The 67,402-nt window shown below is 51.8% G+C and overlaps 5 protein-coding genes across 10 annotated transcripts; 4 read left to right on the top strand and 1 right to left on the bottom strand.

Annotated features, from left to right (window-relative positions):
* Positions 1-10,251: 10,251 nt before the first annotated feature.
* On the top strand, positions 10,252-20,233 carry HDGF (heparin binding growth factor). Its single transcript, XM_081305531.1, has 6 exons — positions 10,252-10,677; positions 17,107-17,183; positions 17,340-17,478; positions 18,114-18,299; positions 18,529-18,770; positions 18,962-20,233. The coding sequence occupies exons 1-6, from the start codon at positions 10,591-10,593 to the stop codon at positions 18,966-18,968; spliced, it is 738 nt and encodes a 245-aa protein (XP_081161657.1). The 5' UTR covers positions 10,252-10,590; the 3' UTR covers positions 18,969-20,233.
* A 1,670-nt stretch (positions 20,234-21,903) lies between these two features.
* Positions 21,904-26,551, top strand: MRPL24 (mitochondrial ribosomal protein L24). 2 transcript variants are annotated; one of them, XM_081305268.1, is made up of 6 exons: positions 21,904-22,063; positions 25,095-25,337; positions 25,425-25,520; positions 25,712-25,815; positions 26,093-26,223; positions 26,320-26,551. In XM_081305268.1, the coding sequence occupies exons 2-6, from the start codon at positions 25,155-25,157 to the stop codon at positions 26,454-26,456; spliced, it is 651 nt and encodes a 216-aa protein (XP_081161394.1). In that variant the 5' UTR covers positions 21,904-22,063; positions 25,095-25,154; the 3' UTR covers positions 26,457-26,551. The 2 variants fall into 2 exon arrangements, with proteins under 2 accessions (XP_081161394.1, XP_081161395.1); XM_081305269.1 differs by lacking the exon at positions 21,904-22,063 and adding an exon at positions 22,418-22,478.
* A 481-nt stretch (positions 26,552-27,032) lies between these two features.
* METTL25B (methyltransferase like 25B) lies at positions 27,033-36,295 on the bottom strand. Of its 3 annotated transcripts, none has more exons than XM_081305263.1 (8): positions 36,164-36,295; positions 32,803-32,927; positions 32,447-32,639; positions 31,911-31,973; positions 31,545-31,688; positions 29,539-30,023; positions 27,777-27,961; positions 27,033-27,420 (listed from the first exon to the last, which is right to left on the bottom strand). In XM_081305263.1, the coding sequence occupies exons 2-8, from the start codon at positions 32,826-32,828 to the stop codon at positions 27,299-27,301; spliced, it is 1,218 nt and encodes a 405-aa protein (XP_081161389.1). In that variant the 5' UTR covers positions 32,829-32,927; positions 36,164-36,295; the 3' UTR covers positions 27,033-27,298. The 3 variants fall into 3 exon arrangements, with proteins under 3 accessions (XP_081161389.1, XP_081161387.1, XP_081161388.1); XM_081305261.1 differs by lacking the exon at positions 36,164-36,295 and adding an exon at positions 35,630-36,054; XM_081305262.1 differs by lacking the exons at positions 31,911-31,973; positions 36,164-36,295 and adding an exon at positions 35,630-36,054.
* A 948-nt stretch (positions 36,296-37,243) lies between these two features.
* ISG20L2 (interferon stimulated exonuclease gene 20 like 2) lies at positions 37,244-42,707 on the top strand (the record flags this gene model as incomplete). Of its 3 annotated transcripts, XM_081305264.1 has the most annotated exons (3): positions 37,244-37,978; positions 41,032-41,232; positions 42,230-42,707. In XM_081305264.1, 3 exons carry the CDS (start codon positions 37,244-37,246, stop codon positions 42,338-42,340), a joined length of 1,047 nt encoding a protein of 348 aa, XP_081161390.1. In that variant the 3' UTR covers positions 42,341-42,707. The 3 variants fall into 3 exon arrangements, with proteins under 3 accessions (XP_081161390.1, XP_081161392.1, XP_081161391.1); XM_081305266.1 differs by lacking the exon at positions 41,032-41,232; XM_081305265.1 differs by lacking the exon at positions 42,230-42,707 and having other exon boundaries at positions 38,582-41,170.
* Positions 42,708-53,033: 10,326 nt separating this feature from the next.
* CRABP2 (cellular retinoic acid binding protein 2) lies at positions 53,034-58,793 on the top strand. Its single transcript, XM_081307385.1, has 4 exons — positions 53,034-53,262; positions 57,240-57,418; positions 57,531-57,647; positions 58,317-58,793. Exons 1-4 carry the CDS (start codon positions 53,193-53,195, stop codon positions 58,365-58,367), a joined length of 417 nt encoding a protein of 138 aa, XP_081163511.1. The 5' UTR covers positions 53,034-53,192; the 3' UTR covers positions 58,368-58,793.
* Positions 58,794-67,402: the final 8,609 nt, after the last annotated feature.

The raw sequence follows: 67,402 nt of genomic DNA, 5'->3' as shown, positions 1-67,402 counted from the left end.
AGGGCAGTATGTAAAAATGTGGATGTGTAACCGACGTGATTCTGCAATCTTTGTAGTGTTTTGAACAACCAATAAAATACAATAAAAAGCCTTGAAATAAACTATACAGCAAGAAAATCAATCATGGTCACTGATTCAGATGCTTATAAAGAGATATGCTGACACCAGATTCAAATCTTCAGAGATATGACAAATTGTGGTACATATGTGTATTAAGAATTGTAATGCAAAAAATGGCATAATTCGGCGTGAACATACTTTATATACAGTTACGAAAAATTGTGCTATAAATGGGTAATACTGAGTGTAATGCACTCCACTATTGTCATGTATGTAAAAAAAAATAAATAAGTAAAAATAAAGAGAAAAAAATATTTTCCTTGTACAGAAGATTAAACCCAGGGGCACTCTACCATGAAGCTACATCTCCAGACATTTTTACTTTTAATTTTGAGGCAGAGTCTCACTGAATTGCTGAGGCTGTCCTTGAACTTGGATCCTCCTGCCTCAGCCTCTGGAGTCACTGGAATTACAGGACTGAGCCACCCCACTCAGAAAGTTAAGATGGTTTGAATGTGGAATGTTGTCTTCTCAGGAGAGAGGAAATAGAGGCTGAGATTACTGTTTATCATTAAAATGTTGTAGAACTCTGCTTCTTTAAATAAGTTCATATGTGGGGCTAGGGATGTGGCTCAGCAGTAGAATGCTTGCCCAGCCTGTGTGAGGCCCTGAGTTTGATCCCAGCACTGAGACCAGCAACTTGGGAGGCTGAGGCATTACCACTGCAAAGTTCAAGACCAGACGGGGCAATAGAATGAGATCCTGTCTCAAAACAAAAACTATAAGGGTTGGGTGTTTATTTAGTGGTAAGATGCTCTTGGGTTCAATTCCCGGTACCACTAAATAAGTAAATAGGCAACTTGATACAGTGGTGCACTCCTGTAGTCCCAGTGGCTTGGGAGGCTGAGGCAGGAGGATCATGAGTACAAAGCCAGCCTCAGCAACTTAAGGAGGCCCTGAGCAACTTAGTGAGACTCTGTATATAAATAAAATATAAAAAAGGTCTGGGATAGGGCTGGGGATGTGGCTCAAGCAGTAGTGCGCTCGCCTGGCATGCGTGCGGCCCGGGTTCGATCCTCAGCACCACATACCAACAAAGATGTTGTGTCCCCCGGGAGCTAAAAAATAAATATTAAAAATTCTCTCTCTCTCTCTCACTCTCTCTCCTCTCTAACTCTCTCTTTAAAAAAAAAAAAAAAAAAAAGGTCTGGGATATAGCTCAGTGGTTGAGCATCCCTGGGTTCAATCCCTGGTATCAAAATAAACCACAAGCAAAGCAAGTACTGGGCCCCACGGGCTGGGGCTGTAGCTCAGTGGCAGAGTGTTTGCCTGGCCTGCGTGAGGCACTGGGTTCGATCCTCAGCACCACATAAAAATAAATAAAGGCATGCTGTCCATCTACAACTATAAAAAAAAATTAAGAAAAGAACTGGGCCCTAGTGGTATATGCCCATAATCTCAGGATTTGGAAGGCTGAGGCAGGAGAATCACTTGTGCCCAGGATTTCTTTATTTTTTTCCACATTTTTAAAATGGGTGCATTATTATTTTTTTTAAAGAGAGAGTGAGAGAGGAGAGAGAGGGGAGAGAGAGAGAACTTTTAATATTTATTTTTTAGTTCTCGGCGGACACAACATCTTTGTTGGTATGTGGTGCTGAGGATGGAACCCGGGCCGCACGCATGCCAGGCGAGCGTGCTACCGCTTGAGCCACATCCCCAGCCCAAATGGGTGCATTATAATCGCACATAATGGTGGGATCTGTTGTCACACAGTCACACATGCACACCATATAACAATATTATTTGGCCAATATCACTCCCAGTCCTCCCCTCCACCGTTCCTTTCCTCTACTCCTGAGCAAAATATCTCGACCCTTTCTCAAAATAACATAAAAATTCAAAATAAAATAAAATTGCTAGTGTCAGAGCACAAGGTCCTGGGTTCAATCCCTAGCAGCATGATAAATAAATAAATAAATAAATAAACATGGAAAAATGGAAGCATCCAAACTGGAGCGCTGAGGTCAGAGAAAGGGCAGGGTCTGCCCAGGTTGCCCAACAGAACCCAAAGCTGGAGACCAGCCATCTCATGGGTAAGCCTTTTTTTTTTTTTGGCACTGGAGATTGAACTCACCAAGACACATCCATCCTCAGCCCTTTTGTGTATTCTATTTAGAGACAGGGTCTTACTGAGTTGCTTAGGGCCTCACTGAGTTGCTGAGGCTGCTATTCAACTTGCAATCCTCCTGCCTCAGCCTCCGGAGCCTCTGGGATCTCAGGTGTGGGCCACCGCAGCACCAGGCATGGATGAGCCTCTTAACAGTCCTGGCCAGCCACCTGCCCTTTTCTGGATTTTTTAGGGAGTGGTGGGAATTGAACGAGCTAAGCATGTGCTTGACCACTGGGCCACATCCCCAGGCCTCAACAGTTATTTTCATATTTAGAAACCTCATACCCCAACATTCACTGGGAGCCTGGCACCCAGCAATGCCCAAGGGGGGGGGGACAAATGAGTGACGAGGGGAATGGATGAAGTCCTGAGCCCACAGGTAAAAATGGCCCTTCAGGGGCTGGGGTTGTGGCTTAGCGGTAGAGCACTTGCCTAGCACGTGCAAGGCCCTGGGTTTGATCCTCAGCACCACATAAAAGTAAATAAATAAATAAAGGTATTGTGTCCAACTATAATTAAAAAATAAATATATGGGGCTGGGATTGTGGCTCAGCAGTCGAGTACTTGCCTAGCACAGGCGGGACCTGGGTTCGATCCTCAGCACCACATAAAAATAAAGGCATTGTGTTGTGTCCATCTATACCTACAAAATAAATGTGGGTTTAAAAAATAAAATAAAATAAAAATAAATATATAAAAAAGTGGGCCTTCAGTACTCCCACTGCCATCTGTCCTCAACAGAAACCACGATTATCAGCCTCCTCCAGCAAGCACAGACCTGCCCCCCAACATGGGTGGAGGCTCGCTCTCCCCTGAGCTGGAGGGCAGAGAGCCCACTCTGGCCCAATCTTATCAGTACAGAAAGGGGGACCCAACCCCTCCTCACCCAGCAGCCCCCAGAGCCCTCTCCTCCCCCAGGGCTGAAGGGTGCAGCCAGATATGTTCAAGTCTGTCCACCTGGTTCTGGACCCACACCTTTTTAGTTTAATTCCCAGGAACCAAAAAAAAAAAAAAAAAGAGCAGATGAATCTTGGTTTGTGGCCGTGCAGAATGTGGGCTTTCTTATGCACCCTGGGGTGGACTGAAGCTACTCCAGCTCCTGGGAAGGGCCTTGTATCTTTTTCTGTTTTGCAAAGTGGTGGGAGATCCTTACTCCCGAATGAGGAAATGTATACAGCATCATTCCTACAGCAATATTTGCTTGATCAAAAGAAAGGAAGCAACCTAATTACCCATTAGGTGGAGCCAGTGAAAGAATTTGGGACACAGAAATACTGGGAACTATTACCAGTGGAACCAGTGGGCGGGCCCACACCTGTAATTCCAGCGACTCTGGAGAAGGGCTGAAGCAGTAGGATCCCTGAGTTTCAAGGCCAGCCTGAGCACCCTAGCAAGACCCTGTTTGAAAAGTTAAAAAAAAAAAAAAAAAAAAAAAAAACAGGAAAGGACTGGGCTGGCTCAGTTGTAGAGTACCCGGGAATTCAATCTTCAGTACTACAAGGATTAATTAATTTATTAAATGTTTATATACTAATATGAAGGAGTCTTGAGATATACCACTAAGTTAAAAAAAAAGTAAAGTACAATGAATGTGGTATTCTATCATTTATGTAAAAGACATAAGTATCTCTGCCTTTGCTTAAAAATTGTAAAGAGGACATCATTGGAAGAAGGTGTACAAAATCAGTACTATTTCTGTTTTTTTTTTTTTTTTTTTTTTTTTTTTGTTTTGTTTTTTTTTTTTGTGTGTGTCTGGTGCTGGGGATTGAACCCAGGGCCTTGTGCATGTGGGGCAAGCACTTTGCCAGCTGAGCTATATCCCCAGCCCCTATTTCTGCTTCTAAGACAAAAATTTGGTTGTAAATAGTAGGGGTAACTTGGAGATGAGTTTTCAGAAAATTATCTCCTTCACCTTCTAAAGTCCTTTCTTTTATTTATTTGTGTGTGTGTTGTGATTGAATATATATTTATACATGTATATTATGTATATATACATATACATATATACATATGTGTGTGTTTGTGTGTGTGTGTGTATATGTATATATGTGTGTGTATATATATATATCCTAGCAACTCAGGAGGCTAAGGCAGGAGGATCAGAAATTCAAGAGGCTAAGGCAAGAGGATTACAAATTCAAGGCCATATTCAGCAACTTAGCAAGACCCTGTCTAAAAAAAAAAAAAAAAAAGCCAAGTGCAGTGGCAGCACATACCTGTAATCCCAGCAGCTCTGGAGACTAAGACAGGAGGATCATGAGTTCAAAGCTCAGCCTCAGCAAAAAGGGAGGCTCTAACAACTCAGTGAGACCCTGTCTCTAGATAAAATACAAATTAGGGCTGGGGATGTGGCTCAGTGGTCGAGTGCCCCTGAGTTTAATCCCTGGTACCCAAATAAAATAAAATGAAAAAATAAAAAAGGATTGAAGATGTAGCTTAGTGGTGAAGCACCCCTGGGATCAGTCCCCAGTACCAGGAATAATAATAATAAATACAGTGACAATCCATTTTATCTAGCACTTTTTAATGTTCCAAACTGTCTTTGAAGCATTTTTAAGTGCTTCATTCATTCAATCTTCACCACAACCCCATTTTACAGACTGAAAACAGACTGGGGCAATTAAGTAGCTTTCCTAAAGTGGAAAAAAGTGTCACAAAGTGTCCACTGCTGAGCCAGTACAGACCCTGTTATCTCTGAACCCACAGCCCATAGACTGAACCACTCTGACTCCACACAAAGTGCATAAAAGTAGCACTGTTCTTTTTTTCTGGGAGGCAAGGGTGGGAGGAAGACATGGATACACAGTTTTGAAAACCAGAGGTCTAATCTGACTATCTTCTTTTCCTTCAGCTCACAGAAGAGTACCTGGGGCCAAGAAGTTGTGCAGGTCACAAGGGACTGAGGGCCAAACCTCTGGATTCCTTCATGAGTTAAAGGGAGGGAAGCTGACATTTTCTTTAAACCTATTGAGCAGGTGAGGTTTTGTATTCTATTGTTAGAACAGAGGAACATTTTGTTTAGAAATGCAGCGGTGCATGCCTGTAATCCTAGCAGCTCTGGAGTCTGAGGCAGGAGGATTTTGAGTTCAAGGTTAGCCTCAGCAGCTTAGTGAGGCCCTAAGCAACTTAGTGAGTCAGTCTCTCCCCCCCCCCCCCTCTTTTTCTCTGGTACCCTGGATTGAATTTGGGGGCACCCGACCACTGAGCCACATCCCCATCGGTATTTTGTACTTTATTTAGAGACAGGGTCTCACTGAGTTGTTTAGTGCCTTGTTTTTGCTGAGGCTTGGATTTGAACTTTCGATCCTCCTGCCTCAGCCTCCCAAGCTGCTGGGATTACAGGCGTGTGCCACCATGCCCAGCTCTCTTTTTATTTTTTTAATTTTTTATTTTTTTAAAATATTTTTTTAGTTATACATGGACACAATATCTTTATTTTGTTGATTTATTTTTATGTGGTGCTGAGGATTGAACCCAGGGTCTCTCACATGCGAGGTGAGTGCACTACCACTGAGCCACAACCCCAGCCCCTCTCTTTTTATTTTTAATATTTATTTTTTAGTTGTAGTTGGACACAATACCTTTATTTTATTTATTTTTATGTGGTGCTGAGGATCAAGCCCAGGGCCTCCCACATGTTAGCAAGTGCTCTACGCTGAGCCACAACCCCAACCCCAACCCCAACCCCGTGCAACCCTATCTCTAAATAACATATAAAAAAGGGCTGGAGATGTGGCTCAGTGGTTAAGCACCCCTGGGTTCAGTTCCCCATACTAAAAAGAAGAAGAAGAAGGGGAGGACGGGAAGGAGAAGGTAGAGGAGGGGGAAGTGGGGGAGGAGGAGGAGGAAAATAAATTCTAGTTAAGTCATTTGCTCCTAGCTTTAAAACTGGTAAATGACCAGCAGATTCAAACCCGGGTTGAATGCAAAAACCAGGCTGTTTCCATGACCAGACCCTGCCTCTTCCTCCAGTGCTCTGTCTTGTAGCTGTCAACTGCTTCCTGATACATCCAATAGCTTCACTACCATCTGCCCTGACCTTGCTCCTCCAGAACCCTAGAACCAGATCTGCACCTACAAGCATTGTCTGTCCCAAGGCTCCAAGTCCCCTCATTTCTGTCTTGACCTTTTTCCCCGCCACCACAAATTCAGAATCATGCATCAGCAAGCCAGGCACAGTGGCACACACCTGTAATCCCAGAGACTCTGGAGGCTGAGGCAGGATGATCTCAAGTTCAAAGCCAGCCTGGGCAACTTGATGAGGCCCTAAGCAACCCAGCAAGATCCTGTCTCTAAATTGAAAAAGGAGGGGGACTGGAGATGTGGCTCAGTGGTTAAGCACCCCTGGGATCAATCCCACCTAAAAAAAAAAATTCATGTACCAGCATCCACAGAATTTTACTGAGATACTTGGGAACTAGTTCCGATTTGGGCTGGCAGGTTGGGGGGCCTGTGACTCATGTTGTTTTAGATCCTTACTACTCCAATATCCGTTATCCAAAGTAGCAGCAGCTACAGTTTGGAACTTGTGAGACACGCACACACCCTAAACCTACTGAATTAAAATCTGCTTTTTAAGAAAATTCCCAGGTGATTTGTTTGTGCGTTAAAGTGTGCAAAGCACAAAGGGAGACCTAAATCCCAGGGGAATCAGGCTCATTCCCGCCCATGTAACTGACCCTCTGAGGCTCCTGGCTTGGTTGTGAGGGGCAGCTGTGAGTTGGTGGATGATGTAAGAACTTAGATATTAAATTGCAACCAAGGCCTGGGAGATTATTGCAACAAAGGGAAACTCCATTTGTATTATTGCAGCCAGCATCTGCAGTGTGCATTGAATGAGAGGCCCAAGAAATTTGTTGCAGTAAGAATTTAGAAGCCTTATTACCACCTCCAAAGTAGAGAAATGAGCAGGACCCTTGGATTTAACTAAATTGACATGTGCTCATTTGGAAAATAGTTTAAAATCAGGTTTGTTGCCGTGAAACCGCCTATTTATAATACCAACCTGAACACTGAAAGGAAACCTATTGTGGGCTGGGGCTGTAGCTCAGTGATAGAGCACCTGCCTTGCATATGTGAGGTACTGGGTTCTGGGTTCTATCCTCAGCACCACATAAAAATGGTAAGTAAAGATATTGTGTCCATCTAAAACTAAAAAAAAAAAAAAAAAAAAAAAAAAGGAAACCTATTGTGACACTGATTTTACCCTTGAAACATCTTTAAGAATTTGTAAACTGGGTGTGGTGGCTCACACCTGTAATCCCAGCAGCTCAGGGGGCTGAAACAGGAGGATTGCAAATTTGAGGCCAGCCTCAGTAATTGAGGGAGACCCTGGCTCAAAATAAAAAGGCCTGGGGATGTAGCTAGCTGAATAGTAAAGCACTCTTGGGTTCAATGTCTAGTACCAAAAAAAAAAAAAAAAAAAAAAAAAGTGATTCTCTCCTAACAATAACATCAAATAGGATTAGCCTGGCAATCTGTTCTATCACACTACTGCATTTCAAACTGGAATGCATTGGAAAGTAAACACCAACTGGAATCTAGTTACTCTGTTGCAACAAGTTTAGATTTGCTATGGAAACAAATTTACAAGTCTGTGTCTGAGGGACTGCACGGTGCTTTATTGCAACAGGAGCTTGCAGAATGCCACACTGTGCCAATAGGGTCTTATGTGCTGGGCCAGAAGGATTCCTATCACAGGGGGAACCATGCTGAGAGGCCACAGTGTTATAAAGGCAACACTTGAGAAATGCACTGCCGTGGGCATGAAGACAGCCAAGTGTTGCACAGGACTCTTGAGAACAAGGGCAGGCCTCCACTAGTGATAAAGTCACTCTGGGCCTCTGATGTTGGCAGGGCAGGCAAGAATCCCATCTGACAGTGAAAACAGAGGCTTAGAAAAGTTCAGGGAGTTGCCCAAGTTCTCATGATTGGTGAACCTCAGTGTAGAATGTGGACCTGGGCCTTTGGGCTATATCTTGCTATATCTTGCACTTTTTTTTTTTTTTTTTTTTTTTTTTTTTTTTTACAGGGAAACTTTTCATATGCTTTGAAATAAGATCTGGAAATTTGTTGGGGGCCAAATGCATATTTTACCTATTCAAAACTTGCATATTTTGTTGCAAAATTTTAAGGATCTGCATGTGCTGTAAGACCCAAATACCTCATTTCCTTTTCTTATTTTTTGAATGGTGCTGGAGATTGAACTCAAGGGCACTCTACTACTGACCTACATCTCCAGCCCTTTTTATTATTTTGTTTTGTGACTGGGTCTTGCTAGATTACCCAGGCTTTTCTCAAATTTGCTCTCTTCCTGCATCAGCCTTCTAAGTCGCTGGGATTATAGGGGTGCACTACTGGACCCAATTCAAATGCCTTTTTCCTCTCCAGTGTGCTCTACCTGGAATGAAACCCAAGGCTTCAAGCACTCAAATACTGATCCACAGCCCCAGCCCTTAAATGCCTTACTCTCCCATCCCTTCAGTATCGGGATTGAACCGCAGGGACACTTTACCACTGTGCTACAACCCCATTTTTCCCCTCCCCACTTTTGAGACAGGGTCTGGCTAAATTGCCCAGGTTGGCCTGATCTTCTGATCCTCCTGCCTTGGACTCCCAAATTGCTGGGATTACAGGCCTGGGCCACCACACCCAGCCAAATACCTTATTTCTAAGAGGCTATAGGTATCTAGAATTTGAGCACTGCAAAGATGTAATTACAATAGTCTTATTTGGCTTAATGGGAGGAGACCTGAGTTCAAGGTCTTTTTTTTTTTTTTTTTTTAGTTGTAAATGGACAGAATGCCTTAATTTTTGTTTATTTTTTTTTTGTGGTGCTATGATCAAACCCAGAGCCTCACACGTGCTAGGCAAGTGCTCTGCCACTGAGCTACAGCCCCAGCCCTGAGTTCAAGGTCTTTAACCTTCAAGGACTCTATCACTTTTTAGTATATAACCTAGGCCAAAATGTAGTCTTCCAGAATTTGGCAAAACCCTACTCATTCTTTTTATTTTTTGGTACTGGGATTTAACCCAGAGGGGCTTTAACCACTGAGCTCCATCCTCCAGCTCTTTTTATTTTTTTGAGACAGGTCTCACTAAATTGCTGAGATGGGCCTCCAACTTGCGATAGAACTTTCAATCCTATCTCAGCCTCCAGAGTCACTGGGATTACAGGAGTGCGCCATCAACCCTGGCTACTCTACTTTCTTTAAGGCCAAACTCAAACTCATCACATTTAAGAAATGTGCTCCAACCCCCCCCCCCCCCAAGGTGAGATTGCGCCTGGTTCCTCGGGACTTCAAGTAGATAAAGTTCTGGATTTACAGTCGTCTGTCTTTTCTCTCTAGAACGGAGCTCTTTGAAATGTTAGCGATTCGTGCCGCCCTTGCTCTTTTTCTAGGAAACAGCACAGAGAACCGAGATCAAATGAACCCATGAAGTAGCCACTTGATGTCACAACCCTTTGGACATCTGACTACCAAACTCGACCCTTTCCTCTACAGGGAAGGCTGATGTAGGGCTCAAACCCAGACGTCCGCAGTGCCACCCCACAGACTGTAAGCGCATTGAGGTCCAGGATGGACCTCGGCGTGCAGCGGTGCGGTGCCCACGCCTCTCGCCCAGCGCGCCTAGCACGCTGCCAAGAACCGCGGGTGCCAAGCAAATATTAGTGGATTGGGATGGAGCAGAGGGCAGGGTGACGCTGCGACTAGACGTCCAACTCGGCCGCGCCGGGGCTGGGGTAGTGAGCACCCCGCGGAGCCGGGGGAGGGGCGAGGGCCGCTCCGTCCAGCCGGGCGCCAGCTCCTCCGGGGCGGGCAGGCACCCACCGACAGCAGGCACACAAAGCCCGCTCGGCGCGCTCGGCGATCAGCTCCTCAGGCCTGTGTCGCCACGCGCTGCCAGGCGGCTCCAGGTTGGGCGCCGGGCTGTGGCAGGCACTGGGCGTCAAGCAGCTGCGCGCATCAAACCACCGCGGGAGGGAGCGCGAAGCGGGGAGGAGGAGTGGGCCCGGAGGAGGGAGGAGGGAGGAGGGAGGAGGAGGAGGAGGAGTGGGACCGGGCGGGGGGTGGAGGAAGAGGCCTCGCGCAGAGGAGGGAGCAATTGAATTTCAAACACAAACAACTGCACGAGCGCGCACCCACCGCGCCGAAGCGTTGCCCCGATCCGCGCCCGCCCCGTCCGTGCGGCGCGCGGGCGGAGACGCCGTGGCCGCGCCGGAGCTCGGGCCGGGGGCCACCATCGAGGCGGGGGCCGCGCGAGGGCCGGAGCGGAGCGGCGCCGCCACCGCCGCACGCGCAAACTTGGGCTCGCGCTTCCCGGCCCGGCGCGGAGCCCGGGGTGCCCGGAGCCCCGCCATGTCGCGATCCAACCGGCAGAAGGAGTACAAATGCGGGGACCTGGTGTTCGCCAAGATGAAGGGCTACCCACACTGGCCAGCCCGGGTGAGCAGCGCGGCCCGTCGCCCCCGATCCCCTGCGGGCTGGGGTTGCATAACACGGAGAGGGCACGAGCGCTCCGCGTGGAGCGGGCGGAGGGGGCAGGGGCATCTGGGTCCCAGACTCTTGCAGCCGCCTTGGAGCCCACCCGCGGGTTATATAATGGTGGGGCGGGCGGGGGTCCGACACCCGGAGGGTACGGCGTGGGCGCGTGGAGGCGTGTGCGCGGCGTGGGGCTCCGAGGGCGCCGGTCACTTCCCGGCCCCGTCTCCGCGTGCTCAGTTCCGCCCCCAGCCCCCATAGTCGCCGAGGCTCCGGGAGCGCTGTCCGCGTTGGGGCTGGTGGTGGTGGAGCTCCTCCCACCGCGTCCCCCAGTGCCGCCGCTACCCCCTTTTGGAACTCCCCTTGTGATCCCCACTTTCTCCATCGACTGTCGCCCCCAGTTCAAACTCCTCTTCTTGGGGAAACTGTTACGGAGGGTCCCAGCCCAGAGAGGGCTAGATGGAGGCGGAGTTCACTTCTAGAAAACTTTGGCTTGGGACATCTGTCTATAAAAGGTTTGAAGTTAGGAGGGTCCAAGAATGGTGGGGGGTGGCGGAAGAAGGGATCTAGCCTTCTGGCTCGGAATCTTTCCGCCCGAACCCGTCAGCTCTTAGCTGTACAAAAGTATTCCTCCATGTTCCACCAACTCAAATTTGGGTCTGAAGGCGTCACGGCCCAATGTGGGTTGGGAAGTCCGTTTCAGACTGCCTGGGTGGTAGGGGGTGCCTGAGTTGCACCCCCTCCTCGTAGGAGCATCTCCCGCCAGAATCGTCTGGTCTCCGCCATGTGGTTGATTGAGCCCGCCAACAGAAGGGCCTCCCCCCTTCCAGCACCTGGCCAGGTGGGAGGGTGGGGCCCCAAAGCCAAGCATTTGGTGTTTATCACCTTTCCCCTAGGGACTGAGATAGGTTAAGTATGGAGGTTAAGTATGGAGGGTGGAAAGTTGCCAGATGCTGAAGGAGAGTGGCGGTGGCATGGGAGTAGTGGCCCAGCAACTTATTTTAGAGTTAGTGTGGAGGGGCCTTTGGCATCCGGCGAGGGCATGACTCAGCCCCCTATAGGGGAGGACTCTCCTAGAGTGAAATCCAAGGGCAGAAATTGGTGGAGGGATAGGGCCCAGTACAGGACTGTTTTGTGGCTTGGGATTCCTTGTCTCAGAGTTGCAGCTCTCTGTTCATCTGGCCCAAACTGCTCTGAGCCTGGGGTGTTGCCCCAGGCTTATCTGAGTCCTGTTCCTTCAGGGTGTCAGGCCAACTTGGTCACTGAAAGAATTCCAGACCCCCCTTTATTCTGTACCCTCTCCTGGGGAGTCTGTCTAAGCCTACGTTCCTTAAGCTCCTTGTTCCCTGAGACTTGAAGTTCGATCAACTAAGGCCTGACCTGCAATGGGAAAGAAGTGCGGAGAAAAGTGGGGCCCTCCCATTTTCCAAGGCTTCCTAATGGGCTGAGGCAGGGGGGCATTGTGAGGAAGAAGCCGTAGGCAGGACTATGTGGCCTGTGAACACTCATGTACTTTACCCAGCACCCTTTGATCCAACTGCCTTCTTGGCCCTGGTGCCAAGGCCCTGGTGGGCAGGGCAAGAATTGAACCCAGATCCCCGCAGCTTCTCCCTCCTGGGGGTGAGACAAAGTCCAGAGGCTGGGGAGGAGGTAGTAGCTAGAATGTGGGTTACAGGGAAACCTACTAGGTCAGATAAGAAAGAAAAAGGGTAGGAGCACTTTAGGGGACTCACAGTGACCCCTGTGAGGAAGACTTGGGTTTCTGGTGTTCTTTGGAGTGAGGGCACTGTCTGGGACTGGGGATGCCCATCCATTTCATCTCACCCTGCTGCTGCCAGGTTAGGATAGGGGAGGCAGAGTCTTCCTCCACTGAGGCCTGGACTTTTTTTTTTTTTTTTTTAAGAATTTAACATTTATTTTATATATTTGTTTTTATGTGGTTCTGAGAATTGAACCCAGGGCCTTACTCATGCTAGGCAAGCACCTTACCTCTGAGCTATAACCCCAGCTCTAGGCCTGGACTTTTTGATTATATCCCCTCCCCCTCCCACCTGTTTTTTGAATCCAGGGCTTCAAGCATGCTAGGCGAGCTCTCTGCTGCTCACTGGTCAGAGACCTGGACCTTTTTTTAGATAAAGTTGGGATCTCGAGGTAGGGCTGGATCTCAAAGAGATAAGGCCTAACCCTGCATGGCTTTGGCTATTGAGTGTTACAATGGGGGAGGGGTACACCTCAGGCTGTTACCTCCCAGATATATCTCCCTTGATCCCTAAAAGAACAAAGTTTTTAAGATTTTTGTATATTTATTTTTTTAAGTTGTAGATGAACACGATATCTTCAGTTATTTGTTTCATGTGGTGCCTGAGGATCATACCCAGCACCTCCCACGTGCCAGGCAAGTTGCTGTACCACTGAGCCAAACCCCAGCCCCAAGAACAAAGCTTTAAAAAGAGAGACAAGGCTGGGTCTCCTCACCATTCCTTGTATCCTGTCTCAGTTGCTCATGGTGGCAGAGCCTGAGGGACCCTGTTCTGAAGGACTCTGTTCTGAGAGAGATGAGGGGAACCTCCATGCACCCCAGCTGCTGGGGTGGGCAGCCAGAATCCTCAGTGCGGACCTTGCCTTCCTCAGTCCCTGCTGTGAGGAGCATGGGTGATTCTGGGAGAGGCTAGAAGGGCCACGTGGTAGCAGGACCTGCCTTGAAGGATGGGGTGACTCCATCTTAACCTTTTCCTTTCCCTCTTCTTCCTGCCCAGCCTCCTGGGGGATCTCCAGGCACTTAACAGTTAACCTCTAACACTCAGGGATTTCCCCCCAAGGCTCCTTCCTCCTCTCTTTGCTTCCTGTTTCAAAATCCCAGAAAACAGTCCTGAGCAGCCCCTAGGACCTCTCCCCCCCCCATCTTCCCTCTGTCTGCCTCCCCCCCCCCCCCATTCTCTGCCCTTGGGCTTGCCACACTTCCTGGCCACAACTGTCTGAACTGCCTTTCCACTCCCCACCCCTGATTTTCTGGTTCCTGGGTCAGGTCGGCCCTGGTCCTGGGTGTGGTGGTCAGAACCTGGCTGGTAGCCAGAGTGTGGTTGGCCTTCCCTCTGCACTCCTAAGTGTTGGGTAGGTGACCCTGACCCTGAGCCTGCCTTTGGTCTGAGGCTGGGGATGGGGGGCATGTGCATCCCTCCCCCATTCCTCACAGAGGGATTGCAGATCCCTCTGTGGGCCTCGAGGGCTTGGCAGGATGGTGTTGCAGGCTCTCAGGCCTGGATGATGAGGTGGGGCAGTGCCAAGGAGGTGGGGCTGGGAGTGGAAGGGCTAGGGCCTGAGAACTAACTCCCCAGGATCCCTAGAGGAGGCGAGAGGTTGCAGAGCCCCCTTCTCTGTTGTCTGGTGGAGGGGGTACAGTGGGGTCTCCACATCTGGCCCCACCCTGATCCACTTATCCTTGACTCACAGGTTCTGAGTCACAGCCTGGATGTGAAGGCTCCACCTGGAAAACAGACTTATTGGGGTACAGGGCTCCCCCGAGACCTCATATCCTCTCTATGTCTAGGAAGAACTGCCCTTGGCTTCCAAGTATAAGAAAACACTTTCTTTGTAGCTTGAGAGATGGAGGTACCCTTACAGAAGGAATTATTGCATTCCATCCTCTAGTGGCCCTTACCCCCAGTGCCTACATTCAAGGGGGGAGATGCCCATCTTGCCCAGGTCCTTTGCCCTCTTTCTCAGATCCATCCTTTATGTAGCTGCAAGTCAGCAGGGAGGGTGTATCTGGTGTGTCTCATTCTATTTTTAATTCCATCCGTTCTTTTCTTTCTCCCCACCCTTGGGGCTGGGCAGCTGGTGGCCTCCTGGGTCCCCTGCCACACTGCTCATGTTCAGTTATCTGAGTTTGCTTTCCATAGGAAGCTTTGGTGGCCAGGTGCTTTGCAGTGGGTTCTCCTGGATTCTCACGTCTGACCCTCCCCCACCTGTCCCTTCTTCCTGAGGCTGTTTTCTTTCTCTCTCTCTCTCTCTCTCTCTCTCTCATCTTTTTTGTTGTTTAGATGGACACAATATCTTTATTTTTATGTGGTGCTGAGGATGGAACCCAGGACCTCTCACGTGCTGGGCGAGGCTCTACCACCGAGCTACAGCCCAGCCCCTCAGTTTCTCTTTCGAGCACGTTTACCGTGAGCGTCGGTGCCCTGGCACAGGTGTGGACACGACGCAGCAGCGATCAAAGTTCCCCGCTGCACTCTCAGCCTTAGACCCCCACCCCGCCGGCGTCGCACTGATCCTCCCGAGAGGCCCGGGGACCAACCGGCCTTTGCTATTGTTGGCCTATCCCTGTCTCCTGGGATCTTGAAGCCCTGGAGGCCCTCATTTTGTTTTTTGCTCCCCCCTCTGCTGGTAACCGGAGCCAGGTGTCCTATCCCGCTCCCGCCCCCACTACAGGTCTGGCTTCTTGAGGGCAAGTCCCCCCACCCGGACCTCCAGCCCTAACTGTGGTTTCAGGCACCGCCAGGACTCAGGTGCCAGACTCCAGGCTTGGGGGTGGGGTGTGTGTTAGTGTCCCCTCCTCCCCAATCCGGATAGAGGGCCTGGGGGGAGGGGCGGTCACATTCCTGGTTGTTGAGTGGCCCCGGGGGCGGGGTTGGGTTGTCATGGCGATGGGGATCGTGTTTGTGGGGGGAACTGCGTGCCTTTCCACCCCCTGCTCCCACACCCCAGCGTCTCCTGGTCGTAGGGAGGGCCCAGTTTGTGCTGGGCCTTCCTGGGGGGAGGGGCTGGACCTCTGTCCCCAGAGGCCACGGGGCAAGGGGGGAGGTGCCAGGAGCCTGAAGACTGCCCAAGTCTGGGGCAAGACGCCCCTCAGATTCAAGCGAGGGCCCCATCCCCACTCCTGGGTGTGTCTCGCTCACTCCCAGCCGCCTCGTCTCCCCAGATCCCCCGCCAGGCCTTGTGTCCCCGTCTCCGTGTGCTAATCACTGCCTTCGCCAGTCTGTCTCCCTCCTGTCTGCGCCTGGGGCCCCAGTCAACATGGCCACCTGGCCTCTGTCCGGCGGGAAGCCAGGCTGCTGGGGCTGTTGCAAGTGTTGCTGGGAGTTGTAGTCCCCACACAGCCCCCACAGCTCAGCTTGGCTGGAGCTTCCAGGCCCTGCTCTGGGAGAGGCTGGTTAGGACACTGCCTCTCCCATTTCCCTGACCTCAGACCTCTGCACCTCCTGGAGTGTCCCTCTGGGGCCAGGACAGGTAGAGCAGCAGGGGATCAAGTCAGTAGGTACAGGTGTGATATTCAGGCCTCATTAACTTGCCCTCTTATTTGGGGTAGATCATTTCTTTTCTGGGCTCAGTTTCCTCATCTGTAAAATAAAGGGTTTGACTACTTTGGTGGTTCAAAGTGTTCCCCAGAAGACTTTGGGACTGCTGCTAGAGCTGGGAATGGAAGCTCTCACCTTACCCCTGCACTCCGGCCAGAGCAGTCTGTTTTTATCTGTACAGATTCATTCAGGAATTTTGGTGCACCTAACTATGTGCTGGGGGTAAAAGCAGGCTTGGCCTCTGACCTTGGGGGTGGGTGGGTATAGTCCACGTAGATAATCGGGTAATGTGAGTCAGTGTAAATCTGGATCTGTGAAGGGCTGGGAGCTGACTGGGTCGGGATGGGGAAGCATCTTGGAGGAAGTGATGGTGGGACTGAGGTTGGAAGGCTGATCAGGAGCTAGTGCTGAAAGGACTGTGTCCACAGAATAGGCGGGGCAGCATCTTGAGGGGCTGGTCACACTCATCTGGCCTGTCATGCCAGGCTGTGGTTATTGAACCCCCACAACCCTGTGGCTGAAATACTTGTGGCTGTCTCAATTTGATGGTTGAGGCAGAAAGGTTCAGTAAGTTGCCCAAGGTCAACAACTATGGGTGGCACAGCTGAGATCAGACCTGCAGTTGTAAAGAAGAGGTGGAACAGGTGGCCCTAGTCATACGAGACCCTACTGAAAGGGGATGAGATGTGTGGGTCAGCATTTTGAAGATTGTAGCAGGGCGAAAAAGGAATCTGAGAGAGAGGAGGTCGAGGCTGTGGTTTTAGTCCAGGCATAAGAGATGTCAGTGACTGGACCAGGATGGGTGGCAGAGCTGTGGAGCTTTGAGGTAGGGACCTGGACATGTTGGGCAACAGGTGCTGTCTGGTTTTGGAGGCGAAGGAGGAACCCTGGGTTTCCGTTAGACGTTCATGTCTGGCTTGATTTAAACCAAGTTCCATTTCTAAAAGCGGTTCACAAAGCTCCTTGGTGATCGTCGGGGTTCCCACTCTGTCTGGCCTTCCACCAGTGACCAGGCCTGAGAGGTCAGTTCCCCTGCCAGCTCAGACTTAAGACCTGGGGGCTCCAGGTCTCACTCACCTCCCTCATCTCACCCCAGATTGATGAGATGCCTGAGGCCGCAGTGAAATCAACCGCCAACAAATACCAAGTCTTTTTTTTCGGGACCCACGAGACGTGAGTGAGGGGTCAGCTGGGTGTGGGGGGAGATACCACGGGGGGGGGGCCACTTTGGGGAGAGAGAGAGGTGGCAACAGTGTCCCCTCTGCACCGGGCTGTTGCAGCTCAGGGGCAGCGAGGGGCTCGAGAGCACAGTCTCCCATCTCTTACCAGGGCATTCCTGGGCCCCAAAGACCTCTTCCCTTACGAGGAGTCCAAGGAGAAGTTTGGCAAGCCCAACAAGAGGAAAGGGTTCAGCGAGGGGCTGTGGGAGATCGAGAACAACCCTACTGTCAAGGCTTCTGGCTACCAGGTGAGCTGCTATCTGCCCCAAAGACCCTGGAAAGAGGTGTGGCTGCGGGCTCCGGGAGCCAGCCACAGTGGTGCTTAGAACACCAGGACTCGGTGTAGGAGCTCATGGGGTGGTGGGTGGGGCTTCCTCAGGGGACAGGGTCTTGGGGTGATCAGGATCACTATCTGACAGCAGTCTAGTGGGGGGTGGGTGTGTCAAGAACAGGATGAAGCGGTAAGTGGGGACAGGCCTTTGGTTGGGCCCAGCATGAGGACAGGACATGGCCTTACTCTTTCCACGAAGGCTTCCAGGAGGAGGTGCTCGTGAGCCGGGCAGGACAAGGCGGGAGGGTGGGGGGCGGGGGTTGGCGGGGAAAGGGTCCCAGCTCCCTATGGGAGAAGTTGACCCGAGGTTTTGCCTCCTGCTCCAGCCCTCCCCCCTCCTGCACAGAGCCCTGCCTGCCCGGCCAGTGGGTTTACCCCGGGGCTAATCCGACAGAGGTGGGTCTCAAATCACTTGTGAGACTGGGCACCTGGGTGGGGGTGGGGGTGAGGTGGGAGAAGGAAGGAGTGAGTGGCTGAGGGGGTGGCCTGGGGAAGGGGCCCGGCTTGGCCACTGCTGGTGCCACTCAGCAGCCTCTGCTGTCTCTGCCGCAGTCCTCCCAGAAAAAGAGCTGCTCGGAGGAGCCGGAGCCCGAACCCGAGGCTGCAGAGGGCGATGGCGACAAGAAGGGGAATGCGGAAGGCAGCAGTGATGAGGAGGGCAAGCTGGTCATCGATGAGCCGACCAAGGAGAAGAACGAGAAGGGGGCGCTGAAGAGGAGAGCAGGGGACCTGCTGGAGGTAACTGGGCCCCAGGATCCCTGGAGCATGCTCAGGGGGCACCCCCACAGCATCAGGACCCTGCCTCAGGAGTCCCCAGGCTGAGAGGGACATCCAGCCCCTAGCTGAGAAGACGGGACTGTGGGTGGCAGCCCAGGAAGGAGCCCCTGAGGGAGAGAGGAGGGGACACAGGTGCGTAGCTGGTGGCTTCTCTCCAGCGTCAGCCCTCCTCTCTGCCCATCCTGCCTAGGACTCCCCTAAACGTCCCAAGGAGGCCGAAGAACCCGAAGGGGAGGAAAAGGAGGCAGCTGCCTTGGAGACGGAGAGGCCCCTCCCTGGGGAGGTGGAGAAGAATAGCACCCCCTCTGAGCCTGGCTCTGGCCGGGGGCCTCCAGAGGAAGAGGAGGAGGAGGAGGAGGAGGAAGAGGAGGAAGAGGAGGAGGAAACTGCCAAGGTAGATGCAGAGGCCCCGGGCGCCAGAGATCATGAGAGGTGAGTGAGCCCTTTGGCCCCTGGACTGGGAGGGCCCGGCCACCTGCAGAGAAGGAGAAGGGCCTGCAGTGGTCAGCCTCCCACCCGGGAGGCAGGCGGGCTGGGTTCTCCCAGGAGACCCGCACTGGCTGGGGCGAGGCCAGGCAGAGGCCACACCATTAACCCTTCTCCCCTCCAACCCTCCCCCGCAGCCTGTAGCCACCAATGTTTCAAGAGGAGCCCCTGCCCCGTTCCTGCTGCTGTCTGGGTGCTACTGGGGAAACTGGCCATGGCCTGCAAACTGGGAACCCTTTTCCCACCCAACCCATTCTCCTTCTCCATTCACTGTCCCCACTTTAAGTCCAGCCCCCAGAGATTGACCTGGCCCTCACCTCCAGGTACCCCCATGATCTTGAAGCAGGGCCATGTCTTCTGCTCCCTAGGATGAAATGAGGCCGTTGTGTCCCTGCTTGGAGCTGTTTCCCAGAGCTTCTACTGGGGCCTGGGCCCCTGTTTCCACCTGACACTCCTGTCCCCTAGGCATTTTGGACCTCTGGGTTAAGATCAGAGGTGGGAGTGGAAGAGGAGGAGTGTGAACAGCGAGGTGGGCCCCCCCCACCCCGGGCCTGGAAGGGGCAATCCCATGAAGGTGGACATCTCTTGAGCTCCTGTCCCCTGCTCCCACACCCATTTTCCCAGCTGCCTGGATTGAGGGAAAGTGGGACATCTTGTAGGGGAGAGGTCCCAGAAATTCTTGATAATTGACAACACCCATTCTTTTGCTGACCCCAGGAGTTCTGGGGGTTGTAGCTGATTGTCGGAAGACTCTGGGGCTTCCAGGTTGTTTGGGCCAAGAACATGGGCTCTGAAGGGCTGACTTCGCCCATTTAGGTGGGAGTATTGAGTGTCTGTTCCCCTTTAGATCTCAGGGGTCAGAGATAGGATGCCCTGGGAAGACCCCTTGCTGCCCCGTTCCCTCTCCCCACAATGCTCAAGGCCAGCCTTCGGTCACATATGTCACCCAGACATAAAGGAAAAGACACATTTTTTAGGAGATGTTTTTAATAAAAGAAAATTACAAAAAAAAAATTAATCCCCCCAACCCTCTGTGTGCTCCCCCTTCTGGCCCTTTCTTCCCCACCACTGCCCCCATTTCTGAGGTGCACGGGTGGATCCCCTTCTGTTGGGGGCTTGACGACTTTCTTTTTGTTGCTGGGGCTTCGGTGTTTCTTCTGGTGTCCTCTCCCATCCACACACCCCGACTTGGTCCCCTCAGTGTTGCCACCAGATCTGATTTGTAACCCACTGAGAGGACAGGGGAGTGCCCTTCCCAGCCTCTTACCAGTGGTCTCTGCCTCTCTGTCTCTTCTCTCTGCCCCCTCCCTTGGGCTCTCATGAAAGATTGCTGACGGTAGCTTTGGAAGTTTAGCTCTGAGAACCATAGATGATTTCAGTTTTAGGAAAATAAAACCCGTTGATTACTACATTGGAATACGGACTGATTTCTTTGGGGGTGTATTGGTTAACTGAAGAAGGGGAGTGGGGAAGGGAATGCACTGATTTTCACAGCACGTTTAGGGGGTGTCAGCCTCCTCCATTACCCAGCCATTAGGAACCCAGAATTCTAAAAGATGGGTGTGGAGCACACTGTAATCCCAGCGACTTGGGAAGCCAGAGTCAGGAGGATGCCAAATTCAAGTCCATCCTCAAAATTTAGTGAGACCATGTCTCAAAAAAATAAAAGAAGGGGCTGGGGCTGGGGCTCAGTGGTAGCGCACTTGCCTGGCATGTGTGAGGCCCTGGATTTGATTCTCAGCACCACATGTAAATAAAGATCTATCAACAAGTAAAAAAAATCTAAAAAGTTCATTTTAAAAAGGGTGGGGGGGGCTAGGGGTGTAGTTCAGTGGTACAGCACCCCACAGTTCAATCTCCAGTACCAAAAAAAAAAATATTTTTTTCAGTGTTGCACCTGAAGACAGTCCTATAATAAAACATAGTATATTATATTAAAAACACAAAAAGGCAGCAGTATCAGCCATAGCCAATATGGTCATGGAAGTGGACGCTTTGAGCTGGTTGTAGAAATAACTTTGACCCCAAGGGCAGGCCAAAGATAGGCGAAGATAACCTCTCCCTCTGCTAATGCTAGGGTTACTGGTCTTGGGCTACTTGCCACAGGACAGACCAGTTGAAAAACAAGGGGTTAAGGCAAGGAATGCAAGTATTTGAGAAGCCATCTGGCCAAGAAAATGGAAGACTCTTGTGCAAAGTCCATCTGGCTGGGAGGCTGGTTTGGGGCAGTTTATAGAGGAGATGGGTGATGGGACTGGTGGGTGCCTTCCCTTAGGGGGAGGTTTGTGGCCAAATGACTCACATTTGATCCTAATCAGCTAGTCAGGAGATGCTTTCTCAGTTCTGCACATCCAAGAACAAAGATCACTCTCCTTGGGCTATTGTCACTGACTAGTTTGTCCACTGCAAGTTCCTAACACGAGGGACAAGTTAGAGTGGACATCTGCCTGGGCCCTGTTGCTGATCACCAATTCCAAAGAAAGAAAACATTTCACCTGACAAGGGTCAAGTCCAGTTAAACATCTGGTCTGGATTCTTAATTTCGTTAGGGATGCCTGCTACCCTTAACTGGTCATATGAGGCTAGGAGAGAAGACTGACAGCTGGAAACCGCCCAGTACTTCCCAAATTATGTGGACCCTTTTGAGTTTCCTACCCTATCTGACATTTTGTGTCCAGGTCACATACTAGCAGTGGAAGGGCTCCTGTCTCATTCCTTCCTCCAAAAAAATGACACTTTTTGGATCTGTCCTAACCCGCTTCAGCAGAGAAGGGTGTGGACAGAAATGACTGGTCTCGCTTGCGGGGGGAAATGTAGTTATCCTTTGAACAGGAAGCCACAACCAGCTAGAAAATGGAGCCATCCTCTGGAGAAACTACAATTCCCAGCGGCTCCACACAGAGCATGCGCAGGCGCGTCCCCTCCCTCGCCGCCTTCAACTCCCGGCATGCTCCCTGGTGCTCTGACGCTCTCTGAGCTGCCCAGCCCGGGCGAGCTTCCGGTTCCGCCTTACTTGGCCGCGACGGACTACAGCTCCCAGCCTGTGTGGAGCCGAGATGCCTTCTTGGGCTTCCGTTCTGCCCTGGGACTCCATTTCCCAAAAGCCCGAGAGGCGGGGACGAGCGGGGCTGAGCACCCATGTGCTGAGGTGACCCACGGAGGCTCAGCAGTGCAATGCAAAGGGAAGTGACCGCCGTTTAGCCCAGAGGGTTGCAATTCCTGGGCTCATCCGGAGGCAGGTGCGGGAAGGGCTTTCCTTTTTCCTGGCTGTGGCATAGTCCCGCTCCCGCGAGGTTTCTTACCACTGAAAGCTCGGAGCGGGCGGGTGCTAAAGAGGGCTGGGGCCTGATGATTTCTAGGGTCCGGGTCCGCACCGTGGATGAGGCTGGGGGGCAGGGGAGCCGTGACCTGAGAGGCGACCAAACGGTCAGCCCCACGACCGTGCACTGGACATCCAGAGCACGCAGTGGACGCTCCGCTGCGGAAGGTGCACCAGCCTCTCCAGACTGTGGAAGGAACCGAAGGAAAAGTTCTAAGGGGCGTGCTAGCCGCTCTGGGCTGGCTCCTGGCATCTCCCGGAGTCGCAGAACTAGAGTTGCACGTTTCCAGTTCTGCGAATATTTCAACAAAGTTGACACAGGTGTATTAAACTAGGTAGGAAATTACAGTCTAGAGCTTATATGATATTATGCTAATATAATCATTGCATAGTTATATTATTCCTGATGTTATTACATATTATATGATTATATAGTATGGCACATTTAAGGTTTTTTTTTTCTTTTTTCTTTTTTTTTGGGGGGGGGCGGGCGGGTACTGGGGATTGAACTCAGGGGCACTCCACCACTGAGCCGCATCCCCAGCCCTATTTTGTATTTTATTTAGAGACAGGGTCTCACTGAGTTGCTCAGTGCCTCTCCCTTGCTGAGGCTGGCTTTGAATCTCAGTGTGCCACCAAGCCCGACCACATTTTTATTGTTTATTCTCTTTCCACGTCTGGAATATGGAACAGAATGAGTTAAGGAACTCGGTGCAGCCCTCCATGCAAGTGACTTGGGTCTTATGATTGGCCCTGCTCCCGTTAACCTGCATGAACTAGGGCAAGCCGTTCAGGCTCTCAGGTCCTCGGTTTCCTAGTCTATAGAAGGGACCTATCAAACTTGAACCTGACAGTCTTTCTCTGGGCAATGTGAAGACCAAGTATGAGGAATATTGAAATTCCCAGCATTAGGCTTGTCACACAGTAGTGGTGTATCACCATTTATTGAGTCTGAATAGGAATACTTGGGCCCTTACATTCAACCACTATTAATTTATAATAGTATTGGGACCTTTTCAAAGATTTTCTTACTGAGATATACCTTTTTATTTTTCTGTAGTCCTGGGGATTGAACCCAGGGCCCCACATATGCTAGGCAAGCACTCTACCACTGAGCTACGTCCCCAGCCCTCATACTGAGATATATAAAGAAAAAAAATTTTTTTCCACTATTAATTTAAGCCAGTTGAATTTTTAGAAAATGCAAATGTTATGGAAAGGAACAAAATGGAAATTGACAGCCCTCTTATATAGTTCTTCCCCACAACCAGGACTTTAGTTTATTTCCTTTCCACAAATATTAATGCCCACACCAGAATATATATTACATAACATGTATACATATATGCATGATATATATGATTAATTTACCCCAAAGGGATAATACTAGTCACATGATCCTACACCTTGCTTTGTTAAAATATTAAAAATAACATAAATGACACCAAGAGCCCTGAAAAGTTTTATGGATGGTGAAACTGACACTCAGAAAGTAAGTTGTCTAGGGTCACACAGTAAAAGAACAGGGCACAGTGTAGAACCTAGATGACAGTAAGGAGTCAAGTGGTCTGACTCCATCGTCCAGGGTTCTTCATGCCATTAGAATGCATTTTATGGGGCTGGGGATGTGGCTCAAGTGGTAGCGCGTTCGCCTGGCATGCGTGCGGCCCAGGTTCGATCCTCAGCACCACATACAAACAAAGATGTTGTGTCCGCCGAGAACTAAAAAAAATAATAAATATTAAAAAATTCTCTCTCTCTTTAAAAAAAAAAAAAAGAATGCATTTTATTAGTATTTGGAAAGTAGGTTCATCCTTCTCCACAAAAGAAGATTAACAGACCTTCTTTATCACTTGTCCTTGAATTTAAATGATAGGATTCAGCGAAGCACCTAGCATGGTACCTAGCGTTCAGTAAACTAAAGATAGCTTTAAATTATTTGTTTATGCAGTATGGGGATTGAACCTAGGGTCTTGTGTAAGCTAAGCAAGCACTCTACCACTGAGCTCCATCCCCAGTCCTTTTTTATTTTTTTATTTTTTTGTTTAGGTGTTGGGATTGAACTCAAGGGATGCTTTACCACTGAGCCACAAGCTCAGCTCTTTTTACTTTTTTTTAATTTTGAGACAGGTTTTGCTAAGTTGCTTAGAGCTTACTAAATTGCTGAGTCTGTCCTTGAACTTGGGATCCTCTACCCTCCGTTCCTGGAGTTACTGGGATTATAGCACATACAGCCATGCCTGGCTAGCTGCTATTATTTTTGCCATTTCTTTTATTAGCCTATTAATTTAGTTCACTGCACAAACTTGGGAGGCTTGTAACACATACTTAATTGAGAAATTTGGGACCTAACAACCTAAGGGTTAGACCCCACTAGCTTGCATGGTACATCAGAGCATACAGTAGGAACCCCGCTGTGGGTCCTTTCTCTTAGAAAAGAAGCCAGTCTTGGAGAGGAGTAGTTATTTCCTGAGAATAGACCTGGGAAGTGAGATAGGGACATTTTAGCTCCTGTTTTTTTCTGCTACCTCTTTGTTCATTGCCTTGTAACTGCCGGCCTTTGGACCCTATGCCAGTAATTTGTTCCGTTACTTATTTTCTTCCTATCCTGTGTTTTATATATTTGACTAATAATTCCCTTGTGTACCTACTATGTGCCAAGCTCTACTTGGATCTGCTGGATTTTGAACTGAGCTAGATACAAGGGTCTTTGGCCTCAGTTAATTTTTTTTTTTTTTTAATTCAAAGTCAGATGTGGGTTTGAATAATGATTTCCCACACTTTAGCTTTGTGGCCACTGGCAAGTTATTTAATCTCTCTGTCCTTATTTGAAAAGTGAAGATCATAGTATCAGCTTGTGAGAATTCAATGAGATGGGATCCACCGAGCAGTTGAGTTAGTGCTTTAAAAATGTCCCTTTGCTTCTTTGTCCTCTTTTATCTCTATCCCAGAGCTAACGAGCAAAGTTTCTGAGTCTTCACTGGCGAAGAGAATTCTCAAAGCTCCTAGCTATGCGTCTCTCTGTATTGCTGGCCTTGGCATCCAAGGTCACTCTGCCCCCTCACTACCGCTATGGGATGAGCCGCCCAGGTTCCCTGGCAGACAAGAGGAAGAACCCCCCGGGGACCAGGCGGCGCCCCGTGGTTGTGGAACCCATCTCTGATGAAGACTGGCATCTGTTCTGTGGGGACATGGTGAGAGCCTCAGGCGGACAGAGTGATGGGGAGTCCTGGGGAGTCCTGGGCAAGGGTCCCCCTTCCTGAGCCTCTGTCTTCCCACAGGTGCAGATCCTGGAAGGCAAGGATGCGGGGAAGCAGGGCAAGGTGGTTCAAGTCATCCGGCAGCGGAATTGGGTAGTCCTGGAGGGGCTGAACACGGTGAGTAAAGAGGAGGGGGACGCTCAGGAGGTCTATCCCTCTGCATTAAGAGCAGCCCCGGGTGAGAGTGGCGGAGGGAATGGTTGTGAAACTGGACCTTTTACTTTTTAGTTGGGGCCAAATGTGCTGAGCAGCTGTGGGCAAGTCCCTGCCCCCTTGCTTCCTGACACAGCCTCCTCTCTCTTGGACAGCATTTCCGCTACATTGGCAGGACAAAGGATTCTCCAGGAACCATGATCCCTAGTGAAGCCCCTTTGCTCCACTCCCAGGTCAAACTTGTGGATCCTGTGGACAGGCAAGCACGTGGGCTCCGTTAGAGGACTCCTCACCCTCAAGTCCATGAAGGTGTTGACCACAGCTAGGGATGGGCAGCCCATTTATCCAGTGGGAATGGTCGGTTAGGTGCTCTTGATGTTGAGGGGTCCATCACCTAGCCATAATTCCCTGTGGGTAGTCCCAGGAGAAGTAGAGACACAGGGTGGCAGTCTGTTTTTAGCATTGACTTCACGTTTGGGTTGGGGTGTGGCTGGGAGCCTGGCTCCTAGGTCTTGCTCATTTTTTTTTTCCACCAGGAAACCCACTGAGATTGAGTGGAGATTTACAGAGGCAGGAGAGCGAGTACGAGTCTCCACAAGATCAGGAAGAATCATCCCCAAACCTGAATTTCCCAGAGCTGATGGCATTGTCCCTGAAACATGGACTGGTGAGGCTGCATGGGGGTCAGGGAGAGGATGGGGACAGTGGGAATGAGACAGTGGCAACCCTCCCACGTCCCGTCTCCTTTCCTCTGACTCAACAGATGGCCCCAAAGACACATCAGTGGAAGATGCTATGGAAAGAACTTACGTGCCTCGTCTGAAGACACTGGAGGAAGAGGTGATGGAGGCAATGGGGATCCAGGAGACCCGGAAACACAAGAAAGTCTATTGGTATTGAGTCTGGGGAAGACAGCTTCTCCGGCTTTTTATCTTAGCCTTGAAGGCCAAAGCACTATTTTCAGACACCAATAAAGTGCCGTTAGTCTTCCTGTGTGCAGCTGCTGTCTGTGCTGGAGTGGCACCCAGCCCATAAGCCATATCCAGGGCCTGCAGGAGGGAGCCTTTGTCTTCCTGTTGGCATGGAACCCGGGTGAAAGGTAGCCAGCCTGAAGGAAGCCCTCCCAGGACAGGGCTGCATACTCAGGAGTGGTAACCAAGGGAAGAGAAAGGTTTCCTCAAAGGAGATCTCCGAGCAGCAGAAGCTGCTACCCAGGCCTCTTGCTAAGGAGGGCACGTGTCTGTTCTGTTCTTTATAAAAATAGAAGAGCTGAGCACCATGGCGCACACCTGTAATTCTAGTGACTTTGGAGGTTGCAGCAGGATGGTGGCAATTTTTAGGTCAGCTTGAGCAATTCAGTGAGATCCTGTCTCAAAAGAAGGGCTGGGAATGTAGCTCAGTGGCAAAGTGCCCCTGGTTCAATCCCCAGTATCCCCCCCGCCCCCACCCCCAAAAAAAGGAACAAAAGTCAAGTCATTGTGTTTAAATGTTTTTCTTTATTGATTTGTTTCAATGCCAGGGATCATTCCCAGGGCCTCCCACATGCTAGGCAAGTGCTCTGCCACTGAGCCACACCCCCAGCCCAGTTTTTAATAAATTAACAATAAAACTTCACACAATATTACATAACGTCGACGGGGAGAGAGAGAGTATGAAACGGAGTTGGTAGACAGCTGGGATCCCAGGGAGGACGCAGGCTGCTGTGCACCCATGGGGTTTCAGAAGGGTCTGCCTCGGGGTATTCAGCTGTCTTCAGTCTCTAGGGAAGAGAAGGCCTGGCCCAGGGGCATCTTGGTGGCCACCAGAACCAGGTTTCTAGGAGACAGCTCTGGGCTGAAAATGGGCAGGAGCTCAGCATGGAAGCCTAGAAGAAAGGGCTAATCAGAAGTGTCTTGAGACATCCACCCCCTTTTCCCAAGGGGACAAAAGAGACCCTGTTCTCAATAATGGAGTGCTTGCTTAAAATCTGTTCCAGGAAGGCACCACCAGAGGCTCACTTGGTAGGATTTTTTTTTAAATCGTTTGTATGTGTGTGTGTGTGAGAGAGAGAACCCAGGCTTTGTGCATGCATGGTAAGCACTCTATCAACTGAGGGGTATCCCAGGCCGGAATGTGCATTCTTTAACAAACCCCATACCCCAGCCCACCAGCGATGACCCAAGCCCAGCAGATGTGGGGCCTGGGACTTGAAGGACCAACCCCAGAACTCCAGCTCCTCACCCTGCTCCTGAAGGTAGAGCAGCCGGTCCAGCAGAATCAGTGTCTCTACCAGCGGGGCCAGAAGAAGTGCCAGGCTGAAGAAGGCCACCACACGGTTCTCCTGGGCCTGGTGGGCCCGGAGGGTCGCCAGGTTCAGCGGCAGATGGGGATCCAATCCCACTCGCTGTAGCCCACGCCGCACGTATCTGTGGAATTGGCCCCAAACAGCACTCAGTTTGGTTTTAGAAACCTCTACCTCCCACTTGAACTTTGCTATCCTAACATGCATTTTAAAATTTTATTATTATTATTTTGGCAGTACTGGGGAAGACTGAATCCAGGGGTACTTTACCACTGAACTACATCCCTAGTGCTTTTTATTTTTTGAGACATGGTCATGCTAACTTGCCCAAGCCGGCCTTGAACATGCAATCCTCCCGTCTCAGCCTCTTAAGTGTGAGTACCGTATCCAGCCTCATTTATTTTACTTTTAAGAGGCGAAGTCTTGGGCTAGGGACATAGCTCAGTTGGTAGAGTCCCTCGAAAGTTCAAGGCCTGAGTTCAATCCCCAGCACCACAATAAACAAACAAATAGAGGTGAGGTCTTGCTATATTGCTCAGGCTGGCTCCAAACTCAGGGACTGAAGAGATCCTCCTGTCTTGCCTCTTGAGTGGCTAGAACTAGAGGCATTCACCACAGTGCCTGACCCAATACGCTGGGTGTTTTGTTTTTTTTTTTTTCTTTCTTTCTCTTTTTATGGTACTAGGGATTGAACCCAGGGCCTCATGCATACTAGGCAGGTGCTCTACCACTGAGCTACATCCCAGCCTTAACATACATTTTAAATGTTTCTCTCGCTGTGAATTCTGCCAATATCAACTGATACAAAAACTTATTTTCAGCCAGTTTTGTCCAAATTAGCCATATTTTAAGCATTTAAAAAACTATAAAAGCTGGGCCCAGCTGTGCACACCTGTAATTCAGGCATTCAGAAGGCTGAGGTAGAAGGATGACAAATTCAAAACCAGCCTTGACAACTTAGTGAGATGCTGTCCTGAAATTAAAAAAAATAAAAGTGCTGCTCAGTGGTAAAGCACTCCTGGGTTCTATTTCCAGTACCACAAAAAAAAAAAAAAAAAAAGGAAAATACAACTTTTCATTTGGCTGGCGTCTAGCTTGGTGGTAGAGTTTGCCTAGTAAAGCCCTAGGCTCAATTCCCAGTGCTGCAAAAAACAAATTTTATGAACCACACATGGTGGCACACACCAATAATCCCAGCACCTTGGAGGCTGAGGCAGGAGGATCTCAAGTTCAAAACAAGCCTCAGCAACTTTGTGAGGCCCTGTCTCTAAATAAAAAATAAGAAGGGCTGGCTCAGTGGTTGAACACTCCTGGGTTCAATCCCTAGTAACAAACAAATAAATAAACAAACATAATTTTTTTCCCTTTCTTTTGGGTGGTAATGGGGATTGAACCCAGGGGTGCTCTACCACTAAACCATATAGCCCTCCCTTTTGACTTTTCATTTTAAGACAGTTTGCTAAAATTACCCAGGTTATTCTTGAATTTGTGATCCTCCTGCCTGACCCTCCTGAGTAGCTGGGATTATTACAGGAGTGTGCCACTGCTCCCAGCAAATGAACATCTTCTTTCAAAGAAATTTGAAGAAGTCGCCCCAGTCAGAAAACTGAACATCACCTCTCTGGGCAAGAGCTTTTCTTTGGATGTGCTAACAAGTGGGGTCTCGAGGTAGTGATCCCCCACCCCCCACCACAACCTCACTCTTCAATCTTGAGCTCGTGGACCCTGGGGATCCCCTGCACCCCAGGCCGACGGAGCTCAGGCCGGGCACGTCGGATGACCATCTCCAGTGCTGCTCGGTAGCAGTGGGTTCGGAGGCCAGGGCCAGCTTTCTGTAGCCGCTCGGCATACTCCTCCAGGGCATGGCAGGCCCCCTCCCGGAGCCTGTAGGGCAGTTCATAGCCAGGCAGCCCAGCCACCCACTGACTCAGCGGGTAGCCTCCAGGGTCACTAAGCTTCATGTAGCAGCACCCCACGGAGGCCAGGGCCACCACCTCTGGGCAGCAGCAGAAGTGCCTCAGCAAGGCCACACTCAGATCCCCGCAGGCGTGGAGGCCGGTCAGCAGCAGGCGTGCACTGCCACACTGTGAGCTGTCCAGCGGAAGCAGAAGTTCCCCACACAGGGCTGTGGGGTCCACCCACTGGACCACGTGGTAAGGGGAGTGGCGAGGGCCTGTTTGGGCCACCTGTGGAGGCAAGGCAAGACAAAGACAGGTGGAAAGTTCTTGTTCCCATACCACCTCAGGCCACTGGAAGACCTGTCCACTGTCACTTCCTCAGAGGGAACGTGGGAGGGCTGGGGATGTGGCTCAAGTGGTAGCGCTCTCCTAGCATGCGTGCGGCCTGGGTTCGATCCTCAGCACCACATACCAACAAAGATGTTGTGTCCCCCGAGAACTAAAAAATAAAGATTAAAAATTCTCTCTCTCCTCTCTCACTCTCTCTTTAAAAAAAAAAAAAAAAAAAGAAGAAGGAACGTGGGAAAGAAGCTGGGCCACAGGGGAGGGCTGGACCACGAATCCAGAGACAAGATAAACTCTTGTGTTTATCACCATTAATTTTGTAAATATTTTCATCTGTCAAACTCAGTTTTTCTTTTTTCCTATTATTATTATTTGGCTGTGAGAGATCAAACCCGAGTCTTGTGCACGGCGGGCCACACTCAACTACTGAGCTACACCTTCAGCCTCCCCAGGGTTTTGTTCTGCAGTACTGGAGACTGAACCAAGGGCCCCCCATGCACACTCTGAACTACATCCCCGGCCCTTTTTAAAAATTATTTATTTATTTATTTTATTTATTTTTTTTTTTAAAGAGAGACAGTGAGAGAGAGGGAGAGAGAATTTTTTTAATATTTATTTTTTAGTATTTGGCGGACACAACATCTTTGTATGTGGTGCTGAGGATTGAACCCGGGCCGCACGCATGCCAGGCGAGCGTGCTACTGCTTGAGCCACATCCCCAGCCCTTTTTTTTTTTTTTTTTTTGAGACAGGGTTTAAGTTGCTCAGGCTGGCCTTGAACCTGTGATCTTCCTGCCTTGAGTTCCTGAATTGCCACCATACCTGGCTCTTAACTAACAACGAGTCTAGTATCTGACAGGACTGGGGATGTAGCTCAATGGTAAAGTGCTTGCCTGGCATGAACAAGGCCCTGGGTTTGACCCCCAGCACCACAACCAGTAATAATGCCCGACTGGCCACGTCTGGCTGTTATGAGAAGAACGTATTGGTGTGAAAAGCATTTTGTCATTTTGGGTACTAGGGAATGATTCCAGGGACTCTTCACCACTGAGTTATATCCCCAGCACATTTTATTTTGTTGGTACTGGGGATTAAAACTAAGGGTGCTTTATTCCTGAGCTATATCCTTAGCCCTTTTATTTTTTACTTTTTGAGACGATGTCTTGAAGTTGCTTAGAGCCTTGCTAAGTTGCTGAAGCTGGCCCCAAACTTCCAATCCTCCTGCCTCAGCCTCCCAAGTTCTGAGGTTATAGGCATGTGCTACTGCACTCAGTAGGGAAAGCACTTTGTAACTAAAAAGTGCCTTTGAGATGTGGGGAGGCTTTAGGGAAAGGAAAAAGAGCAGAAACAGGAACATAACCATCTCAAGCCAAGAAACTTAAAAGTGGGGATTCAATCTCCATGCCCAGTTCTAGCCAAGCAGACCCTGCTCCTGCAGCCCAGGCTTCAGTAAGGGCTAACCTACCTGTGGGTTCTTCTTCTCCTCTTTTTCTAGAGCCTGAAGAAGTTCCTGGTCCAGGCGCTGGGCTCTCTCCACCAGTCTCTGATTCCCTTCAATGCTCTTCACCTTTAGTCCCAGCCCCAGAGACATGAAGCGGGAGAGGTGGCCCTGAAGGCATGAGGAGGACAAAGGCAGCCCCATTCAGTGCCCTGTCCACTGTTATCCTCAGTGGTCTGGACACTGGGATTTCAGGCCCCACAGAAGGCTTAAATTCTGCCCCGCCTGGTGCACCATTTCTCAGCGCCTGCCTCTCTGGGCCTGAGGTCTGATTACCTGCCTTCTAGATATCCTCATGATTCAAAAAGACAGTGAACCAGGGGTTTGTCTCACCTGGCCTGAGCCCACGTCCACAACCTGGGTGCATCCTGTGAGATCACTCAGCTTCTTTACCAACTGAAAGAGGAGGGAATAAAGGTCTCCTGGCCATCGGCTCTTGACTCCCTGAGCAAACACCAGGGAAGAGTGTTTGGGTATGAGGGTACAGGAGTCAAAGATGGAAATGTAAGGTGGATAGAGGGCACCATGGAAGATAAAAGAGATGGAAACCAGTCAAAGATGAGGGTGGTGCCCCTTCCAGGTTGAGGCCATTTTGCTTGCCCTTTAGGTCAGTGACTCAGTCTCCTCCACAGAATAAGAGCCTTGGTGAAGCTAAAACCAGACTGAAGATGCAAAAATGGGAATAAGAGTGATTGAGATATAGCTTGTCAATCAATCCAGCAAAACGATGGAGATACGATTACAGTATAACTGCTCAGAGAGGAACTTCTAGGGCTTCCATGGGAGGAAAGGGGCACACACTTGTAACCCATGGACTTAAGGAGTGCCTGGATTCCCAGATACCATCTACATCCCAGCCATCTCCTCACCTCTCCCAGTCTCCGAATCTCATGCTGCTTCTTGGGCCTGACGTGTTTCCGAAAGGGGGCTGTCAGTCGGGAGCTCTGGCTGGGGTTCTCCAGGAACTCTGAGGGGGTTTGAAAGCCAGGCGTCCGGGTAAAGGCCAGGGCATAGGCTGTGGACTTCAGGGCCAGCAGGGTGAGTGGCCACACCGACCTGTACCTGAGATATTCCAGCCCAGGCCACCAGTGAATCACCCTATCACATTCCCAGGGCACCAGTTTATAACCCAAGGACCCAGGAAAAGCTCAAGAGACTCTGAGCAATAGCTTGTTGCAGGACCGAGTGCCTTGGGCTCCCCAGCACAGGACCCCTTTGGCCATACCTGACCACCTCCCCTTCCCCAGGCATCCCCAGTAGCAGTGTGGCCAGCTGTGGTGGGTTCAGTCCATCCAGCGCTTCCTGCCATGAGCAAGGGAGTGTGCCCCACAAGTTATCTGTGAAAAATTCCTGTAGGAAAAGGAAAAAAGCAATCAGCAGGATACTATCTTCTATCATTCCCACTCTCCTCTCCCTGGCGATAACCTGTTGTTGTATGTGCTGAACATCTGTATTTTTGCTCATTGATTTATTCACCACAAATTCTAGGGCTAAGTGGGGGTGGTGGCCCACACCTACAATACCAGTAACTTGGGTGGCTGAGGCAGGAGAATCACAAGTTTGGGGCCAGTCTCAGAGGCTTAGTGAGACCCTGCCTCAAAATTAAATAAAGGGCTGGGGATGTAGCTCAATGGTAGAATATTTTAACCACAAACCTTACTATTATGTACAAATATAATGCACTATTTAAAAATAGAAAAAATAAATAACTTGTTTCATTTTTTAAAAAATGGTAGGGCTGGGGATATAGCTCAGCTGGTAGAGTGCTTGCCTCGAATGCACAGGCCCTGGGTTCAATCCCCAGCACCACCAAAAAAAAAAAAAAAAAAAAAAAAAAAAGAAAGAAAGGTAGAGTACACTTAGGTTCAATCCTTAGTACCACAATAATTAACTAATTAATTAATTCTGGGCTTTGTTTGGGTCATGTAGCAAGTTTCTAATCTAAGCTCAGAAAATACAAAAATAAAGCAGAGATAAAATTTTTGCAGAATGTACTGCCTTCTTCCAGCACTGCTGGCCCATATGGCCACTGGCTGCAACCAGCAAATACCTCCTACTCTTTAGAATCAGCTCTTTTGTCAAGCCTGCTCCAGTGCCCTCAACTCCCAGGTGGTTTACCTGGGCACAGTAGCATACACCTTTAATCCTAGCAATAGGAGGCTGAGGCAGGAGGATCCCAAGTTCAAGGCCAGCCAGCCTCAGCAACTTTGTGAGAACCTCAACAACTTCGAGGGACCCTGTCTCAAAAGTAAAAAGGACTGAGGATGTAGCTTACTGTCAAAGCACTCCTGGCCCACCCCCTCCCCCCGCAAAGAAAAAAAAAATTTAAAGGAAAAAAACAAATGACTCAGTTTTTTTTTTCTTTTGGTACTGAGGATTGAACCCAATGGTGTTTTATCAAGGAGCTACATCCAAAGCCCTCCCCACTTTTATCTTGAGACAGGGTCTCACTAAGGTGCTTTAAGGCCTCATTGAGTTGCTGAGGTAGGCCTTGAATTTGCAACCCTCTTGTCTCAGCCTCTCATGAGTATTACAGGTGTGGGCCACCTCTGGGGCTTAAGGTAGATGCTATTTTAACCCCCATTTTACAGATATGGAAACTGATACAGCAATTAAATAATTTGCCCAAGTCAAAAAACTAGTAAGTAGCAGAACTGGGACTTGAAACAGGTTTTACTCAAGTCCTTGATCTTAACCAGTCTGCTCTATTGCCTTTCTGTGGAGGAAAGCATTCCAGACAGATCAATAATTGCAACTGTAAAGGCCCAGATGCCTGCCACATTTGTGGAAAAGAAATCAGGCCAATTTGAAGTACAGCAGAGTGAATGTAAGAGAATGAAATCTGATGAGGATTGAAGAGGCAACAGCCAGATCATATACAGTGGGTCTTTTGGTACCAGCTATTGAAACCCAGGGGTGCTTAACCAGTGAGCCACTTCCCCAGCCCTTTTTATATTTTATTTGGAGACCGGGTCTCGCCAAGTTGCTCAGGACCTTGATAAATTGCTGAGGCTGGCTTTGAGCCTCCAAATCTGCTGGGATTACAGGTGTGCACCACCACACCCAGCTATATATGTGTTTGTAGATAATAAAATTATTTCATCAAAGGACCTAGATAGCAAGAAATGTCATGATACAACTTACATTTGAAAGGCTCCTTCAGTGAAGAGCTGGTTATGGAGGAGCAGAAGTAAATACAGAGAGACATTAGGAAGTAGTTTAGGAGAGAGATGGTGGTTTTCAGGATGATAGCAATGGATACGGAACAAAACAATTAATTTAGAATCTATTCTGAAGGTAGAGAACTTGAAGTATTAGATTGTGGATCAATTAAGAGCTGATCAAGGATGGTTTCTGGTTTGGGGTCTACACAACTCAATGGATGTGCTGTTTACACATCATCTCATTTGTTCTTCACAATGATCCTTCAGATAGAGATCCACTTTGCAGATTAAACTGGGGGTAGGAGTAAAAAGAGGAGAAAGAGGAGGAGGGGTGGGGGGGAGAAGAGCCTAAGATTAACACAGTAGAGGAGGTAAGATTCTAGTCCTAGTCTGTCTGATGCCGAAGTTGAACTATCCACAAAACAAGGAATTTATTCAAGGTTTGAATGAATGAATGAATGAACACATGACTTCTTGGAACACTTCTTGTATTTCTAGGAGAGTTCAACGCACCTCCAGCCCAGCTCAAATAGATGTCCATGTATTTTATTACCTTGGATTTTGAGAAACTTAGACAAACAACCTAAGTATTAAAAAAGGGGGGTGTAGCCCCAGGTTTTTTGAAACTATTATTATTTGTAAATGGACACAATGCCTTTATTTTTATTTTTTAAAATTTTTATGTGGTGCTGAGGTCGAACCCAGTGCCTCACACGTGCTAGGAAAGCGCTCTATCACTAGGCTACAACCCCTGCCCCAAATCACCCCAATTTTAAGCTTTTCTTGTACAAAAACAAACTCAAAGAACTCTCCAAATTCTCTCCATGTCGTGGGCACCTAGCCAACCACACGACCAGCAGCACCCCGCCCACAGCCCTGTGGCCTCACGATGATGTAGGCATCCAGGATGGAACGGTAGAGTGCCAGGACACGGGTGAGGTTCACAGCTAGCTGCCTCCTCTCCTCCGGAGAGAGGCCCCGGGCGGAGACACCCGGCATCCCGGGATGCAGCCGGTGGCACAGCGGGCGAGAATGCGCGGGAAAGTGGACCCAGGGTCAGAACCGCGCTAGCCCAGGACCCGGGCCGGGCTCATCCGCAAGCAGAACGGGAAGAGTTTCGAGCCCGGTGTCGGACGCAGCTTCTCCGGGATACCATACTGAAGTTACAAATATGAGGCTCAGCCCCCGACCGCCCGACGTCACAACTCAAGACGTCTGACTGCGCGGTGTCTGGCTGCGAGGCACGTGAGGCTGGGTGTCGGCGCCATGACGCCACAGAGCCGCGCAGCCGCCCTACGTTCATCAAGTGGGCGGGCGAAACTTAAGTCCCGCCCTTTCCCGTGCAAGGCCCTCCCCTCCCGGAAGTGGGGCCTTGAGTTCTCGGCGCGCTGCAGTTCGGACTAGTAGCGGCTTCTCCTTTACCTTCGAGTTGTACCTCCACGGAGCTAGAGGGGCCGGGGAGCGAATCCCGCCCCCACCCACACCACCGCCCCCGCCGCCGCTGCTGCCGCTCCTCACACACTCGGAATCATTGGCTTCGCTACCGGAAGCGGGGGCGCTGCGGGCGCGCGCGCGCCGGCCCCCGACACGTTCCAACCCGCGCGCCTGCCGTCCCGGGGCTCGTCGGCACGTGCCGACTTCCGCCTCAGGCTCGGGACGCTTCCGTTCTTAGAGGTGCCCATCTTGGAGGTAGGTATATGGGCTTGTGGGGACGGTCCCCACCGGGAGAACCGTCGGAATGTGCTTGCTGAGGTGGGCGACCTCGATTGTTAATTCCCTGCCACCCGGCACCGCTGTCGTGTGGTGTCAAAGGTCTCTGCCTGGGAGGACTTGGGTAAGATGCGCGTGGAGGTTACTTCCTCCCAGCAGATCCGAGAGAGGGGTGCCTGGATTTGTGTCTCTATTCGTGGGCTCACGACTCAGATGCCACCTGTGCCGTACTCCGGTGTCACACTCCTCACCTGAGCATCTTAGACATTGTCTTTCTGGTCGGATTACAGCGCTTGCCTGTTCTGGCTTCCCGGACCTCAGGCTTCGAACTCGACGGGCCCTTTGGGTCCTTCTTTTTCTTTGGTCCTGGAGATGGAACCCGGGGCCTCCGTCCTGCTAAGCACTGCACTCCACAGCTGAGCCCAGCCCTTTCATTTTACAATGAGACTGAGACCTTAAAAGGTGAATGACAGTCCTAAAGACCGCGCAGTTGTGAATCGTGGGACTTCCTGGCTCACACCAGTACTCCTTCCATCATTTCATGATACGGTTTCATTTCCCCTCTGATAAGTTGTTTTGATGCCTTCCCTCTCTTAAATCCCACAGAGATTGGTCTTATCTCATTTCTTCCTCTAGGCCTATGGGTGCAGGTACCAGGATCGCTTTCTTCCCCAGGGTTTTCTGCAGACCTTCTCATGTTGGACAATGTGATTCATTAGAAAAAGAGCCCCTCATCCTCTTCCTATCCATGAGCCACTCTTCCTAACTGCTCTCCCATCATCCACTGCCCTCATGTCTGCTATACTCCTGAATCTGGATTTTGGGAGATCTCCACCCAAAAAGGCATTGGAAGGAAATGCCAAGCATCGAAAGTTTGTTAAGAGGCGGCGGCTCTTGGAACAGAGGGGCGTTCTCAATAAAAAGAAGCAGACTCCTAGCAGGGTGCCTAAATTACACTCAGAACCTCCAAAGAAAGGGGAAAAAGTGAAAGTAGATGGTACTTGCAAGATCCCTCCCCTTTCAAAAAAGAACACAGCTGCATCCAGCAGTGGGTCAGGATTGTCCCTGGACAAGAAAGCTGGAGTGTCTTGGCTGACCCCTGCTCCTTCAAAGAAGGCTAATTCTGTTGCAGCTAAAGTAGATTTGCTGGGGGAATTCCAGAGTGCTCTTCCAAAGATTCAGAGCCACCCAACTTGCTCCCAAAAGAAGACCCCCCAGAAGAAGAACCCTTCTCAGAACAATGCCACACAGAATTCCACCAGAGCTCACTCAGAGAGTAAGTGCTCTGGAATATCCCAGAAGTTTCCAGGAAAGATGGTGGCAATTGACTGTGAGATGGTGGGCACAGGACCCAAAGGGCATGTTAGTTCTTTGGCTCGATGTAGCATTGTCAACTATGATGGAGATGTGCTTTATGATGAGTACATCCTTCCACCCTGCCCCATTGTGGACTACCGGACCAAATGGAGCGGTATCTGCAAGAAGCACATGGTGAATGCTACACCCTTCAAGACTGCTCGGAGCCAGGTGAGAGGCATGGGTCTTGATGATGACAGTGAGGTGGGTAGGAGTAGTCTGAGACATTTTTTCCCCTGGTACTGGGCTGTGAACCCAGTAGGTACTGTACCACTGAACTATATCCCCACCCCTTTTTGTGTTTTGAGACAAGTCCTCGCTGAATTGCCCAGGCTGGCCTTGAATTTGTGGTCCTCCTGGCTCATTCTCCCCAAGTCTAGGATTACAGGTGTGTGCCACTGCACCCAGCTGTCCGAAATCTTCAGCAAACACTAAAGGACTGTGGAGGGAGAGAGAAAAGTATCAGATGGTTTAGAAAGCTCATTTTTTCCTGGGCACAGCAAACTAAGTAACTCAGTGAGACCAATAAAATACAAAATAGGACTGGGCATGTGGCTCAGTGGTCAAGTACCCCTGAGTTCAATCTCTAGTACCCACCGCCCCCCCTCACAAAAAGTGCTTGTTTGGGGAATAAGAAGGGTTGAAAGGAATATACAACGGATTTTACTAACAAAGACCTATTTTAAGTATCAAGTGGGATGGACTGAAGTATGCATAGAGAAGTAACAGCCAGTAATGAAGTGCTTTTTTTTTTTTAAATTTTTGGTGACCCAGGTCCTTGTGCTCGAGAGACAGGAACTCTACCAACTGAGCTATGCCCCCATCCCAATAGCTAGTAATGAAACTGAGCAGAGTAGCAGGCATGAGGGTCCAGAGAAGGTGCTATTGGGGAATGCCTTATGGAATTGGAATCTAGGATTGAGAGAAGCCGGGTGGAAAGGGCTTCCCAAGGCAAAAAAGCGGCCTGGGAGCTGGGTGCAGTGGCACATGCCTGTAATTTCAGTTATTCTGGAGGCTGAGGATCCCTAGTTTGAGGCCAGCCTGGGTAACAGTGGTAGATTGCTTGTCTAGCATAAGGAAGCCTTGGGTTCCATCCCCAGTAACCCAAAAAGAAAAAAAATAGCCTGTGGGCTGGGGTTGTGGCTCAATGGTAAAGCACTTGCCTTGCATGTGTGAGGCACTGGGTTTGATCCTCAGCACCACGTAAAATAAAGACACTGTATGTTCACCTACAACTAGAAACATATTTAAAAAACATAACTTGTGTTCAGCACTTCTAATAAAAATGAGTCAAGTTTATTCCTTTAAAAAAAAATATCCTGGGACACTGTATAAAGTGCTGATAGGGGAGAGCAGACAGCTGTTAGAGCTAGGGCATCGGGTGCACAACTGAGGCAGGCGGCCTATGGTGAAAGGCATAAGAAACACAGGCTGGTGCACAGGAGTTCTCATGCATTCAGCCAACCTACTCATCTGGCTCTGGGATAAATCTTTTTTTGATGGGCCTATATTTGCGGTGCTGAGAATTGAACCCAATGCTTCACACATGTCAGGTAAGCGCTCTACTACTGAGCCACAACCCCAGCTCCCTGTGGTAAATTTTGAGAGCCAATAGGAAACAAAAAAGGAGATTGAGCTGGGGCCAGTGAAGGAAGAGGAGGGTGAAAGATGAATCTGCTTAGGAGTCCACCAGAGGGCACCCTGAGTCCATTTTGCAGTTTTAGGTTCCTGCTCTGCTACAATAATTCCTTAAATGCCAGAGGAGTCCTTGGAGGAGGTTCATCAGAGGTCAGACGACTGGTTATTAGACAAGACATGGGAGAAAGAATTAAAGGACATCCTCTTCACAGGGGCACAGTTGAGTAAAGGCTTGGGAGAAACAGAAGATGGGTCTTAGATTTGTCTCACCTTTAATGACAGCTTATGTTGAAGGACATGAAAAAAGGTGGTCATAGACAGGAAGCTGCCATGAGCAACTAAATGCTCAGTTAATTGGGCTGCCTGTGGTTTTCATCATAAAGCACTATCCCGTGACCAGGCTGGGATTAACTAAGGTATGCTCACTGAGTGTGGCCTTTTTGATTGGGGTCTTCTTAGAAGGCCCTGCAGGACTATTGCTTTTGTTCTCAGTCTGTTTGGAATGCCATTTGGGGAATGGCCTTCAGAGCCCGCAGGCATTCATTGATTGTCCTCCTTGGTAGTATGTCTTCATGCTTTAAGACCATGAAATGGTGAGAAGTTACTTGATTCCAAGACTAGTGTAAATAAGGTTTTCTTTGCAGTTTTAGTTTATAGTGGTTTTGTCTGTTTGGGTGTTAGGAATTGAAGCCAGGGACACTTTACCACTTAGATACATCCCCATTCTTTGTTATTTTCTTATATTTTGAGACAGAGTCTTGTCTAGGCTGATCTTGAGTTTGTGATCCTCCTGCTTCAGCCTCCCAAGTTGTTGGGGTTATAGGGGTGCCTCACTGTGCTTAACAGTTCTTAAGCCTGGGCAGTTTCATCACTCCTGCGAGAGTGATGAAAACCAGACCCTTCTCCCCAAAGCAACCATACTCACTTATTTGCCTGTAATCTAATCTGAGGGCTTCTCTAGTCTCCCTGGAGCCCATCTTTGACTTCGTGGGTCTCATCCATGTGTATTTCAGAAGAAGGAAAATGTGGAGAGAGCATTTCAAGGATGGGGAGGTGGGCTGTTGGTGAAAAGAAACCAGAGGGAGCTGGGCACAGTGGCACGTGCCTGTTTTCTTAGCAGTTTGGGAAAGCTGAGGCAGGAGGATCCCAAGTTTGAGCCAACCTGGGCAATTTAGCAAGACCCTATCTCAAAATAAAGAAAAGGGGCTGGGGATGTAACTCAGTGGTAAAGTGCCCTGGTTCAATCCCAGTGTCACATTGGGGGGGGGACCAGGGACTGCTGGGCATGGTGGCACTCTCCTGTAATCCCAGCACCTCCAAGGCTGAGACTGGAGGATCACGAGTTCAAAGTCAGCCTCAGCAACAGCGAGGTGCTAAGCAACTCAGTGAGACCCTGTCTCTGATAAAATACAAAATTGGGCTGGGGTGTGGCTCAGTGGTCGAGTGCCCCTGAGTTCAATCACTGGTATTCCCCTGCAAAAATAAAAAATAAAAAAAGAGGAGCCAGTGGCCATGCTGGACTTGCTGGCTGCAGGATTCCAGCTGTGTCTTGTTTCTTGCCACCCCTTCCTTCACTCCTCTTCCAGATCTTGAAGATACTCTTGGGGAAGATAGTGGTAGGGCATGCCATCCACAATGACTTCAAAGCCCTGCAGTACTTTCACCCCAAGTCCCTCACCCGAGACACCTCCCAAATCCCCCTCCTCAACCGGAAGGCCAACTGCCCGGAGAATGCCACCATGTCTCTGAAGCGCCTCACCAAGCAGCTGCTACACCGGGACATACAGGTAACCTCTCCTTCAGTGCCACCCCTTCACACACACCTTGGGTGCACTGCAGGCGCTCATCGCTGCCTCTCTGCAGGCTCTGACCCCACAAATGCTCAGGCTGTAGGGCTCCAAATGGCTTCTCTGGTGGGGAGAGCTTTGGGGTCAGGGGCCTAGTAGTTTCTCTATCTGTGCATCAGATATAGTAATTCCTGTGGATAATAATTCCTCCTTCACAGAATGTTCCAGGTAGTACTTTGGAAAAGGAAAAGAAAGTCCAAAGGGGCTACAGAACCCTAAACAGAAGGAAGAAGCAGGCGGTGGTCTAAAAGAATAAGGAGCATACATGTGTGGCCCCATCTGCTTGGGAGGCTAAGGCAGGAGGAAGTTCGAGGCCAGCCTTGGCAGTTTAGTGAGATCCCGTCTCAAAAAAAATAAAAAGTTCTGGAGGTGTGGCTGAGTGGTAGCACACCCCTGGCCTCAGTCCCCAGGACCAAGAAAATCAAAGATAAAAAAACATGAAGCCCATGTAAGGACTGTCACATGCTGCATGTGCTTAGCATTCGAGGAGGGGTCTCCCAGGAGGCAGCTGTGGGCAGGTCACACGGAGAGCAGTTGGGGGACTGGGAACAGGGAGAGTCTCAGAAGGCCTGTCTTTCATCTGGTCGTGTCCTTCTCTGTAGAACTTAGAATGGTACAGGTGCACACGCTGCCACGGAAGTGACTGAGGTGACGGTAGCAAGAACCTCCTGGGAGGACAGGGACATGGCTCAGTTGGTAGAGCGCTTGCCTCGTGTGTACAAGGCGCTGGGTTCAATCCCTAGCACCACAAAAGGGGGGAAAAAAGAATTTCCTGGGAGTTCAAGCCCTGAGATTAGATAAAGAGTAAGGACCCAGAGTTGTGTCTTTGCAGCCCGCCTGCTGGAGGAAAAACAGCATGGAGCGGCCGCCAGGGGGCAGGATCACCAGGAAGAACACGGTTTTTGTGTCCTCACGCTCTTCTCTTCCTCCTATTTAGGTCGGGAAGGGCCATTCCTCTGTGGAAGACGCCCAGGCCACCATGGAGCTGTACAAGCTGGTTGAAGTTGAGTGGGAACAACACCTGGCCCAGGATGTCCCAAAAAACTAGCAGCTGGGGAGACAGGCCGCACCCAGGAGAACCAGGGCAGCAGGTCCATGCCTGCCTCCGCTCGCTTCACACCTGTGGAAGCTGGACTTGCTGGGGAGACACTCTCCTCCCCAGACCTAATATCCACTGAAATCTCACCTCAGCTCAGTGTCCTGTATCTGGTTAAGTGTCCCATGGAAGCAGGAGACCTTCACGTCAGATTCCAGCCCTGGATTGCTTATATGGTGCTAACCACGGGTCCCAGGGTGCTTTGTGCTAGTCAGGCTTTTTGGTTTCCAGGGCAGGGCATACTGGGAAATGTAGTTTCCCACATTGCCTTATCACTAGGGTGGCCATAAGTCTCTTGTTTTTTAGAGACAGGTTGGGGTTGGGGGGGTCATCCAGGTTAACCTCAAATTCCTGGGCCCCAGTAATCCTCCTTACCTCGGCTTCCTGAGTCACTGGGACTGGAGGCCTATGCTCCCATGCCCAGCATTTTTTATTTTCAAGTAATGAACAGCATCCTTTCACTTTCAAAAGTGTCCTGATTGGATACAGAATGGTTGGTCACATTGTGGATCCCAGACCCTGCTTTTGCTGCAGAGTCTGCATCCAGCCTGCTAGGGTGCCACCTACCAACTTTGAGAAGAGCCACTATTAGTGAGGTTTTGTTCTTAAGGCTAGAAGACAGTGAGGTAAGAGTGTAGCTTAGAAATCAACTTTCCTGATTTAGAAAAGCAGTTTCTTACCTAGAATAGTAGAGGATTTATTTAATTTAGGTTGTTCTTAGAAGGTTGAAAATGAGTTAACCTGGTTTTAATGTTTTTGTTTTCTGGTTTTAGTCTTTTACCTTTGCTAAACCAAGTGTCTAAAACTCAGATGATCTCTTTTATAATGGAAAACAGTTGTGTGGTCATTTCTCCCCTGACCCCTTTTGTGGTGCTGGCGATTGACCCAGCCTCACGTGCGCTGGGCAAACACTCTACCACTGGGCTATGTCCCCAGCTGGCGGGGTGTGTAGTTTGTTTTTGACTTCACATTAAATAGCATTGTCATAGGGACTGTGGCATTGTATAGTTCTGTGAGGGCCCCGGGGTCCTTGTGGGTGACACTAACTGAGGCCTCTGTCTGCTGGAAGTCATGGAGAAGCATTGACCAAGCCTTGGTATGTAACCCAAGTCACACACATGATGCCTTGTCCTGGTCCCAACCACACATCAACCAGCACACCCAAAATGACCCCCGAGCCATGAAAATATCCTGACATGGGCGATGCATGACCAGGACGGGAAGGCAGAGAATGATTCAGTGGGCATGAGGGAGGGGCAGAGTGGGGGAGGAAGGATGCTTGGTGATGCCAGCCTGGTCCTGCTGCCAGCTCTTCCTGGTGGTACACACCCTCATCTTGGGAAGATGAGTCACAGGCCTGACCTTGTGTCCGGGATTACTGTCTGCATTCTGTCTTGAGAGAATGCAAGACTCTCAATGGACAACCAGGACTTGTGCTCTCTTGAGAAGCTGGTCTGATGCCAGGGGCCAGAGGCAGCCAGGACTGCCAGCGGAAGGGAAATTGCTGCAGCCAAACCAGCCCCAAGACAGCCTGGTCCTTGTGTGCTGCACTATAGGGTTCACTCGCACAGGAGCAAGGTGGTTCCTGTGAGGCCTGACCTGTAATGTCCTAGCTTCATGGAGAGGTGCCAGGCCCCCCCACCCCTTACACAGCTCTAAGTGGGAATGATCCAGGAAGGTCACAGCAAAACCTAGAAGCGCATGTGATCAGCAAACTGGGAAAGTCTTTAACATCAGTCTTCAGAATTCTTATCAGCTAAAACAAAACTGGCTTTGTGTCATGGTAAAGTAGTTACACTGACTTTTCTGCCCCACCCGCCACCCACCCAGTGTGTAGAAAGGCACCTGGTTTCTCTTGAGTACCCTTTGGAAAGAGTTCAGTCTGCTTGTGCTCACCAAGAACCTGGAAAATGGAGGGCCTTGCAGAATTTAATTGGTCACCCTCAGAGGGTGCCTGGGACCAACTATATTTTAGTTCCTTTCCTTTTCTGTCACTCTGCCCAGGGTCCTGACTTCATCTAAGCCCCATTGTGGATTGCTGTCTGAATCTCAACAAGTCCTGTCTGCCTTACGCTGTCACTTCTGACAATATGCAGGACAAGCTCTCAGGATGCTTACTTTGCATGACATAAGGAGGTTTTCTTTTTGTTTTTTTGCAATACTGGGATTGGACCCAGTAGTGTTTTACCACCGACCTACATCCCCAGCACTTTTTGTTTTTTATTTTGGCACAGGGTCTTGCAAAGTTGCCAAGGCTGCCTTCAACTTGCAAACCTCCAGCTCAGCTTTCTAAGTAGCTAGGATGACAGGCTGGGATGACTGGTGTGTGCCACCACTCCTGGCCCATATAAGGTTCAAAGAACCTTTGTTGCAAATGAGATAGGAAAAGAGAGGGTGAGAGTCACATCCTACCAAACATATTTGCTAAACTCTGTTTGGCAAAATGGTTCTTGAAAGGGTAAAGGGGACAAGTATTTTGGGATGGCCCTACTGAATCCTCTACTTGAAGAACCTCTGATCTATCGGCAGAGGCTCCAAGGAGGATTCATTTGATTCCAAGTTTAACAGATGATTAGAGCTGACAATGGGAAAGATCAACAGTACTGTAATTATGATCTTGCCTCAAGGCACATTAGTCCAAGTTCAAATTCAGAGACAATTGTGTGAATGCGATGTGCCAGGTTATATATGAATGCCTCCATCTATAGCGCGTAGTACAACATCCTCTTGTAGTCCACAAAGCATTTTTAATTTACCTTATACTGTAGTTCAAGTCCACCAGCTGGACACGGTGGCACACTCCTATAATCCCAGTGGCTCAGGAGGCTGAGGCAGGAGGATCATGAGTTCATAGCCAGACTTAGCAACTTAGTGAGGCCCTGTCTAAAGGGGAAAAAAAGGGCTGAGGATGTGGCTCAGCTTAGTAGTTTGTCCCTGGGTTCAATCCCTCGTATGCAGTACTAAAAAAAAAAAAAAAAAAGTCCAGCACACAGCTTAACAGCAGAGTGTGTTGCATTGATACTGGGCTCCAGGTGTGATTTTGCAATTTAATAAGTTTGTTTTGGGGAGGGGGGGTGTGGTATTGTGGGTTGAACCCAGGGGCACTCTACCATTGGGCTACATCCCCAGTCCTTTCTTTTTCTTTCTGAGGATTTTTAGAATTTTATTTTATGGACAAAGAGCTAGCATGTTCTCTTTCATTGAGTAGCTATCCTGATCCTTTCGGAGACAGGGCCTTGCTAAGTTACCTGGGCTGGCCTTGAACTTGTGATCCTCCTGCCTCAGACTCATGAGTTGCGGGATTACAGGCGTGGGCCACTGTACATGGCAGCTGCACTGGTATTTATGGTATTGTCCTTTTGCTCTCTCATCACTTAGCTGCAGGAACTTCCTGGTGTTGTCTTTCTCTTTTTTTTTTTTTTTTTTTTTTTTTTTTTGATACCAGGGATTGAACTCAGGGGCACTTAACACTGAGCCACACCCCCAGACCTATTTTATATTTTATTGGGAGACAGGGTCTCGCTTAGTTGCTTAGTGCCTCACCATTGTTGAGGCTGGCTTTGAACTTGTGATCCTCCTGCCTCAGCCTCCCAAGTTGCTGGGATTACAGGCATGTGCCATGTGCCCGTCTTCTTTATTTTTCTTTATGCCTTCCAATCTTATTAGGGTTGCCACCAATTCTATGCTTTCTTTGAAGGGGTGTATATGGGGGCTGAAGCTCAGTGGCTGGGCACTTGCAGAGTATGCAGGAGGCTCTGAGTTCAAGCCCTAGCACCACACACACAAAAAAAGATAATGCCCAGGATTTTGAGAGGTGGGGGAGGGTGAGAGAAAGAAGGTATTTTTAAGAATCTGGCATAGAAAGACAAGCACACCTTAATCCTCTTTCAGCTCAACCAAATTCCATTCTGAAATGTTTAAGAACAATGTTTTGGAATCCAACAGACCAGGACAGCACATGGAAAGCTTGTGCACAGCGGAGGACACTGAATAAGTGCCACTCTCCCAGGCCAGTGCCTATGACCAACCTTGCCCTGACCTGTCAGAGCACCTGCAGCTTTAGCAACGTACATCATCCTCCGGCACCCCAGGCCACAGCAGCTCCTCAAAAGCCAGGCCCTTCACTCCCTTCTACGCTGTGGAATCCTGCTTGGTCGCTTCTTTGGAAAGATTCCATGAGAAGGATCCAAATCATAACCGAAGGAGGAAGGAGGCAATGACTGCCTGTGCCCTGGGAACTGGGAGGGAAGGGAGCCCACACCCAGGACCCACAGGAGGCTGAGGCAGACAATCCAGCCTGGCAGCACGAGACACGGCCTGGGCTGGCAGAGTGGGTATTTCTTGGGAAAGTTCTCTGAAGTGGGGGAGGGTGGACTGGGGAAAGGGCTTGCTCTTGGACTAGGTGCATGTACATGTACACACACACACAAACTCTAAGGCAGGGGCTTCCTCCACCCAGCTCCCTGGGGCTCCTAGGAACCTAGCACCTGGAGGGTCCAGCAGTGTCCGAGGAGACTTAACCCACGGGGACAAGTGCCCAAAAGCAACCAGAAAGTTGCTCCCACTGAGTGTCCTGTCCCCAGCATGGCTCTGACCGTAGGCCAGTTAGTGCTGGCTCTAGGGGAGACTGACTAACAAATATTCTGGATCATCTGGTGCTAGTCCCTGAGCTCTAGGATTTGGGAGGTGTGAGACCATGGCGGTGAGGCCTATAACTATGAAAGGCAGGTATTGCTGGCTTCCTTGATCGCTCAGGAGCAAGTCCCTGCCCATCCCAAGTTCCAAAGCTCAGAATACACTGCTTGCCCCAGGATGGGGGGAGTCGCGGTGGTGGAGGGGGTTTCATCAGGGTGGGCACTTACAGCCTGGCTAACTGGAACCCACAGGCCTCCCCTCGAGTCCTCCAGGAACCTGGGCAGGCGGGGCCCTGGTGGATGGGATGGGGCAGGAGTCCCTGGATAGGGGGAGGCAGGGGATTATTCCGTCTTTTCTTTGACAGCTGACATTTTCCAGAGCTGGAGCCCGCAGGGAAAGGAAATCGGAGCTTCCCACCTCACACATCTTTTTCCCATTTTGTTTGAGCTGCCCAGAGAAAGCCATTAGGTCTAGGTCAGTCTGGGGCCTCCCCCGCCTGCCGTCCATCTCTAGCTCTGCTAGGAGGAGGGGTGGGGTGGGGGTCATGGGAAGGACAAGGGCCCACCCTGGCTGAGGGGCCAGACTCTGAACTCCTGTAGCCCTTCTCATCCCTGCCTGTTGAAGACGGCAGGGTCTGGGCAGGGGCCCTGGGGGCCCTCCCTCATCCAAGCCTTTTATACCACAGACTGCTTCTGGGGAGTCTTGCCCTCTGGCCTAGGTCTGCTCTGCAACAGGCAGAGCCTGGGGTTAGGGAAACTGTCTTTATTATCAATCCTGGGAACCCATTCTCCTTCCAGAGCCACTAACCAATCTGGTTGGGGAATAAGCTACTGGGTTTCATTGTCTGCAGACAATGGCTGCTTTTAGGGGTTTGAGAGAAGCAAGAAATAGGAACCCCAAGGAGCCCTGGAGAAGAGCTCTGCCCAAGCTGGCTGAGCTCCTTCCAGGGGCTGACCTGTCAGCCCTTCTACCCTGTCCCCAGGGACAGTGAGTCTGATGTCCTTTTTCTGTGCCCCGTCCAGAATTTCAAAGCCCAGAGCCTGGCCCCTCTTAGTCCTCCTCCTGGAAGGACTGGCCCTGCTCCCCTCCTGCTTCTCTTTCCTCTTCAATTCCAGGATCTGGATATCTGGCCCTGTGCCCACCAGCCTGTGGCCCCCTCCCCCACCCCTTCTTCCTCCAAAAACTCCAGATCATCTCAGCGCTGCACGGGATGGAGAGGCAGATCCCCAGTCTCCCTCCATTTCCCATCCTCAGAGGATGGCAGCGTCTTGGGCAGGGATGGCAGCCGGCTGCAGTCTGCACATCTTTTCCACGGTGGCCGCTTTCCCAGGTGCCATGCAAACTCCGGCATCCCGTCTGCCAAACTTGTCCCTCCTGCCCCGGGCTGCCAGGGGTTAAGGGGCAGAGGTTGGGAGTGGCACAGGGGTCTGGCCCTAGAAACTGGATCTTAAAGCCAAGCAGAGTTTAACGGCAGGTCACAGTCTTCATCCAGGGGACTGAGTCTCAGTCCGGACATGTCCTCAGCCAGTGCAGTGCGTCCCCACCTCCTCCCTCGGCTCAGCCAGCCCAGCCCAGCCCTGAGGAGAGCGTTGGCAGCTGGGGCTGGGAAAGAGTCACCGAGCCAAGAGCAACAGAGGCTCCGCCTGGGTGCTGGCTGCGCGGACCCTCTCCGCCTGCCTGCGGCCCCTCCTTCGCACAATCGGTCGGCCATGCCCACCCTCCTGGGCCGCATTTGCTTCCCTTTGCCAGGCTCCAGGCTGGCCCTGGAGGTCACCGCCATCCCCTGTCTTTGGGTGGACTTTCTCTTTCTGGGTCCCTCGGGATTCTCTGCCCTTACCCTCCCTAGTCCGCAGGATCTCCTGTACTCAAATGTTTCTAGGAAATGAGTTAGTTGCCTTCTAGGTCTCTGACCCTGTCTCCTGACCCTTCACTTCCTGTCACTAGAGACTTTTTTGGTCTAACTCCCATCCAATCTGCTTCAATGGCAATTTCCGCGTGGTGGAGGTGGGATGCAAATCAAAATTTGAAAAGAGCTGGGTTCCTGAACCTAGAGGGACAGGTAAGAATGTGGCATAGGGCATGGTGGCCCACGCCTATAATTCCAGTGACCAGGGGAGGATGAGGCAGGAGGATTACAAGTTTGAGGCCAGCCTGGGCAACTTAGTGAGACCCTGTCTCAAAATAAAAAAATAAAAAGGGCTGGGGATGTAGCTCAGTGACAGAGGGCCCCGGATTCAATCCCCTCTGTACAAAGGACAAGAGCAGACTGGGCAGCAGAATGCGGCAGTCTGTGCTCTGCGGCACGGAAGCCTCAGGGCTCAGGGGCCAGGAGACAGCAACCATCTCGTCCCAGTGGCTCCCGGGCCTCCCTATCTTCTGTAAAGTCTGCTTTCTTGCCAGCCCACTTGGCTGAGTGGCAAGCCCCAGGTGTCCAGCCCCACCTGGGTTCAATTTCTACCTGAGTCTCAGCCAGCAAACCCTCTGACCCAGCAGATGCAGTAACACTGCTGGGGTGAGGCTCTCTGCAAGTGCTGACTTTGGCCAGAGAATCTCCCCGTCCTGGTTGGGGGTGTGGGTGGGGGCTTCAGGACTCGCCCACTCTTGCCATCTGCAGTCAACCCTTCCCTTCCCAGTGCTGAACTGGGTGGTCCCTCTCCCCACACCCAGACTCAAGGGAGTGATGAGCGGGGTGGGGGTGTCTCCTCTTAGAAGCTCTGTACCCCTCAATCTTGTACACGTCTACCCCACCCACACACCCCTCACCCTGCCCATCGCCACTCTGGCTGGCCAGTGCAAAACAGGCAAAACTCTCCTCCCAGGCACTTTACAACGGAACAAAGCTCCCCAGTGGCCCTTGCTAACCCTCCCAAGTGTCTGTCTCCTTGCCTCTCCACTCCCATCCCGCCTCGGCTACCCCTACCCGGCTTTTCTCATCAGCTTTGAACCCTTCCCCCCACTTGAGTCTCCACATTCCTCGGGGAGCCCCAAGAGGGGCATGACCAAGGCTCCTAGAAGGGGGGAAGAGTCGCCTGGGGCAGGTCTGCAGCAGATTTGGTCGTAATTAAAAGGCCAGGACACGGGGAAATTCCTTCTCCTTATTGATCCCAGCGGGAAATTAAAGCCAGTTGTTTGTGACTGGCTGATGCTGGCCTGGTCCTCCCCACTGCCAGGTTCCAAGCCCCTGCCCCTTGCCCCTAGGCTCTCCCATCCATCTCTGTTAGTTCCCTCTCCCCTGCCGGCCCCCCACCCCTTTCTTCTCCCACTCCTCCCCGTCCCCCAATCCCCTCCCCCAGCATCTCCCCTAAACACCTCCCTGTGCCTCCTGTTCCCCTGGGGTGATAGGGCTGCTAGAGGCTGAGACCTCCAGCTCCAACTCATTAGCACCCTGCGCTGGACCTTCTACCCTCCTCCCTCAGCAGGGTTGGGGTGCTGGGGCTGGAGCTCAGGCCGGGAGCTGCCAAACCGCAAACACTCACATCTGGAAAGAATTCCCCTCCCAGCCCGACTTCTCTTTGTCTCACTTCTGTCTCTTTGGAAATCCTGGCCAGTTGGCTGGTTGTGGGGGAGAGGGGAAGTGAAGGGAGGGAAGGGGAGTGAGCCCAGGCCTCCCTGCCCCCACCCCAGGGAGCCCCTTCTCTGATTCCAACCTCCCCAGCCAAGCCATTGCGCCTGTGCTCCCCTTTTGGAGCCTTAAGGGACCAGAGGACATACCTCCTAGGGATAGGCATCCTTGGGTGAGGTTTTCTGTTTCTTTGTTTTGCCACACTGGAGATGAACCTGGGGCCCCAACATGCTGGGCAAGGGCTCTACCACTGAACTACCCCCCCAGCCCGGGCTGAGCTTTCAACATCCTTAGTCACAAGGCTAGGGGGTGGGGTCCCTGCCCTGGCTCTTCTGCAGGAGGGGTGCCCACTAGGAGACTAGATTCTTGCAGCTGGGGGCTTCAGGGGCTAGAGTGGACCAGAGTGGACATAATGACCTTGGGAGAGACAGAGAGGAGACAGGAGGAGTGAGGGGAAAGGAGGGGCAGCAGGAGTCTGTTTTCCACAAGTTCCCTCCTCCACTCTGTCCTCATCCCTTTGGCTAGGAGCCGGATTTCACTGTCAGAACCTAATCCCCCTCCCTCCCTTTACCTACAGCGATGCTGAACCCAGAGGGTGGGGGAGGAACTCGGTTGTGCCTGCAACCCCAGGCCCCAAGCCCTCCCCAGGGGCCCCCTTCCTTCCACCACCTCTGTTTTGTCTGTCTTTCCAGAAGCCCAGACTCCCACCTCATCTCGGAATCAGCTCCCCCACACAAAACCTGGACCTCTAAAACCAGGCCCAAGAGGAAGAGACAGCCTTCTTCCAATCTGCCGGGTGATCCGCTACTGCGGGGCGGGGGGGGGGGGGCAGCTAGAAGTCCTTTTGGCACCACAACCTCCATCCCTCTGCTGCCTTAGTTCAACACACCCATTAGTGAGATTTCCCTCTGTCGCAGAAGCCCGATCCCCAGAACACCGAAAGGCCTCTCCTCTGGTTCCATTCCTCCCATCTCCTCCCCAGTCCCGCACAGCCCCCTGGTCCCTAGACTGTTCCTGCGTCCTAAGGGTGAAGGCTGCGAGATCTGCCAGCCTTCCTGCTCCACCCTTGGCCACGCTGGCAAGGAGGGGCCAGGCAGGGACATAGTTGTGGGGGTTTTCGTCCCGCCTTAGAAAGAGCTGAAGAGCGAGCCCTGGAAAATGGGGTGTGGGGGCAGTGGGGTGCAAGCAGCTGGGCAGGAGCGCTGCAGGGCCCTTGGGCGCTGGAGGAGGGGACGTTTTTCCCGCTCCAGGCTCTGCACCGGTCCTGCTCAGCTCCTCTGCTGTTTCCGGCCCCGGGTCTCCGCGCCCATCTCCGAGGCTGTGCGTCTCTACGCAGCTCGTTTTCTCTGTCCTGCGGCGCTCTCCAGGGGTCTCGCCACTACCCCTCGGGTCTCCGCGGGAAGCTGTGCCCCACACCCCCACCTTTGATCTCCCACTTCAAAGTCGTTCGCCAAGGGGCCGACGCTCCTTCCGCCAGATTTACAGCTCAGAACGGTGACACCTGAGACCCTACTCCGCCCCCTCCCTGGGCACCCAGGCTTTTTCTCCAACCTAGGTGGTAGCGCGACTCTGCACCTCTGTCTGGGCTCCCCCTCCCTGGCCCCTCTCGTGCAGGGGGAGCGCAACCGCAGAGAAAGCGCCTTAATAAAGAGCTCGTGTCAAGTGATTGGTGGTGACCTCTGCCCTCCCCAGCCTCGCTCCCCCGGCTCCCGCTTAACCCCTGGATGTCCGTCCAGTGCATTAAGAGCAGTGAACCTCCTTTCGCCCATTTTGAGGGTCCCCAGGCACTACCCAAAACCAAGGCCGAATCTCGGGGTGGGGAGACCTTGCAACCCCCTCCGAGCCTGGTCGCGTCGTTCCAGCAGGGGGCGCCGTTGCCTCGCTCAGATGCCTGACCCCAGAACCCCGGGCTGTACCGACCTCCAGGGTTCCCCAGGCCTCTGGAGCTGGAAACTATCCTGAATGAATCAGTTCAGGCTCCACTGGAGGCCAAGTTCGGTTGCCCGTTTCCTTCCCCATCTCTAGCTTAAAAACTGGGGCTCATTCTAGTGGGGTCGTCGTGTGTCAGGCATGGGGACCGGTACGGAAGAGGCGAGAGTCCAGGGCTCTGAGTCAAGCTGGGGACCGGTGCGAAACAGGCGAGATGTGACCCTTCGGTTGCTCTGCAGCACGCGAGATCCGAGCATCTGGCGACCCCTCCTCCGCCAGAGATCGCGATGCAAACGCTCGCTTTCCATTCCCTGCGCCATCCTCCTACTGGCGGAGGAGGCTAGCTCAGCCTCCAGAAAACTCACCCACCGGGCTAGAAGGAGACTGGGTGGGAGGGTGGAATGAGACTGGAGGTTGGCAGCAGGGGCTCAGGGCCCCCCAGGTGGGCGGGAGGGCGGAGCGGGGGCGGGGCCACCTAATTCCTGGGCAGGGGCGGGCCTCGCGCGGGGTATAAAAGCTGCCGGCGCAGGAGCCCAGGCCAGCTTTGGGGTTGCCCTCGGATGTGTCTCGGTGATTGAGTCTCACCTTCCGGCGAAGGCGGCGGCGACGTCTATTTCGATTAAAAGCGACTCAGCGTCCAGGACTCTCCTCTAGGGAACCCCCGCCCGCACCACCACCATGCCCAACTTCTCCGGCAACTGGAAGATCATCCGATCGGAAAACTTCGAGGATTTGCTCAAAGCGCTGGGTAAGGAGGTCTCTGAGCACCCGGGAGAGGCCAGGGGGTCGCTGGAGTCCTCGGAGGTGGAGAGGTAGGGACGGGAAAGAAAAGGAACCGAGTCAGGGCGCGAGCGCCTGGGCGCCTGCCTCCGGAGAAAGGGGCATCGGGTCGCCTGGGCCCCGGGGCACTGAGCCCGGCCAACTAAATCCTGCTTTCTCCGGCGGGGCGCCCACCCGTGCCAGCTCCAGCGGTGACTCAACCTGTGAATCAAGGAGAAACCAGAAACACGAGGTTGGTCGCGGGAGGGGGTTAGCCAAGCCGGCTCCTGGACCCATTCATTGACCGGGACACCTGGTTCTGGGAGGGAGACTGGGTCCTTGGAGACCTTCCAGCCTCCTTCCCCAAGGCTCCGCCAGTAACCCAATCCTCGGGACAGGTTCTCTACCCTCCGCGCCGGCCCGGCCACCTGGTGATCCGCTGCCCCAGCGCCCCCTCCCCCTCCCCCTTTTGCGCTTTCCGCCGTCCCCAACACCCCACCCCGCCCCCATCTGTGAGACAAATATTTTCCTACAGCAAGCAGTCCAGAGTCCTAAAATCGCTCTGGATAATTATCACTTTCTTGGATTTCAACAAATGGCTTCGTGTGAAACCCCAATCTCCCATTTCCGAAAATCCGGTTCCCGCCTCCCCGACTGCAGCCCAGCGGGCTGTGGTGGTCACAGGTGGGGAAAGCCCAGTGCACCCAGAGGGGCCTGCCAATTTTCCAGGCCACCTTCTGCCTATCGTCCGGGGTGGGACTGGGTCACAGAGTCTGGGGAAGGGGACAGAGTCGGGGCTTGATTTCTGGGAGCTATATCCGGGAAGAGCTGGAGTTTAATTAAGGGACCCTGCAAGTGGGAAGGGAGCCAGGAGCTCTGGAGCCCGAGGGTAGGAGTGCCTCCCACTGCTGGACTCAATAGAGACCCTGGTTGGGCTGAGGTGGAGGAGAGGGCACTCCCTGAAGAGCCGGAGGCTGTGGAGTCTGGACCTCAGGATTGCTGTGAGGAGAGCAGGGATTTCCATCTTTCCTTGCTGTTACTTTTGACTGCTATCTAACTGCAATATTTTTTTTTTTTTCAGTGTTAGGAATTGAACCCAGGATGGCTTGAACCCCGTGTTAGGAATTAAACCCACAGAATTTCATCTCAGCCTGGTTTTAATGAATATGTGTATGTGTGTATAAATCTATCTACACACACACACACACACACATTTATGTATTTATTTATTTGAGAGAGGGTCTGACTAAGTTGCACAGACCAGCCTTGAACTTTCAATCCTCCTGCCTTGGCCTCCCAAATTGCTGGGATTACAGGCGTGCACCGCCTTGCCCAGCTTCACCTCAATACTTCTTATATTCCTATCAGTCTTCTTGCTCTGCCCTTGATAAGATTGAAGAGCATAGGAGTTCTCCCTTTGCAAACATAGATGCCCCTCCCTCCCCTGGCTGCTCTGGATTCTGGCCCCTCTCTCCCCAGTGGCTGGAGGTGGAGACCCCAGCTGGAGAATGAGATCCAGAGCCCAGTCCTGCTGTCTCTTCAGGCTGTTTGTTCTCCCCACAGGGTCTCTCAGAGCCACGTGCCCTCCTCAGAGCTCCATAGGGGGCAGATTGAAAACAGACCCGTTAGGAAAACACTGTCCTGAGTCAGCCAAGGTCCACTGGGCCAGGCCCAGCGCCATGGCCACCAGGGGCTGGCTGGAGGGCTGCTTCCTCTGAACCCAGCCCTGCCCCTGCAGGCCCCCATGTCCCTTCCCATCCCCGTGTGCATTTCCTGGTGAGGGATGCTCAGGTATTTGGGGAATGTTTGTCCAGACCATCCAGTATGATGGCCAAGGCCTGCACAGCTGATTCTGTTACTGTAGCAGTAAAGATAGCAGTGAGATGGAAGGTGGACTTCCTAGGTAGCAGCAGATAGCAAAGTAACTTCTTTGTCTAAGAAGATGGGGTGGGGTGGGGTGTGTCTCCTCTACAAAGTCAACTGGACCTGGAAATGTACCAAAAGTGGGGCTCTGGGGATCCTGAGGCGCTTCCTCCCTTCCTCTCCTTCTGTTTGGAATAGGATGAATCTGCTTTGATGCTGGGGAAAGAGCATTTGCTTCTCCAGGACCCGGATCTGGAGGAGGGCGGGAGTGGGCCCTTCCCTATTGCATCCTTAAAGGATGGAGGAGTCCACCGGGCCAGGTGCAGTGGGCGTGGGCTGTGAGGCTTGGACCTGGGCCTGTCCTTGCAGAGGTGCTCCTGCGGCTTGGCTTCTTGTTGAAGGGTGCTCTCTCCTGTCTCCCCACTGCTCTTCGTAACTGGGGAGCAGAGAAGAGAGAAAGCATGTGGGGGCCCAAAGAGTCCACAGAGGCTGAGCGAGAAGGCCTGATCCCAGGGTGGCATGGGGGACAGGGGGCAGGGGACACAGCAGGATGGAGGTCCCTTTTTTCGTTTCTCTGGCGAGAAGGGAGCTCTCCCGAGGGCCAGACGGCATGGGGACCTTCCAGAAAGGCTAAGGAACAGGGAGGCTAATGCAGGGAACTTTGAGCCCAAGATCTGACTTTCTTGGCGGGGGAGGGGAGCCTTTCTTTTATCAGAAAAAAATAATACAAACAGTAACAATAGTTATCACTTCCTGAAGAAGATTTTTTTTTTTTTTTTTTTTTTTTTGGTATGTGGTGCTGGGGATTGAACCCAGGGCCACTCTACCACTGAGCTATATCCCCTGCCCTTTTTTATTTTTATTTTTTTGGTACTTAGCGGTACTCTACCACTGAGCTATTATCCCCAGTCCTTTTTATTTTTTATTTTGAGAGACAGAGTCTGGCTGAGTTGCCCAGGTTGGCCGTGAACTTGCGATACTTCTGCCTCATCTTCCTGAGTAGCTGGAATCACAAGCATGTGCCAATACACCCATCTTCATTTCTTAAAAACTTAAAGTGTGCCTGACACTACGTATACTAGATCCTAAACATGCTTTTTTTTTTTTTTTTTTTTTTTGGTACCAGGGATTGAACCAAGGGACACTGAGCCACTGAGCCACATCCTCAGCCCTTTTTGTGTTTTATTTTGAAACAGTTTCTCCCTAAGTTGTTTAGGGCCTCACTAAGTTGCTGAGGCTGCCTTTGAACTTGCGATCCTCCTGCCTCAGCCTCCCAAGCTGCTGGGATTACAGGCGTGCACCACCACGCCTGGCTACATATGCATCGAATTCTACTTGAGAACTTGCAAGGAGGATAATTTCCAATTTACAATTAAGTAAATTTACAATTACTTAATCTAAAGTTCAGAGATGTTAAACCAAGGGTTACCTAGCCTAAGAGGGGGGTTGTGCCAGGAGAAAAATCACAGCCAAATAGATCTTACTTCAGAGCCTCTGACTCCCCAGGCTGGTAGCAGGCCATTCTGTAGAGAGAGAGCGCTCCTCCATCTCGCCCTCTGCTGAGAATCCCTGCTCTTAATTTTTTGGTTTTTTTTTTTTTTTTTTTGGTTTTGCAGGGGGAGGGCAGAAATTGGACAAAAAAAAAAAAAGACCTACCTAGCTCCAGCTAAAGGAGGCAAAAAGGGAGGTTGTCCCTAGTTCCTGGGTCTGCCCTGCGCTTGGAGCTGGTGGGGGTAGGGGCAGGGCACACCCAGTGACTGAGGAGCCACCCTACAGGAGGTCTCCAGCCAGGGTCAGTGAAAGGTCAGATGAGGTGAGCAGCCTGCAGCAGGAGGCTTGCCGGGTGGGAGCCCAGACAAGCTGTCCCTGGAGATTCTGGGGCACAGAGCTGGGACGCCCCATCAGGCCTGCTGACTCAACAAGGTGTGGCCACAGCTGAACAGGACTCTGGGGCAGGGCACACTTCCCTGCCCTTCCTCCCTGAACCTATCATCTTTCACCGCCAGCATCTCCTGCAAGCTGCCTCCCCAGGTCAAGCCCCAGGTCGCTGCTCCAGCTGTCTGGGGGGGGGGGGTGACAGTTGTCCCCTTCCCTCTCCTGCAGGGGTGAACGTGATGCTGAGGAAGATCGCGGTGGCCGCAGCATCCAAGCCAGCAGTGGAGATCAAACAGGACGGAGACACTTTCTACATCAAGACCTCAACCACCGTGCGCACCACGGAGATCAACTTCAAGATCGGGGAGGAGTTTGAGGAGCAGACTGTGGATGGGAGGCCCTGTAAGGTGAGTGCCAGGAAGGGTCCTCCAGCCTGTGGCACCTCTTGCCCTGTCCCTCCACGTGGCACTGCCCCAGATTTCCCAGATTCCGAGTCACTTGGTCACCTGTTCCTTGCAGAGCCTGGTAAAATGGGAGACCGAGAACAAAATGGTCTGTGAGCAGAGACTTCTGAAGGGAGAGGGCCCCAAGACCTCCTGGACCAGAGAACTGACCAATGACGGAGAGCTGATCCTGGTAAGTCCCCCTCCTCCCACTAAGAAAACCCAGGGCCACCTTTCTAGATTCCCTGGGAAGCTCTAGAAAGAAAGGACACACACGGTTGGTCCCCTGCCCTCCAGATGGGGCTGCTTGGATGGGCCTAAGCTGCCCCTGTCATACACAGCGTGCCTTAGAAATGGGGCTCCTTACGGGGCTCAGTGGCACCCCTCTGTAATCCCAGCAGCTCTGGAGGCTGAGGCAGGAGGATGGCAAGTTCACAGCCAGCCTCAGCAACTTAATGAGGTGCTAAGTCACTCAGCAAGACCCTGTCTCTAAATAAAATATAAAAAAGGGCTGGGGGTGAGGCTCAGTGGGTAAGCAGCCCTGGGTTCAATCTCTGGTACAAAAAAAGAAAGAAACGAAAAAGAAATGGTGTCTCTTTGGTGCAGAGCACAAGATGTGCATTGAGGGGCCCCGGCAGTCTTGGGGGGCTCTCCCTGGGTGGGGAAGAGATGAGACCCTGCTGCACTGCCTTCTCCCTCAAATGATGCAGGGCCTTCTGGGACCAGCTCCCGCCTTCTGGTCCTGGGTGGGGGGTGGGGGGAAGCAACTCCAGACCCCAGGGCGAGCAGTGTTCCCTCCCCTCTCCTCCCCTTGCCAAGCCCCAAGCTCCTCCCAGGCTAACGACCTCTCCGGTTCTTTCAGACCATGACAGCGGATGATGTGGTGTGCACCAGGGTCTACGTTCGAGAGTGAGCGGCCCAGACCCGCCCTCCCCCAAGCCACCCCTGCTTCCCGGCGCCCCCCCCCTCGGGCACTGCCTCCCCCCCATGCTCTCCTAGGCTAGCTCTCCCTCACCCAGGTCACCTCTGAGGTGGCTGGGATGCCTCTTGCAGGGTCTTGCTTTCTTGGACCCTTTGATCCCTCCCTTATGCCAACAAAGAGGGAGGGATTGCGAGAGCCCAGATCACCCCTTCCGGCCCCACCGCCCCTCCCCAGATCTGCAGTCCCAGCCCCCACCCACTCCCCAGCCGTTTATTTTCCTATGAGGGGACCTGAGGGTCTAAGTGACAAGGCCTGGCCCTCTGGCGTCCACTCTTTGTTCCTGTAGCCAGTAGGGTTTAGAATATTTATTTGTTAATTTTATTAAAAGCTTTAAAAAAATAATTGTCTCTGGCTCATGCAGCAGGGGTCAGTGAGTGACCCGGACTCCTTCCCCCGGATTCATGTTTCAGTCGCTCAAAATCTGCATGTAAGCCAGGTGCGGTGGCCCACACTTGCAATCCCTGCTACCAGGAAGGCTGAAGCAGGAGGATCACCAGTGTGAGGCCAGCCCGGGCAACTTAGCAAGACCCTGTCTCCAAATGAAATAGAAAAATGGACTGGGGATGAAGCTCAGTGGTGGAGCACACTTGGGTTCAATCCCCAACACTGGGGAAAAAAAATCAAATAGACAAATACGAATTAAAAACACAGGTTAGCCAGGCACCGTGGCATGCGCCTGTAATTCCAGTGGTTTGGGAGGCTGAGGCAGGAGGATTGCAAGTTCAAAGCCAGCCTCAGCAACTTAGGTCCTAAGCAACTCAGTGAGACCCTGTCTCTAAATAAAATACAAAATAGGGCTGGGGATGTGGCTCAGTGGTCAAGTGGCCCTGAGTTCAATCCCTGGTCTCCCCATGGCAATTTAGCTGGGCATGGTGGAATAAGCTTTGTAGTACCAGCGACTCTGGAGGCTGAGGCAGGAGGTTCACTTGAGCCCATGAGTTTGGGGCCAGCCTGGGCAACATAGCAAGACCTGTCTCAAAAAAAAAAAAAAAAAAAAAGACCAGACACGGCAGGCATGGGTTCACATACCAGCGACTCAGGAGGCTGAGGCAGGAGGGTCAGGAGTTTGAGAGCAACCTCAGCAACTTACGAGGCTCTAAGCAATTTAGCAAGACCCTGTCCCAAAATAAAAAGGGATAGGGATGTGGCTCAGTGGTTAAGTGCCCCTGGGTTCCATCCCCAGCACCCCCAAGTAAATAAATAATGAAGTCCACCTCTTTAGGTCCAGAATAAAGTCCAGCCTGGTATTAGAGGCCTTTGAGACATGGCCTCCACCTCCTGCATTCATTCCTTCAAAAAAGTTCTCTGCCTCCTGGACGCCTTGGCACTCAGTGTCTGCAGAGCTTAGCTCCCTGCATAATGGCCCTGAGTGGCCACTCCTCGGCCAGTGCCACAGTGGGCATGCTTCATGGCCTCTGTGTCAGCGAAGAGTCTCCTCTCCTGCAACACCAGGGGGCCCTGGGGCTAGGGCCACCTGCTTCTGCCCCTGGAAGGTCACGCTGTAGAGGGTGGAGGGCCAGAGAGTGGGGACACCACCCAGAGCTCTTGAGGAGGCTTGGGGGGATGTGGGGCTCTCTCATTTATTCATCCCGTTTGTTTTCTGAGAGCCCCCTAAAAGCCAGGTACCCTGCTGGGTCCTGGGAGCCCAGAATAAAAAGACAGGCTCTCTGGCCTCATGGGGCTCGTCGGGGAAAATGGGCCTTTAGTAGGGAGAGATGAAGATTCTAATAGTAAGTGCCCAGATAAATGCATAATTGAACACATGGTCAGTGTCCTGAAGAAAATACAGGAGATGGGGAGACAGAAGAATGGAGTAGCTGTCATTTAGATTGGGGGTGAGCAGAGACGCCAGCAGAGAAGATACTGGAGAGACTCAGGGAATGAAGAGCAGAGGAGCCACAGGGTACAGGCCCAAGGCAGAGAAGCACTTAGGGTCCAACCAGTGTCCCTTGGCAGGAGTTCTGGGAGGCTGGGGTGGTGGGTGGAGCTGGACCATGCAGAACCTGAAGGCCATGCTGTGTTTTATTGATTGATTGGTACCAGGGATTGAACCCAGGGTCGTCTAGCCACTGAGCCACATCCCCAGCCTTTCTTATGTTTTGTTTAGAGACAGGGTCTTGCTGAGTTACTTAGGGCTTTGCTGGGTCACTGCGGCTGGCTTTGAACCTGCAAACCTCAGCCTCCTGAGCCACTGGGATTACAGGTGTGCAACACTGCACCCCTCAAGTGTTTCTGATTTAATTCCAAGTGCAGTGAGAAGCCATCGAAGGGTTTTAAAAAGTGGACGGTGCCAAGGGCCAGGCATGTGCCTGAAATCCCAATCACTGGGGAGGCTGAGGCAGGAGGATCGCAAACTGAACCCAGCCTCAGCAAGACCCTGTCTCAAAAAAAGGGGGGAGTGGGTTGGGGATGTGGCTCAAGCAGTAGCGCGCTTGCCTGGCATGCGTGCGGCCTGGGTTTGATCCTCAGCACCACATACAAACAAGGATGTTGTGTCCTCCAAATACTAAAAAATAAATATTAAAAAAGTTCTCTCTCTCTCTCTCTCTCTCTCTCTCTCTCTCAAAAAAAAAAAAAAAAAAAAAAAAAAAAACAAAGAAAAAAGAAAAAAAATGGGGGGGGAGGCTAGGTGTACAGCTCAGGGGTAGAGCACCCCTGGGTTCATCCCCACTGTCCACCCCAATGGCCTTGGGGCCTCCGGCTTTGGTTGCTGAGAGGGTCTTCTGTGTGCCAGTTTTTCTGTTTGGTCTAGAACTCCACTCCTCCGTGTGAGCCCTCCCCCCTCCTGTGCGCATGACCTCCCCCCACCTTAGCCATCCCTGACTCCCACCTGACCCACCCCGGCCCCATGGACCCCAGCCTGCCCTTCCCACCTTACGGTGTCCCCACCCCAGTTCCCTGCAGCCCAGGTCCCAGGCCCAGTCCCTCTGGAGTTTGTCCAAAGCACCAACTCTTCCTTCTCCACCACTTTGTCTCTTTCTGGAACCGAGTTGTTAAGGACGCAGAGGGACACTTGCTGAGAAAGGCCAAGAGCCTCTTTCTTTCTCCCAGGCGGTCCCTGCCTCTGATGGGCTCTGTCCTCTGTCCTCTCCTGTGGGCAGCCTGGGATGACGGAAGCGTCAAGCCGGGCCTGGAGATTGGATCAGGGAGGGGCACCTTGCCCGGCTGGCCCGCTTGGCTCCACCTTGAGAAAGTCCCTCCAGCTTCCCCGCCCGCCTGCAAGGCCCTCCTGGGCTCCTCTTCCGTTACCTACGTCGTCGTCCTTACTCTGCACAGCATCCGGGAGAAGATTCTAGAACCCCGTCTCCTACCTGCACCCACAGAACTGCAAGACCTCAGGAGCAGCCCCTCCTGTTCTCTTTGTTTGTTTGTTACCAGGGATTGAACCAGGGGCGCTTAACCCCTGAGCCACATCCCTAGCCCTTTTTTATATTTTATTTAGAGACAGGGTTTCGCTAAGTTGCTGCGGCCGGCTTTGAACTTGTGATCCTCCTGCCTCAGCCTCCCAAGCCGCTGGGATCGCAGGCGCGTGCCACGGTGCCTGCCCCCTTCTTTTCTTTGAAGCACAAAGTTCCCAGAGCCCAATCACAGGAGGTGCTGAAGAGTCTTGGGCCTGGCCACTGGCCCTTGTCTTCTAAGGTCTGCTGATGGGGAGGCCCAGGAAAGTGGAGGCAGAGACGAGGGAAGGCCACCTGGTGGACTTTCCCCCAAGGATGGGAGTCTGATGCCTACAGCAGGGATACTGTTAGGCTGAGGGAGTCTACGGTGACATCTTGAGGAAACTGAGGCACAGACAAACCCTCTTCTCCCACCTCTCGAAGAAACCAGAATAAGTAGCTTGGGGGTGGCAGAGGCGGGAGTGGGGAGGCTCACTGATGTCGAAACCCAGAGATTCCTGATGTAGCTGAGAGCAGAGAGGATGGAGCCTAGGGCACAGGACCCTGAGGTCTCCGAAGTCCCAGGCACAGAGAGCAACTCCATGCCTATGATGTGGCCCAGAAAACCATCTTAGGAACCTGCAAGGGACAGAAGATATAGGGCGGTCCTCTAGAGACTGAGGGACAAGAGAGGATGAGAAACACGCAGACACAAGAAACTCTGAGAACGCTAGGTGTGGGGACCCACGCCAGCAATCCCAGCACCGGGAGGCTGAAACAGGAGGATTCCAAGCCGGAGGCCAGCCTCAGTGACTTAGCGAGGCCCTGTCTCAAAGTCGAACATCCAAAGGGCTGGGATTCAGCTCGGGGTTAAGCACCCCTGGGGTCAATCCCCAGAACCAAAAGAGAGAGAGAGAGAGACAGAGAGAATTCAAAAACTAGAGAGACAGGCTGGGGAGGTGGCTCAAGCAGCAGCGCGCTTGCCTGGCATGAGCGGGGCGCTGGGTTCGATCCTCAGCACCACATACAAATAAAATGAAGATGTTGTGTCCGCCGAAAACTGAAAAAAAATATTAAAAAAAAAAAAAGCAAGAGAGAAAGCTGGGCAGGGAGGAGGCGCCCAGGGGAGGCCCCAGAGGCGGGGTTGGGGGACAGGGGGCCGTGCCCGCCAGGCCCCTGACCCCAGGTCCCTCACAAAGAGCTGCCTGAGCACTGTGGCCGGAACAAGATGGATGGGCCTGGGGTGCGGCCTTTGTGGCGGGGGATGAAAGGGAGCTGGCTTTGGAGAGCCCTTGAGGGTCCCCTGCCCCTGGATGGTCCCCTGCCCCTCCCCGTGGTGACCTTAGGAACCCTCCCAGTTGGGGGGTGGGGAGCGAGGAGCGAGTCCAACCAGGTGTTTCTCCTGGCTGGGCCACTCTACCTGGTGAGATGGGAGGAGGGACACTGGGGGACCTGGGCTGGGGACCCTCCAAGTGGACCGAGAGGAAAGTCCGTCCATGAGTCCTGGGCAGAAAAGGGGCCCCTGCAAGGCTGAGGGAGGCCCCTGCAGAGGGGGTTGAGAATGTTCTAGTAACTGCCCGGGGTCCCCTGGCCAGGTCTTGGCTGGACACTGTCCTCCTGACCCTGGGGCTTCCTCGTGTCCTGTCCCCCTTGGTGCTGCCAGTCGGGAAACCAGTTCTGTCCCTGCCCTGGATAAGGATCTCTGGGCTGGGCGCTTCCCAGGCAGGGACAGCGCTCTGCCCTCAGCCCACGCAGACCGCCTCACCTCCTGCCAGTGCCTCTCACTGCCCAGCACCCCTTCCTGGGCCCTGCTGTCTAGCTGTGGTCTCTCCTGCTTCAGGGTGAGTCCTGTGGAACTTTCCAGAAGGATGGACCTTAGGAGCCCTGTCCCCTCTTCTCTAGCTCAGCTCCTTGGAAGTGCTTCCTATTGCTAACTGCCTGCCCTCCAGCCTATCACCCCCCCCCTCACAGGGAAGTGCTCCTCCGAATAGCCTCCTGGGGGTCCCTCCCTCCTGGGCGACCCAGAAGCCCCAGCTCTTCTCCCACCCCTCCCCCATTTCCCATCAGCATTGGCCTGAGTCACCTCTGTCCCCACCCCTGCTCCCCACCGCTCTCCTCAACTGCCCCCACCCCTGGGCCTTGCCCAGCCACCAGCACCAAAGGGCTTCCAATGAGATAAGGCTGACCCTACTTAACCCCGGTCCCCAGTCTCCTTCTGAGTGATCACTCATTTCTGGTGACATTCTTGCTCTTTCCCATCCATTGAAGTGGCAGCCCCAGGTTCTTTCCAGGGAAGGTGAAAAAGGTCACCTCCATCATCGAATGCCTGCCTGACCTCTGTCCTTGCCCTGCACCCTGAAACCTCAGGCCAGGGCTCCATGTTCCCGTTGCAGCCCTGACACGGGGACAGCTGACCTCTCCCAACCTCCCCAGGGACCTGGGACTCACAGGGGGACTGCGGAGGTGGACAGCAGAGGGGGGCAATTCCAGGGGTGGCCTCTAGAACAGTCTGGCTGGCCCCCACGCCCACCTCTCAGGTGAGTGGGTGTGTCCACCGCTGAGACTCAGCTGGTGAACCAAACTAGTTGCAGTCTGACAGCTGCACAGTCCTGGGCAGAGAGCCCCACCCCCACCCCCCCCCCCCGTCACCCAAGGCCCCTCCTTTGTGTGAGAGGAAACCAAATTAAAAGAGGACCACAGAGAGCCATGGGCAGCTTGGGACAGGGGTCGCCCAGGTGTTAGGGACATCCTTGGTCACATAGAGGGACTGTAGGACCCAGCTTGGTCCCAACCAGTGTGGGACAGGCCCCTGCACAGCCTCTTTCTGTCCAGCCAGGGGAGAGTCCTTGAGGTGGGGTGTAGAAAGAAATGTCAGTCTTTCCCATCGTCTGACCCTCAGCTCAGCCTGCAGTGGACAAGCCCCTGCCCTGTGAGGCTCGGATGGGTGGCTGGACCCTGCAGGCCCAGATGGAGGATCCTAATGGCTCTCCAGTCTGGACTCAGTCTATAGGAGCAAGTGCCACCCCTCCCTGGCTCATCCTCGGGTAGGAAGGATCCGGGATATTCCTCAGAGGTCCAACTCAGTCCCCCCAAACCATCTCAGCCACCTGAGAACATGCCTGATGACATAAGAAGCCCCAAGAGCTGGGCGCAGTGGTTCAGTGACTCTGGAGGCTGAGGCAGGAGGATTGTAAGTTGAGGCCAGCCTTAGCAACTTAGAGAGGCCATGTCTTAAAATAAAAAAATAAAAAGGGCTGGAGATGCAGCTCAGTGGTAGAGCACCCCTGGCTTTAATCCCCAGGACCAAAAAAAAAAAAAAAAAAAAAAAAAGAAAAGAAAAGGAGATCTCCAAGAGAAGCCAGGCTCCCCCTTATTGGGTCACACATGGACACAGGTGCATTACAGGTTTTGATGTCCACTTGGGGTACCCGGTCTTTGGCACATTGGATGCATTTTATTCCCCTTTACAAACATTTACTGAAGCTGGGTGTGGTGGTGCATACCTGTAATCCCAGCAACTCGGGAGGCTGAGGCAGGAGGATCATGAGTTCAAAGCCCAGCTCAGCAACTTAGCAAGACCCTATTTTTTTTGGGGGTGGGGTACTGGGGATAGAACTCGGGGGCACTCAACCACTGAACCACATCCCCAGCCCTACTTTGTATTTTATTTAGAGACAGGGTCTCACTGAGTTGCTTAGCACCTCGCTGTTGCTGAGGCTGGCTGTGAACTTGAGATCCTCCTGCCTCAGCCTCCCGAGCAGCTGGGATTATAGATGTGTGTGCGGCACCTCGCTTGACTGAGACTTTATTTAAATGAAGTATAGAAAGGGGCTGGAGAGGGGCTGGGACTGTGGCTCAGTGGTAGAGGGCTCACCCAGCATGCACGAGGCCCTGGGTTTGACCCTCAGCACCACATAAATGTAAAATAAAGACATTGTGTCCACCTACAACCAAAAAATAAATATTAAAGAAAAGTGGAGCTGGGGATATTGCTCAGTGGTAAAGCACCTTGGGTTCAGTCTAATAATAATAATAATAATAAAATAAAAATGTACTGAGCACCAGCTGGGAGCCAGACCTCATGCTGAGCAAGGCCAGTGTCCCCCCTCAGGGCTCTGTCCTCCTGGGCGGTGTATTGAGGAAATGTTTCCTGAGTTCCTACTAAGCTCCAAGCACCCTTACCCTTCCTTGCAGAGCCAGGAGGGACCCTCCAGGACAAGCTCCATGGGACCAGGACCCCCCACAGCCCTCTCTTGCACTACCAGGCTCTGCCACGCACAGACAGGCCCCTCTGCAGCTAATGTTTGCCTGACTCTGGGCCAGCCCCTTCCTCACAGCTAGGAGTAGAGGTAAATCTTTCAGTGAAATTTTCCTGCAATTGTCCTTCTGTCACCAAATCGTCTAACTCAGAAATCAGCCAAGGATCTGTAGAAACACAAAAGCAAAAATATGAGGTCATCATGTCCAACACCCTGTTTCAGGCAAGAACATGTTACCACCCAGCCAAGGCCCAGGACTCACCAAGGAGAGAGTCCACCTCCGCAGCCCTTTTTGGTTCACTCCTTTCTAAAATTTGCTTCTATTCCTCTGGGAAGTCCTTCCTAAAATCTGATTTAAGTGCCTCCTGCTGTAGCTTCAGCTCCTCATGGGGATAAAACCCAGAAGACAGGCTCTTTTCCTCCAGGGGCTCAGGGACTGGGAAGTGTGGGGCAGGGGGTAGTGCTGGCACTTAGGTACAGAGACTTTTCTACCTCTTTCACTATCTTCTCCTCCCTCATTCTTTCCCTTTTCCTACTCTCTCCTTAGTCCCCCACTCAACGCACAATTCCTGGCGGGAAGCCAGCATTGTTCCTGCCTGGTCCTCCTCTCCCCTCCTCCCTCCCTCCCTGCCCGCCTGCAGCCAGCCCGTGGGCACCAGCCTGCCCAGTCCCCGGCATGCAGCAGCCGCAGCTGGGGGCAGGGCAGGACATGGACCTTTCTTGCTCTGTCCTCTGATTCCTCATCCCTCTGCCCTCCTCGTCCCCAGCGATGGCCCCCACCGTGGCCTGGAAGGCTGAGGAGCTTGGGTTACTTGGGCCCCCAGTTATTTTTAATGCAATGGCTCAGGGGATAAATATACCTCCCTCTCCCCCAGCTGCCCTGGATAGACCAACGGCCCCTCCGACCCCCTCCTCTCCGGCCATTCACTCACCCTTACCACCCTCCGCGTCCGCCTCCTCTTCTCTCCCAGTCGGTCCCCCGGAGCCTGCGCATCCCAGCAGGAAGACAGCGCGCCCGGTCCCGTAAATACGGTAGGAAGGAGCCTCTGTGTTCTGGCGCCATCTCGCGGCCCTTTGAGACATGACACCTAGCAGAGGGCCTGGAGGGGGCCTGGCCCTCTCACGGTCCAGGGCTGGACAGGACTTCAGAATGCCCTTGGATGGAGATGTGGACAACATTCCCTTCTGCAGCCTGCTTTGCTTCCTGGGCCCCGGCCTGAGTCCCCTGTCCTCCTTGGCTAGGGGAGTGGCTGGTGGTCAAGCCAACCACCTCATCATCTCCGCTCTTTTCTGTTACATCTCATGAAGCAGGGCAATCCTTCCTTAGAGT

Source organism: Spermophilus citellus, assembly GCF_964194105.1.
Source record: "Spermophilus citellus genome assembly, chromosome: 9".
In the NCBI taxonomy this organism is placed as follows: Eukaryota; Metazoa; Chordata; class Mammalia; order Rodentia; family Sciuridae; genus Spermophilus; species Spermophilus citellus.
The sequence above is the reverse complement of the archived record's forward strand: the minus strand, read 5'-3'. Positions and strand labels throughout refer to the sequence as shown.

Excerpts from the sequence above, each read along its gene's own strand:
- CRABP2 (XM_081307385.1), top strand. The coding sequence starts at position 53,193 with ATGCCCAACTTCTCCGGCAACTGGAAGATCATCCGATCGGAAAACTTC. Across the intron at positions 53,263-57,239 it reads GGATTTGCTCAAAGCGCTGG|GGGTGAACGTGATGCTGAGG; the intron begins GTAAGGAGGTCT and ends CCTCTCCTGCAG. Across the intron at positions 57,419-57,530 it reads TGGATGGGAGGCCCTGTAAG|AGCCTGGTAAAATGGGAGAC; the intron begins GTGAGTGCCAGG and ends TGTTCCTTGCAG.
- MRPL24 (XM_081305268.1), top strand. The coding sequence starts at position 25,155 with ATGCGTCTCTCTGTATTGCTGGCCTTGGCATCCAAGGTCACTCTGCCC. Across the intron at positions 25,521-25,711 it reads TCCTGGAGGGGCTGAACACG|CATTTCCGCTACATTGGCAG; the intron begins GTGAGTAAAGAG and ends TCTCTTGGACAG. Across the intron at positions 25,816-26,092 it reads CTTGTGGATCCTGTGGACAG|GAAACCCACTGAGATTGAGT; the intron begins GCAAGCACGTGG and ends TTTTTCCACCAG.
- HDGF (XM_081305531.1), top strand. The coding sequence starts at position 10,591 with ATGTCGCGATCCAACCGGCAGAAGGAGTACAAATGCGGGGACCTGGTG. Across the intron at positions 17,479-18,113 it reads TCAAGGCTTCTGGCTACCAG|TCCTCCCAGAAAAAGAGCTG; the intron begins GTGAGCTGCTAT and ends TCTCTGCCGCAG. Across the intron at positions 18,300-18,528 it reads GAGCAGGGGACCTGCTGGAG|GACTCCCCTAAACGTCCCAA; the intron begins GTAACTGGGCCC and ends CATCCTGCCTAG.
- METTL25B (XM_081305261.1), bottom strand. The coding sequence starts at position 35,740 with ATGCCGGGTGTCTCCGCCCGGGGCCTCTCTCCGGAGGAGAGGAGGCAG. Across the intron at positions 31,974-32,446 it reads AGATTCGGAGACTGGGAGAG|TTGGTAAAGAAGCTGAGTGA; the intron begins GTGAGGAGATGG and ends CTCCTCTTTCAG. Across the intron at positions 27,421-27,776 it reads GCTCTACCTTCAGGAGCAGG|GCTTCCATGCTGAGCTCCTG; the intron begins GTGAGGAGCTGG and ends CCTTTCTTCTAG.